Source organism: Malus domestica, chromosome 07 (genome assembly GCF_042453785.1).
Source record: "Malus domestica chromosome 07, GDT2T_hap1".
NCBI lineage: Eukaryota > Viridiplantae > Streptophyta > Magnoliopsida > Rosales > Rosaceae > Malus > Malus domestica.
In genome coordinates this window covers 15113399-15175513 of record NC_091667.1, presented here as the reverse complement: position 1 = coordinate 15175513, position 62115 = coordinate 15113399, and the positions used below count along the sequence as shown (strand labels likewise).

Genomic DNA, 62115 nt, shown 5'->3' with positions numbered 1-62115 from the left:
GAGGGGCCCATAATGTGTCACGTAAGCGTAGTAACATATTTTTTTAACAGAACTTAAACGGAAGGATGACATTGATTTGCACCAACTATTTTTAGGGATGACATTGATTGATTTTCAAGTTCAGGGATCATCTGGATTGTGTGAGTCAATTTCAAAGACTATTTGTGACAAAAACCCAAAAAAAAAAAAAATCCTTTGTGAAGGAGTTTGTACTACTTGTCAATTTCTTATTAAGTATGAATTTTCAAATTGTAATAATGAAAACCTACACAAAAATATTAAAGATTCATGAATTTTATTATACAATGCTATAAATTTAGACTAAAGGGCATTAATTTTTAAAATTGGAAATAAAGCATGCGAATTCAGAGAGTAAAAACATTTGTTCTAGACTAAGATTTTAATAGGCGCTAGGCGCTAGTCGAGTGGCAGACTTAGGCGACTAAGTGGGGCTTAGGTGGATTTAGTTCAATTGATTATATAATATGAAAATAGGTGCTATTTACAGTATTAAAAAACCTATACTTTATTGAGAATTTGGGAAAGTTAAGCTTAAGCCATCATGGTATGGGCATTATCACAGACTAAACAAAACCAAATTCAATAATTCGATAATTCATAATCTAAAATTGACATCATAATTCCGTACAAATTATTCAATGATTTAGTGAATCAATACATAAAAATGGAATTGTACATCTAGAATTCAACACTATTCAATTGTAGTATGAAGAAAATAAAAGATTAAAATCTAAAAAGCAAAAAATTGGAAACCCTCTCGCAAAGTTTGAGAATGATGTATAACGAGCCCAGATGATGGTGCGCGAGAGTCTAGGCGACAGCAACTGCAAGGGACAACGCATGTAGAATTAGAGTTGGCACGAGCGGATGCAAGAAAGAGAGAAAGAGATAGAGAGAATGTGTCTGTGTGGAGAAGTTGCCTAGCCATTGCCTAATTCGCCTAGCCCCTATTCAATTTTCCTCTACGTTTTGGCCTAAATTGCATCGGCCCTCCACCATCCAACACCTAGAGGCGCCGCCTAAGCCAATTTTTAGAATAGTGGTCTAGACTGATGACCACCTTCTAAATTTATGGATAATGACGAAAAAAAGTTTTGCTCAAATTACCAAACTATTGTTGTCTCCTCAAAAATAGATTATAGTTGTTAGAGTAAATCTTTAAACAATAAAATCTTGGCCTAAGATTTCTATTCTATCTACCAAAATAATAAATATAAAAACCATTAAATCCAAACCATACCATACGTTAACCATCACCGGGTGGCCCTGGTGGATGGAGACGAATTTTAGGCACGTCTTGAGTTCGATTCTTGATGCTGGTGAATCACACAATATGATCTAGAAGAAACTAAAATGACTCATTAAAATTTTAGGCATGTGTTGAGTTCGATTCCTGATTCTGGTTCGCACCTTCACCACCGGTTGGTCCCGTTTTTTAAAATTAAAAAACTATACCATACGCTAAGAAAAAAAAAGAAAAAAGAAATCATACCAACAAAAAAAAAAGGAAAATTTTAGAAGAAAAAGTCTTATTTTCTTGTATGTTTTGTCAAAAGCTCATCTTGTCTCGCCCAAAATAAAGAAGAAATATATAAAAGAAAAAACCTCATCGTTGTCTCCGAAACGTGGATTTCAATTTCACACCCCACCTGGAATCTCACCTCTAAATCCTTTGCTTCCCTAAATTTCGCTTCCAAAACATCTGAAAAAATTGCAAACAAAAGTAGAGAAAATATTTATTGTTTTTCAAATTACTGTTTCCCACACTGTTATGCATTTCTTTGAGCTTGTGCCTCCAAACCACCTGCTGAATCATAAATCCTAGATCACACCCAGCTCCTGCGAGATCGAACAGAGAAAAATAATCATTCTTTATGAATTTCGGTACTTTTGAATTTTGAGTGATATATTATGCATAGATCTGGAGTCGCCATGGCTTGGAACGTGTTCAAGTTCTGCACAGCTTTGCGAGGTCTGGGCTCCGTCATGATCCTCCTTGTTCTTGGGGTCGTCGGTGTCACATATTACACTGTCGTTTTGACAAATTACGGCCCGGCTTTGTACGACGGCGGCCTTGACTCTCTCATTGCTGTTGCCGTATTGATCTTATTTCATTGCTTGGTAAGCGTTCTTCGAAAAACCATTAAATTTTGGATTTTTTTCAACAATTTTTTTTTTTTTTGTGGTGTTGTTGGGTTTTCTGTTTAGAGATTCTGGATTTTAGAATCTGTGGCTTTTGGTTTCGAAAATTGGGTTTATTGTGCTCGCAGTAAATTTGTAAAATCTGCTATTTTTTCTTGCTATATGTTCCAAGAACTTTGAAATTACTTGGAGGTTGTAGTTTCTAGAAATTCTTTAGCTCTCGGGGGTTAATTGGTGTGTGTATTAATTAATGTTTAGCTCAAAGCAGTCAAGATGTGGTGTCTGATTAAGTGTATTAGAGTAAATTAAGCTAAAACTTGGAAACTTGTTTAATGTTGCAGTTGGTGATGTTATTATGGAGTTACTTTTCTGTTGTTTTGACGGATCCGGGGGGTGTGCCACCTAATTGGAGGCCTGCTGTGGATGAAGAGAGAGGGGAGGCTGACCCATTGACTGGGTCGGATTTTAATGGTTTGCAGCCTGACCCCTCTAATCAGAGAATCCGGTATTGCCGGAAGTGCAACCAGTTGAAACCAGCTCGTTGCCATCATTGCTCAGTTTGTGAGTCATCATATCTGTAGTGTTTTATTTTTATTTCTTTTGTTTTTTTTTCAGTAAGATATGTCTGCGATATTTTATTTTGCTTTGTTATGTTCTTTTGTCTTTAAATCAGAGCATGAATTCTTTATTCCAACTTTCAGGTGGGCGGTGTGTACTGAAAATGGATCACCATTGTGTATGGGTTGTTAATTGTGTTGGGGCCTTAAATTACAAGTATTTTCTTCTTTTCTTGGTAAGTTTGTTTTCTGTGTAAGCTGAAATACTTTTCAGCATGAGATTATGTTTGAATGAGTTAGACTTTATTCCAACTACTGAGGAATTCATTTTCATAATCTTCTAACATGCCTTACTTATGTTTTATTCCAACTACCAAGGATTATTCAAAATTGCATTTTAGCTTTATTCTCTGAAGTTATGAGACTTATACATGATTATGAGTAGTGATACTATGAATCTAGGATAGTCATGCTGGTAGTATAAAGGTATTTGCATTTAAGTCATGTGCCCTAGTTGGGAGCATTTGCAATAACTTTATTTTGATTAGAGGTTAAGGGTGTTGGGGCTTGTTTTCATTGTTACCAAAGAGAGAATTGGGTGACCACTCTGATGTGCAGCCAGTGTTCTTTAAAATTCAGGCGGCGCCTTGGCGCTCGGCGACAGAGCACCGCCACTACTAACCCAAAATCGTTTAGGAAATCGGCGAGGCTATTAGGTGGCCACTTTTTTGGGAGGAAGGGGGTTGGGGGACTAGGCGTTAAGCGGTCACTGACTGGTTCTGTCACTTTAAAAATGTTGCGAGGTTTGGGTGGAAGAGTGACTGGGTGGGATGAGTCGGGTCCCTGCTGCCTGACTACTGCCTAGTGACTTTTAGAACCATATTATTTCATGGAATGTTAACATGAGCACTTATGGTCTTCTGAATCCACCATAGGGTGGGTAAACTGTGTTTTCCTTGTGGTAGATAACTCATACCACATGCATCACACCATTGTTTTTGAAAGGACCACATGCATCACACCATGAAGACCATATTCTTAATAAGGAACTCCCTAGTATAACTTTTGGAATAATTGTTGGATTATAAACAGTATAACCTTGTGAATATTGTTTCATAAATTAGGAAATGGTCTTCGACTGCAGGCTAAGTTGATGGTTACAGAATTTGATCAAAGAAAATAATTTGAACAGATGAACTTAATTTTTGTTTGTATTGAGTCTATGGACAGGGAGTGGCAACTAAATCCAGTTTTCTTTATGGTTTAGGGTTATTACACACAGACAAATAGTATGATTATCCTACTTTACTAACTTATACCATATCAATATGGAAATTATATCATTTAAAATTTCTAATCAAAACGGGAGCCTTGTGCACTGGGTACGACCTATTGAGTCTATGGACAGGGAGTGGCAACTAAATCCAGTTTTCTTTATGGTTTAGGGTTATTACACACAGACAAATAGTATGATTATCCTACTTTACTAACTTATACCATATCAATATGGAAATTATATCATTTAAAATTTCTAATCAAAACCCTTAGGATTTGACGCATGGCAATGCTAAATACTTGCTATTCTGTAATTTATTAAAGAAGGAACATAATAATGTGTGTGGAGCATTATAGTATGCTAATTTCTGATATGCATGAGAATTTATTGCTTTTAACAATCTGTAGCGTAGGTCAGTGACTTTAGTGAAAAGCTTTAGAGTGGTAGAAAATCTGAATGCAGTCCCTCTTTGTTTCGATAATAAAAATTTGTAATTTATTCATGAGCTTTAAGAATTCAAGAAACTTTTACAGTCTTCTTAAATAATGCAGTTACTCTTTGTTTCGATAATAAGTTATTTGTTCTCAGTCTGGTTGGTACTGGTAGTAATTGCATATATATTCTAGGAAATTCCCTGGATAACTTGTTTTAATCATGTTTGTGGGTCAGTACTAGTTGGTCAGCTAGATGGTAAATTGTTTGGATTGTTCTGTCAGAAACTAGTTCTTGCGCATGTTTCCATGTGATTTACTTTACCTTGCTAAACTATCTACTTGTGGGGTTTCTGAATTAATAAGAATTCCCATTGAATAAATTTTATGTTTAGACTAATTTCAGGCTTTTTTTTTATAATCTGAATGCAGTTTTACACGTTTCTCGAGACAAGTGTTGTAACATTATCCTTGCTGCCACATTTTATTTTGTTCTTTAGCGAGGGAGAAATACCTGGAACACCTAGCACCCTTGCAACTACCTTTCTTGCTTTTGGTATTATCTAAATTTACCTATTTCTTAGTGATATTACCTACAAAGTGGTTGGTATCTGCTTAACTAATGAACAGTGTTTCTTTCTTTGCAGTCTTGAATCTTGCGTTTGCATTAAGTGTTTTGGGTTTTCTGGTCATGCATATATCATTGGTGGCTGCGAACACCACAACCATTGAGGTAATGTATTTTGCTTCAGTCCACAATTTAACTGGGGATTTCCTTGTGCTTATATCTTAACGATATCAATGAGGTGAGGCTCTTATAGAAAGATTAGACGTTTGATATATAGTTCAGGCTCCATGCATGGCCTCTATTATAGGAGAATGCTGCTTTCCTTGATTCCAATATCACATTTTGCTGGAGGTCCATAGATTGACATCTGTCAATTTTAAATTATGTCACCTTTGTTTTAATGTTTGGGCCATGAGCAGTGTTGGCGCTAGGTAGCTGGCCACAGCCACGATTAATCCCTAGGGGTTTAAAAAATAAGAAAGGGTGCCTAGACATGCCTGGGCGCCTGCCTAGCCATCCACCTAGGTCGCGACTCTCACTTAGATAATAGATTACTTCCATTTTGCATTTTATTTTGTAAATAAATTGTAAGAGACTTGTTGGATACTTGGATGAACAATCATTATGTGCTTGTTCCCCATGTTTTCAATATGTTCTAGTACTTTATAATTTATGTCATTCTATTTTGCAATTTATGTATCCTAATGCAATTATGTATTTTTGTAAGTATAAGTAGACATTTGCTTATATGTTATATAATAAATTAATTAAAATTAAAAAACTGCCTAGGCCCCTGCCCTCCACCTAACTAGTGCCTAGCGCCTTTTAGAAACTTGGCCATGAGCAATGTGGAAAATCTAGTCACACCATATTAGTAACTTACAGATTAGGCTTTTTCGTACAAACATATAAGTAACTCCATTGCTCAGTATCTTCTGTTTGGGGTTTTAATACAATGGCCTTCCCTAGGGGAAAGGAGTTTCGGTGTGGAATTACGTGCTGATGGAAATTTTCTTTGTGATCAGGCATATGAAAAGAAAACCTCTACTAAATGGCGCTATGACCTTGGTCGAAAAAAGAATTTTGAACAGGTTGGTAAAATTTGCGATACATCATTATACTTCCTTTGTTTTCTTAAGTGCATCTTTTAAAAATAAAACATGCTGCGTTTTTAGTTGGTTTTGAACTCACAAGTTAAAATTCCAAAGTTAACATTTGCTTCAGGAGGAATGAAAGTTTTGGATGTTCTATAATAGTATAGAATAGTAGAGATCATTGAGCCTGGAATTATTTGGCATTTTGTTGAAGCCTCAGAACACAATTCTCTGCAACAGACAGCTAAACGCGTAAATTCATTAGTGCCCGTTTGGTATCCTGCTAAAAAAATTCATAATTTTCAAAAATATTTCTTAACACCATCTCTTAAGAACAGTTTTTTGTACCAAAACTTGTTTGGTACGAGACAAATTTGTTTTCAAGTTATAACAATTTAACAAAAAATAGGCCAGCGACTTCCTGCTGGAGCTGACGTAGGCAATTTCCTCATTTCTACTAGTGCCCAAGGCAGAGGACCTAGAGAGGGACATAGAAAATTGGAAGAAAGGGCGAAATGGTAAGCAGAGCGAGAGAGAAGAGATTGGAACAGATCAGGGAGAGAGAGGAAGAGAGATAAGACAGGGGGGAGAGAGAGAGAGAGAGAGAGAGAGAGAGAGGAGATTGGAAGAGAGATAAGATAGAAGAGTGATCGGAAGAGAGGAGAGAGAAGGGAGAGAGAGGGAAGACATAGGAGAGAGAGTGAGGATGGAGAAAAGAGGATCTGAAGAGGGAGGAAAGAAGAGTGGGCTTTTAATCTTAAAAATTCTAAAAACAGACTTTTTATGTTTTCATGAAGTAAGCTACATTTTCAAGTTGGTTTTGAGTTCAGTTTTTCAAAATGTCCTACCAAACAAGAATTGTCGTCTTAAGATTCAAAAACTGTTTTTGTGTTAAAAAAATTGAATTCAAATTGAATACCAAACAGGCCCTAAGTTTTCCCTTAGTTTGCAGATTATTTATACTCTTAGAAGAGTATTATACTGATAGTTTCCTTGGTACGTGGATATATCATGAATAATGCGGTGTAGCATTGATAGTAATGGCATATGCACTACATCTTACATTTTATTCAACTAATTTACTTCCCGATTAAACAAAGGGTCATCAAGGTCTTTTTCAAAACAATTGTTATGTTAGTACATGGGTAGGTTGAGTCCAGCAATGGGCAAGTTAAACTAATTTCTGTTTTACCCTGCCCGGATTTGAACTCCTGACAGGATATTTTTCGTGAACAATACTGTTTGAAATTGTCTTTAATCTATTATCTTTGTGATCGTGGTTTTAATAGTAGTAGTAATTGTCAGTGTGTACTCATACAACTGGAAATGCTGCTATTTGCATACCAGGTGTTTGGGACAGACAAACGATACTGGTTCATCCCCGCTTACTCGGATGAAGATTTACGGCGGATACCAGCACTTCAGGGTCTTGAGTATCCATCTAAGCCAGAGTTTGATTCCCAAGAGTTCTAATATGTTCGACATGTCACAACACTTTTCCTTGTAACAATAGAGAGAAGGAACATCCACAACCAGCATGCTTTGCGGTTATAACTAATCAACTGGCTTGCGACAAACTGGGGCTCGTAACTTCTCGTTCCCATGGGCGTCTTCTTGTAAGTGTAACAGTTAGAGAGAGAGAGAGAGAGAGAGAGAGAGAGAGAGGGCTCGTTATCAAGAGGCGAACTGGGAAGAGCGGTTATGGGTTGCGGTGTTGCGGAGTAGTGGGAATGGCATATGACTGAATGATGTTTATTGTATGTGCTAAATATGTAGTGGGCAATTTGGGAACTGTAACATAAGGGAGATGAAACTTTGATGTGGTGGTTTGATGATGTTCCTCCTTAGGTTTGTTGTACCATTCATTGAAATTACAGAACCCAATCAAATGTGATATGCATGGGAAAAATCTAACTTCATACTGAGGTATGTATATATATATATATTTTTCATGTATATTGATTGGTATTCGGTTTCTTATACACCAAGGTTTCTGGCGTTACACTCTTGGTCAAGGATTCAATGACCAAGCTCTAATGGTCGAAAATCTGTGTATAATATAAGATACACCGTAGCGTAATAGAACTTCTTCCTCTTCTGTGCCTCATCTTTCACTCTCCATATTTCTGAAACCTTCTCTGCCATATATTAGGAATTAATTATGGACATGCTAATGGTTTTAGCTCGAGTTGCAAGGGAATCGTTCAAAAATTACGGGGAATATGACTTGTTCATCAAAACCCTAACCGCAAAGTCATAACAAATAAGATTCCTACACCTTCACTACACGCTACTTTGATTCAACTGATACAAAGAATATCAAGCTGTCACTTGATTTCTTGAATCTTTTGTTAAAGTAAACAGAAATAAACCCTAAAAATTTTAAGTCTTCATTCTTAATATCTTTGGGTGATGAATTAGGTTACGGGAAAACTTTGATATCTTAAATTTTACTTAGTTCTTAAGTTGTAATAATCACTTTTTATTTCTTTTGGTCAAATTGTCATGACTTAAACCTAATTTGGATTTGACTTTGGTTAACTACAAAATCAAATCCAAATTTTTTCGTAAACTGAGAAATTGGATTGGCTTATGTTTGGTCTGGTAAACCGAAAAACTGGATTGGACTTTGTTTGTTAGGCCGAACTTTTTCGGCTCTCCCAATTTAGCCCATATTTACGTGACATTGACAGAATTAGCTACAATACTAATATGTATTTAGTACAAATACTATTTCGACGGTTAGATAGTGATTTTGTTAAATACATTTATTCATATGAATTATTTTGACCGTCAGATGATGATTATATTAAATATATGTAAGTATTATGACTAGACCTGACTTTGAATGCCAAATTTTGGTGTAATTCTTATGTGACTTCGAGGGATTGAATTTGAGTGCCAAATTTTTATGTAACTTCAAAATTTAAATGGCATAATGGATAAGTTAAGTTCAACTTGACACTTGAAATAGAAAGTGTCTAGGGAAATTAAAAAGTTACATCCCAAATGAAATAATAAGTTACAACCCAAAAATAAAATATACATTAATACATTATATGTTTTATAATGCTAATAATAAATTTCGGTTTAGTTTCGATATGTTGGCTAAACTATCAGGTTCTCTTACGAAAACTAAACCGAAAAGTTTGATAATCTTCGATTTCGGTAAATTTCGATTTCGGTTTTTTAATATTTGGTACGTTTTGGGATTCGGTTAAAAAATACTAGGGAACTTTAACGAAAAGTTATTGGTACTGTTCAATTTAACGAAAAATTACATTTTTACTCTAAAAAGTCAATTGTGGTACTATTCACTTTAGTCTTTATTTTGTCCTTATCGTTAAAACTCAAAGTTTTCAAGCATTTTTCATTAGTTTTCCTAAAATACTAGTCTTTTTTTTTAAATTTTGGTTCATTTTGGTATTCGGTTAAAAAAAATACCAGCCCTAATATATATATATATGGAGATGATTTTCATAAATTTTTTAAGCTTCTCACGCATCATTTTTATTTTTGTCTATTAGATTGAATAAATCAAATAAAAACCAAGATGTGTAGAGGCTAAAAATGGGATAAGACAGAAACAAAGAAGTGGAAGAGGATAAAATGGGTGTGTGAGTTTATTTTTCTATATATATTGGGCAATGCTTAAAATATCGAAAATATCCATATGCAAATTTGTGAAAATATCGACGAACATATCGAATATCGATATCGTTATCGGTTGCTTTCGATGGAAATTATGGAAATTTAAAATGAAACTTTAAAAGTTGTCAAACATTGGTTTGGACGAAATATAAGAGTTTCTTCAATATTTAACAGATGTTTCAAAAATATCGACCGTATATGTTCATTTTAGCCTAAACTTAAGAGTTTATCCGATATAAGGTGAAGTTTAGACTTCACCCCCCATCTCCATATCTTTCTCTGATGTTTTGGATATTTCTATGGAAATATTGACCGTTTTGAAGAAATTTTAAACATTGATATTGGGTGGTGCTATTGAAGAAATTTTAAACACTGATATTGGATGGTGCTATCCACACATAATCTATGAATTGATGAAACAATTCTTGGTATATGCCGCTAAAGGAAAAGGCCAATGTTCACATATTTTCTGTTGTTTTGCTTCACATATAACACACTCAATTTTGGATCAATTCTAATGAAGTATTTACCCTTTTCTTTTGTCTTCTTACCCAAAACCACTTAATTTGTGTGTGTGCATAAAATGAAAATCATTACACTTTTTATTCCTTCTTCTAACAACCATATTACTCATTTTAGCCCTATAGCCCTCAAAAAAATTAATATTTTAATGAACAATGCCAGCCTTGACACGCCTTGACCCTGATATTCCCCGAATACCAGGATAGACACGTGCTGGCCGACACCTGAGGGTGATGAAGACCATTAATTGATACGAAAGCTAAGAATAAGAAATAAATAAGGGCTATGAATTTAAAATACAATGAATTAACAATTTAGGAACGTGTTCAGAACATACAACTAACTAGAGTACTAAAAGAATTAATGTAAAATTTAATAAATAAAAGGATGTGGGTCATACACCGAGAGGACTCGAATATGCCATTGGGAAAACGTTGACGTCGGGATCGTATGCCTCGATTCTAAATCTTGAAAGGGGGCGCAAAACAAGGGTGAGTGGACCAAGTTCATATATATATATATATATATATATAATACGAAAACAGTTATGAACATACTAACCTTCAGGTTTATATATAATGAAAACTACTAGTGTAATAAGTGATAGGTTTTCTGAATCTCTAGCATGCCATAAAGCATCTCAACAGGTATAACGTGGAAAAACATCATATAAATCATCGCGTGTAACGTCTCGTAGATCGTCTCGTAAGTGCGGTGTGCTGCCAATAAGATCATTGAATAATAATACTCCCGGCCTAATGCCTGTACCTAAGTCTCTGTGCCCGTAGCTAGAGATAACTCCCTCCCGGCCCAATGCTTGTCTCCGTGTCCCTCAACTTTCGCTAGGGATTATTTCTCATGGCCTAACTGCCAACACTAGATCCTCATCCCAGACGGTATAGTGTCCACTAGGTACGCACAAATAGTTACGCCTAAAAAAAATAACCACTTCATAGTATAAAGTCATCCATCGTTCATACTATAAAGAGAGAAAAAGGTGGTTTGGGCTTGAGCTTAAACCTACACAACACACACAACACACTCTTGTGCACACACATACATGCACACATGCACCGCAACACACACATACACGCACACACACACGTGCACCACACACACGTGCATGGACACACACACACACACACCACACACACACGCACGTACACACACACAACACACACACACACGGCCCAACACACACACACACATTCACTGAGTCCATGCAAGGCACGGCCCGTAGACCAAATAACCAAAAAGGAGAACTGGGCTGGTCTAAGTGCAGGCTAAGGCCCGTGGGGGTTTGGGTGGCCTGAATGGCCTGCGTGTTGTTTGGAGAAGAAAGCCGGAGCTGCTACAGCTCTGGCCGGCGACTTTCTAGCAAACTAAGGTCCAAACCATACACCAAAATGAAGAGGGGAGATAATAGAGTATTTCTATACCCTTTCTTCGTCGTGAAACGACCGTGAGTGCTCGGAAAAATCCCACGAAAGTCACGGCTCGCCGGAGCTGGGTGAGCTTTCCCCCAAACCGATTTCTTTTTAAAACCTTGATAAAAACGATATAAAACTCATTAAAACACATTCATGCTAGAATCTAGAACGAATAGAGGGAAATTCGAGGCTTACCCACTCGGAAAAATTAATAAAACCCCGCCGGAGTTTTCTAGGTTTTGTCGTTCCTCACAACGACTGGAGAGAGAAAGAAGAGCGAAGTTGATGATGACGATGATGATCCCGTTGATGTCGGGAAGGGTGGTGTGGAGCTCTCGGGTGTGGGTCGAGGGGTGAGAGATCGGGGAGTGAGGGAGAGAGAGAGATGGGAGTGAGTGCAGAGAGAAAGAGAGAGAAAGGAAATGGGTCATGAGGTAGGGAAGAGAGATAAAAAAATGTGAGGTTTGTTAGGGTGCTGCCACGTGCTTTTTTAATCATTTGTAAATACATAAAGACCGAATTGATACCTTTCTTGATGTTTTGCAATTCCGACTTTATCTGAAAAATCGTGGCCCGAGTAACAATCGAAAAATGTTCCTTGATGTTTAGCACTAGTACTACCAATTACACAGGAAACAGCAGAAGGAGAGAGAGTAGCGGTAATCAGTTGCATCAATGCCCGATCATGCATTTTCCAAACCTTGAATTCATCACTTTCAATTGTCGGAGACATATCGCTTGAAGAAATAGAGGAATTCGCAGAATTGGATACGACAAAGCGAGTCAGACACAAATGCGACCCATCCATGAGACCATAGCCTTCAAGAAGCAACTCGATCTGAAAATTCCAAGTGAGATAATTGGAATCTTCAAGCTTAATAGTCACAGAAAATGAAACTGTTGATATAAGAGATGTTATGGGAGATTGAAGAATCTAAAACTGAGCAGAAGTCACCATTGTAGCAAATCAGGAGAAAAACCCAGATGAAAATTTCTCTGAGAACTTAGAACAAGCACTTGGTGTGCAAAGAAGAGAAGGTACCTAGTCGAGGAAGCAGAGAACGATCAAGATCCCAAGAAGAAGAGGAACGACCGTCAATTGAAGTAGTTAAGCGGAAGCAGAAGAACCAAGATCAGAAACCGTCAAGCACGAAGCTTTTTAGGCGAAAGATACCATGTAAACAAAAAGAAGCACATTATTCTTGCATAGAAAGAAAGAATAGTTTTAGAGAGAAAAAGTATTTCTTTTGTATTGAATGCATTAAGAGAGATCTCATTCCTTTACAATTATATGTTGTATATATCTGATTACATTGCTTAGCTACTAAGCTATTATAAGACTCATAAGATCTTGACACTTGTCATAATCTCTACTCACAGAATCTAAACAAACTTAACCACCTCACACATATAATATCTATCACAATCGAATGCAGGAAAAAACAGCGTCTTCTACGTAGTTTCTTTTTCTTACTAAGGCTTGTATATTTATTGTTTGTACCGTACTTGACCAATCCCGAAACTATCGAGCACCGGTCAACATTATACCGTCAAGGACCCAGAAAAGTTTCCCTTCGACCAGAAGGCCAATCACAGAGTGACACGTGTCGACATCAGAAGCCAATCATAGCGCGACATGTGTCAACATCGGAAGCCAATCATAACACGACACATGTAAATGTCAGAACAAGGCTAGAAACTCTCTTCTATAAAAGGAGATCATTCTCCCACAATATTTCCTAATGTCATTTGTACTAAATCATTCACTAGTACTCACTAAAGGAGAGCTTGAACCTATGTACTTGTGTAAACCTTTCACAATTAATGAGATCTCCTCTACTCCGTAGACGTAGCCAATCTGGGTGAACCACGTACATCTTGTGTTTGCTTCCCTGTCTCTATCCATTTACATATTTATCCACACTAATGACCGGAGCAATCTAGCGAAGGTCACAAACTTAACACTTTCTATTGTACCAAAGTCCTCGCTGATTTTGTGCATCAACATTTGGCGCCGTCTGTGGGAACGACACTTATTCCCACTCTCTTTAGCTTTGTTAAGCTGGTTTCCACCATTCGTACACTCTCTTTTGACCAGGCATCCCTTTCCAACATGGGGAGCGAAGGAAGCCACAACACATAGAATGACTTCCCTTTTGCACCTAGTGCGAGGCAACGAAAGAAGGAAGGAAAAAGGGTTGCTCTTCAAGCTAAAGTCGATGAGCTAGAAGCTCAGAACAACAAGATAACAATGAAGAATGAGGTCATCCAGAAGCAGTATGAGAAGCTCTTTGAGACGCTCCACGAAACTAGGCGTACTCAAACACGTGAGCTCGTTGCCTCTGTGGACATCAACCGTCATCTGGGTACCCCTCAACACGGAGGGTCACCTCCCTTTGACATGGGTATCCCTGATGAGGAGCGAGCTAATCATCAAAACATTGATCAACATGAGACTTCTTTCAACCCAGATGTTTCGACCCAAAACAGGAAAAGTGGAGGAAGATACCTCCTTACAGAAGGGATGGAAGGATCGAAAACTGTTTATTGTGACTGCCGAGACTTCCTAAAGCAACGTCGAGAGAATCCCTTCCACATATGCTCGAAGATCAATGACTTAAGGGTTTCTAAAAGACTCGGTCCCCTCCCACGACCTAGGCCCGCTGCCAATCTAGGGAAGGAACAACAAGTCCCAGAAGAACATCAAGGTACAGGGGACTCTGAGGCATTCCGACAGACTCACCCTAGAAGTCAGTACGGCGAGTCCAAGAAAAAACCACACGCCCTTGCTCAAACTTTCCTACTTCCAAGAGACTATGGAGACTTACGAAAGAAAATTTCAGTGGTACATGGCTCCACTCAGGATCCCCTTGTCCTACAACTTTTTAAAGAAGTAATCAAGTTGAAGGCTGAACGTCAGGCCGAGATACCTGACTGGAACCAACCCAGGCCTGGCCCTCTCATAAGGAGGATCGTCGACACCCCCTTCAAGCGAAGATAAAACAAAAGCTTGGTTTACAACTATATATTGGAAGGGATGACCCAATTGAACATCTTAACCTCTTTGAGTCCTCCATGGCATATCGGATGCACACCGACGAAGAGCGATGTCTTCTCTTCCCCTCCACCCTCTCTGACGGAGCTCTAAACTGGTATTGCCATCTTTCACTTGAGACAGTAGCTCATTTGAGGAACCCAAAGTTCAAGTCAAAACGACGGTCGGATGGGCCAGACATTCTCAGAAATGATGAAGGAGAAATAAGGTGCAATAAATCTTTGAAATAAGGGGAAAATTCCTACAAGCAATAACTCTCCGAATGTACTTCTTGCACACAATTGGTGCCCTTATAAAAGAAAGGGCAACAGGGTTGTTGGTTCAAAAATCGAAGAGGCACCACTCTCCGGATTCCGAAGAGGCACCACTTTCCACACGCAACATCAACTCCTCGGGTACCACAAATAACTTTGCCAAAGATCTCTGACAAAGGTTAGACACATAAATTTTGAAGGTCCAGCTACCTTACTATTACCCACAAGGGTAAAGGAACAGCACCACTGCTTGATAACTAGAAAGTCCCAATGTGTGTCAACCTCCGTGCTCCGTGGCAAGGCAGACTGGCAAAAATGCCCAACCTTTACTCACATTCGATAAAACACTCCCAACAAGATTGCTTGCTCAAAAATCGAAGAGGCACCGCTTTCCAAATCTTGAGAGCCAGACTCCCATCAGGATTACGTGCTCAAAAATCGAAGAGGCGCCGCCTTCCGAATCTCGAGAGCCAGATTCCCAACATGATTGCTTTCTCAAAAATCGAAGAGACACTGCTATCCGAATCTCAAGAGCCAGACTCCCAACATGATTGCTTTCTCAAAAATCGAAGAGGCATCGCTCTTCGAATCTCGAGAGCCAGACTCCCAACAGGATTACTTCATTAAAAATTGAAGAGGCACATCGCTCCGAATCTCAAGAGCCAGACTCCCAACAGGATTACTTGCTTAAAAATCGAAGAGGCACCGCTCTCCGAATCTTAAGAGCCAGACTCCCAACAGGATTACTTGCTCAAAAAATCGAAGAGGCACCGCTATCTGAATCTCAAGAGGTAGACTCCCAACAAGATTGCTTTCTCAAAAATCGAAGAGGCACCGTTCTCCGAATCTCGAGAGCTAGATCCCCGACAGGATTGCTTGTTTGAAAATTGAAGAGGCACCGCTCTCCGAACTTCGAGAGCTAGATTTTCTTGGATAAAGCTTGTTTGCAATCTTCACACGCAACATCAGCTTTCCAGATACCACATACCACTTTTTCAAAGTGCTCTAACAAAGTTAAAACACGTGAATCTTGCAGCTCCCACTACATTGCTATGACCGAGAAGGGTAAAGGAACAACGTTACCACTCGCTGTTAGGACAATTCCTATATATGTCGACCTTCATCCTCCACAACCAGGTAGACCTGAAAATAAAAAAATGCTTAATTTTTCTTCACATCCGAGAGGACACTCTCAGCAAAGTCTCTCAAAATACTCAGCTTCTTTTCCCCCTGATAATACCTCTGCAAACAAGCCACACCAGAGCAAGAGTATCTCATATCATTAGGGTTAAAAGCAAGAGTATCCCATATCATGCTTTTTCCCTGTCTTTTCCTTTGGCCTTGTTCTTACCTGCAAGACAAGGAGAAAGAGAGCAATCAGTTAGCACTTGGAATCAAGTTTCCAGTCAGGAATTGACTGCCTGGAACCCCTTGCTTGATTACTTACCTGGCATTGCTCTTGAGTACTCATCTTCAACATCTTATGCTTCTAGAGAAGATACCACATCTACCTGAGGAACAGATAGGGCAAGTGAGAAGGATACAAGGAAGCATATGGAGACAAGCGTAAGAGAACATGTGCCGATACATCCACTACTTTGTCAACATCAAAAGTATCCCATATCATCAGGGTCGAACGTACTCTAGATTTGATGGACTTGTTTTGACCCTCAAATTCTTGAGTCGGCCTTATACTCTGGAGGAAACCAGAAAACCCTTTAGCCCAGTTCAAGAATAAGCCTGTGGAAAGTTACTTCTTCAAAAGTAAAAGTATTTCATATCATCTATTCTCGATTTGCTTCTCCTTATTCTTGTTGCTGTTTACGACACAAGGAGAAGGAGAACAATCAACCGGAAGCCGAAGTCGAACCTTCGATCCAGGTTGCTTGCTTGGAAGTCTGATTGCTTACCTTGTTTGTTACCTCATTCGGCAAATCTCCTAGGTCAGCGACTTGAGGGACTCCTACTACATGGTTTGTATCACGCTTGACCAAGCTTGAAACTACAAGTAAGCTTCAAGTGAAATTGATACATTACCTTGTGCGAGACCGGTTAAAGATACCACCCCTGGATGGAGGAAAAGTACTTCCAGAGAAGATGCCGCATCTACCTATGAGACGGATAAGGCAAGTGAAGACGATACCACACTTCGGTACTTAGAAGTTTCGTGATTACTCAGCGGCTTGGATCTTGCAAGTCCCTAACCGAGGAGCTTCCTTCACTCGAGAACTTAGGGGAGCATTGTTTGTACCATACTTGACCAATCCTCGAAACTACCGAGCACCGGTCAACGTTATACCGTCAAGGACCCATAAAAGTTTCCCTTCAACCAGGAAGCCAATCATAGAGCGACATGTGTCGACATCAAAAGCCAATCATAGCGCGACACGTGTTAACATCGGAAGCCAATCATAACACGACATGTGTCAATGTCAAAACAACGCTAGAAACTCTTTTCTATAAAAGGAGATCATTCTCCCACAATATTTCCTAATGTCATTTGTACTAAATCATTCACTAGTACTCACTAAAGGAGAGCTTGAACCTATGTACTTGTGTAAACCCTTCACAATTAATGAGAACTCCTCTACTCCGTGGACGTAGCCAATCTGGGTGAACCACGTACATCTTGTGTTTGCTTCCCTGTCTCTATCCATTTACATATTTATCCACACTAATGACCGGAGCAATCTAGCGAAGGTCACAAACTTAACACTTTCTGTTGTACCAAAGTCCTCGCTGATTTTGTGCATCAACATATATGATTCTATGCAAGTTCTCGTACCATTTTCAGAAACTCATGGATTGCTTGTTGATTTTTTTCCCCTGATTTCTCATTTAAATAAAACAGTTGACTTTTGAATGGTTATTAGGTGTTGGTTACCAACAAACTAGAATGCAACTATCATAATCCATAGATACTAACCACATCTTATAAAGGAGAAGTTCTTGTGTGCGGACGCCCGTATAGGTTTCACACTCAAACAGTTGTATTTAACATGGGCGTAAGTGGAATCAATACAAGGAGCCTCACTCTTTTGTGAGAGGTAATGCATGGTTGATGTGGTTTAAGGCCCAAACTCGAGAATTTCTCCTTAGTAAATAAAAAAGTTTGCCCTTTCTTTAGGGCCAGAGAACATGAATGCCTTTAAATTTAACAGCAATGCTTAGAATCGAAAGGTTTCAAGTGATCAGCATCGAACATTAGGTGTGCGTACGTATGCACACCATAGAATACAAATGCCAAAGATGCCAAGAACTATCAAAATATTCTTCCAATCGTCTCTGTCTTCAAATTAGGAGTATATGTTATAGAAGTATGACATGCATATTTGTTAGGAACACTGTTCTAAAACTCCGTGCCTAGCACAGTCTAGGCACTAGGCGGCTGGTCACTACCACAATTGATTTGTGGCCGTTTGAAAATTAAAAAAGGGTGTCTAGACCTCCTTAGGTGTTTGCTTAGCCCACCTAGGCGTCTGCTTAGCCTGCCTAGTCCTGTCTAGGCACTCGCCTATGTCATGACTTTCACTTGGACAAAAATCGATAACTTTCATTTTGGATTTTCTTTTTGTTCAATAAATTGTGAGAGACTTGTTCAATAAATCGGTTACCTTAATCTATGTCCTTTAATTTTGCATTTTATGTTCCCAATACAATTATGAATTTTTGTAAGTATAAATAGACACTTATTTGTACTGTATATAATAAATGGGATAGTTTAGTTGCAGTGACACACTCCGACCGGGATCGAGGCATGCTGGCCGTCACGTGAGGGTAACGTAGCCATGTGCACAGTGCGGAAGCGATAAAGATAAGAGTTATACGAATAAATAAAAACCGAAAGCTAATTAAAGTGCACTAATAAACCAGAAGTGCTAAAAGTGAAATACAAGTGTAAATACACCTAATCAGAGCGTAGAAAGTCTAGGTGCAGTCCAGTAGGACAAGTACTAATTATACAGTACCATAAGATGTCCTACACTTATTATATATATGTCAGAACCGCCGGAATCCTCGTACGCCACCAACAACAGTCTACCTAAAACCTGGAGGGGCGCAAAACAGAAAATGTGAGTGGGCAAAAACAAATGTTTGAAAAAACCATTTCATTTCTCAATAGTTCTAACCCCTCGCCGTAAAACATGTATAATTTTTCCCAAAAATAGAATATAAACATATGCATAAATGTATATATATATAATTATCTTAACTCGAATCATGCTTTTCATAATCATATTCATAAGTATGCCATGCCAAGATATAAACAGAATAAGTAATTCAGGTGAGAATAAATTCATGGAAGATAACGTATTAGCCGAAACCTCTGCATAAGTCTGTACGATTGAATTCATAGCTCATTAGTCAATCTAGCCGGAGTCACTACAATGACCTATACGGCATTACATTGCACATAAGTCGGAACCACTAAAAATGGGTCTGTACGACAAGATTGGGTGTAATATAATTATGCTCAATATTACGCTCTCATAATAATTGGGCGATAAATCGCTAATCACCTACAAGTCGGAACCATCTATGATGGTCTGTACGACAAGACTGTGCACTTAAATTGGATCCAATGTAAGCATATGGTGCGGGAGGTGACATTATAAGCAGGACTGTGCCATATCTCTGGCTAAATTACAATCACCCTAGGTGCAGGTTTATGAGCTTAACTTTTCTCAATCACAACTTTAATCACATTCACGAATTATAACTCACCTGGGCTTACCTGAGCGTCCACAGCACCACAATTATATATATATTATGCATCATATACTAATTCACATAGGAAATAAAAATTTATACGCATGGCATTCTGGGAAAATATCAAGTATATAAATATATACTGAAAACCAAAAGCCCACTCACTAGTATGTCGAAGAGTTGTAACCCCCGAGTCGCCCTTGACTGCGCTCGTCCTTGGGATAAGTCTCACCTATATGCGAAATAACTATAAAAACGTTATTTAAAGCACATAGACAAAACTAGCTAATAACTTCTCATACAATGCTCAAATGGGTTGTTTGAATATACCAACGTGATCTACACAACCTCACGAACATCCCCATATTTTTAGAAAAGTTTTCCGACCACTGACGTGCCGTCACGCGTCGGCCAAGGCACGGCAACACGCGCGGCCACGCGCAGAGAACCCTAACAGAAACCCTAACTGCCGTTAGGAATATTCTGTTAAATAGTAATGTAATCCGTTAGTTTTACCTGACAGCGTCAGAATATTCCTTCAACTTTTTTGGAATATTCTATCTTCTTCTTCGGCTAGCCTCGCCATCGCCGTTCGCCGGAAACTGGAAAAATACGAAAACTTTCATATCTCACTCATTTCTCATCCAAATTTCATGAAACCAGTACCAAATTGAAGCTCTCGACTTGTAGAACATTTCCTTACCTGTTTAAAGCCTCAAAGATCACGGGATCTCACCGGAAAAATTCGAGAAAACTGGCCAAACTTAAAATTGACGATCCCGACGTCCAAAATGCTTGGTTTTTCTTCTCCGAGCTTCGTGAGGGCCTTCTAAAGCTTCATGTGAGCTTAAAATCTACTGAAACCTTCACATTTACGTGTGCATGAATAGTGCACCAAATCGGAGGTTAGAGTTCTCGGGGTTTTTGAGGTTTTCAGGTCCTAAAAATGGCATATATGAACTCAGTGACTTGCAAGGAGTTCGAATCTTACCTTCTTGACGTCGATCCGTGCTTGAAATGTGAGTTTGGCGTTCTTCCGTACGTTTGTACGGACTTTCTGAAAAATCCGTGAGGAAGAAGAGAGAGAGAAGGCACGGGGGGAGAGAGAGAGAGTTTGTGTGTGTGTGTGATCCACGTGGGTCACCAACCAACCAAAGAAAATAACATCTAAGTCCCAAAGCATAACACACACACGCTACAATTTTAACGTCCAAGGATAAAACCGTCATTTTACATCGTCGATAATAATAATTCGGGACGAGCTGTGACATGCTATCCCTGTCCTCTAACTATTATAGACTAAAACCTTATGCATTTTATATTTTAGATTGAAGTCCCTCTCATGCCACATAAATGACATAATAGTAAAATAAATTCAATAATACCAATAAAGACTCAAACTGTTATATATTTTGCTTTCATTTACACTACCAATTTAATTATTGAAAATTTTCTTATGGGTTTCAACCAAAAAAATGCTTATGGGTGCATTCTAGATTATAAAAAAAAATCCAATTTTATTTTATTTTATAAAATATGAGTAGATTTATATAATAAAATATGGGTACATTTGAATACATTTATGTAATAAAAATTGGAGTAAATTGTAGCAAATGGTCCCTTAATTTTAACTCAATTGGAGCAATGGTCCCTCAACTCATCAAACCGTGTAGCTATGGTCCTTCAATTAAAATCCATTATCATTGGTCTCTCAAATTTAATCAAACTGGAGAAATGGTCTCTCCACTTTAACCCAATTGGAGCAATGGTCCCTCAACTTTAATCAAATTGGAGAAATGGTCTCTCAACTTTAACCCAATTGGAGCAATGGTCCCTCAACTTTAACCCAATTGGAGTAATGGTCTTTCCTACGTAACTCATTTTGACAAAATTCTGACAAAGGTGGCGAAAAAGGCCATAGCTACACACTTGATGAGTTGAGGGATCCCAATTGTAGTAATAGTCATTTCAACATAACTTATTTTGACAAAATTCTAACGAAGTTGACGAAAATGACCATAGCTACACATTTTGATGGGTTGATGGACTAATGGTAATGGATTTTTAGTTGAGGGACCATTGCTCCAATTTGATTAAAGTTGAGAGACCATTGCTACAATTTACTCTAAAATTGGGTACATTTTACATATAAAATATTGGTACATTTATATAAAAATGTGGTTATATTTCACATACAAAAAGTTGGTACATTTTATACAAAAAAAGGGGGCACGTTTTATATAAATTGGGTACATTTTTTTATAAAAAATAGGCACATTTTAGACTAATATATATATATATTACATTAAAAATGGGTACATTTTATATAAAAAAGAATGGTACTTACAAAACAAAAATATTGGTACATTTTGCATATAACAAACTGGTAGATTTTTAAAGAAAAATGGGTTCATTATAAAGGTTAAAAAACTTGTGAGTATAAATAAAAGTTTAAAAAATAAAAAAGAAATTAATATATGGGTACAAATTAAAACTAAAAAGAAAATTGGCACAATTTAAAAAAAAAAAAAAAGAGAGTTGCAAATTGAAAATGGGTACAAACTAAAAATAGAAATATATGGTATAAAGTTTAGTCATGAATATAAATATACCAAATGTAACATTTCTAACACTAAATGAATTCTAAATTGAAATGAAAAGAAATTAAATTAAATTATCTTGATATGTAAATATTTTATTATTGAACTAATTAATGATGTTTATTAAAACCTAAGGACCTTGATTAAAAATTGAAAATGAATAAGGTTTTAATCAATTGAGTAAAAAAAGAGGGATGAAAAGAATGGAGGAAGAATTGAAAACTTGAGAATATTTATGACATGCTTTTTTCTTAGGAATGGAGGAAGAATCACGTCATTTAAAAATTATTGTGAGTCCCGACATGATCGAAACTAAATATTAACTCTTGATCTTCTTAATTTTTACGACTAGATTAATTTTAGACATGAATACTTCTGCTTCATGTCGCCCCGACAAGAACAACACAAAGAAAACGACGCCGCATTGAGAGCGTTTGCTCGTCCGTAAAAGTGATAACTTAAGCGAAGTTTACGTTTCGTTTGACACGTCAAAGTACCAGTATAACGACCTTCTCTTCCTTCCCGCTCCTTTCTCGCCTCCCAAACTCCAGCTGAACCTCTCTCCCTCTCTCTATCTCTCTGGATCATTAATTCATTAATCTAATTTATTTTTTTATTGAATTTGAATCCAATAATCTGATCTGCTGCTGCGACGATGTCGTTTTCTGATTCTGATTCGTCTTCTCATGGCGGAGCTACGGAGTACAAAATTTTCCGACAAGTCAGCCGTGACCGTAAGCTCTCGCTCGAACCAACAATTTTCTTTCTCACATTCTTTTTGTATTTTATTTGTTCTTATTTTCTGTTTTTTTCTCGAGAAAATGCATGAGCTGGAAGTTTTGAATCTCAAAAACGTCAGCATTAATAAGGCTCCAAATTATGGTCTCCATGTTATTATACACTTCTTCTCTGAGAAAATGTGCGAGATCATTGAAATTTTGATAATTTTGACAAATTGAAGGAAGTTGAGGTTCTACCATCGCTGAGTTGCTCAACTCCTTACAAAATAAAACTATGCAAAGTTTGCTAAATTTCTGATGCGAGACAACACAACACAACACATCGTCGTAATGTGAGTGACATATATTTATATTTGGATTTTGGATTTTAGGGTTATTGCACGAAATGCTTGGATCTACCAGAACAGAGAATTCTAAGTCTTGGAAGGTATGTTAAATTCTGTGTTTAATTTTTATTTCCGGCTTAAGAAGCTAAACTATGACCCTTTCAAGGCATTTGTTATTTCGATTTTTCATTTGGTCATTTGAAACTTGAATTACTTGCAGCGTATTGAGTTCAAATAATTTCCTTCCCAGGTGCTTATCATGGATAAAGTGACAGTGAAAGTTATGTCCCATTCATGTAAAATGGCAGATATCACAGACCAAGAAATTTCGCGTGAGCACTACTATCAATTTTTCGTTCATATGTACCACTGCAATGCTTAGAATGTTGCATTTGTTTTTCCAACTTCTTCCAAGTTTTTGGTCCTAGTCACTCTGAATTTTCCGATATTAAATAGAGTCGAGATTGGGAGGAAATGGAATCAAATAGTACGGACTGCAGAGTGAGTTAGGTGATAGAATTCGACGGGGTGAAAATTGTGGAGAATGTACACTCTATTTTGATGTTAATTCCAATGAAGCAAATAGTATTTTGGTACATGTCATTGGTTACAATATCAGCTAAGACATCTTTAGTCAAAGACACTCATGCTGTGCTTCCCTATGCTTTTTATTGTTCCTTGGGACTTACTAGAAACCGATTCTCATTTATTGCAGTGGTGGAAGACCTTTTTCGGAGGAGAGAACCATTGCCGTCCATGGATGTTGTTTATTTCATCCAGCCAACAAAAGAGAAGTACAGTTTTATTCAGAACATACAATCCTTGATCCTTTTTTCGTCCGTTTAGCACTGCTTATTCAGAAGTAACGAAAATTTACGATTTCATTTTTGTATGGTCTATTTTTAACCGTATCTTTTGCTAGCATGCAGTATAGTCATGTTCCTGTCTGACATGTCTGGAAGGGAGCCGTTATACAGGAAGTATGATAACTATTTTTTATAATTTGAGATTTTGTATATTTTGTACCCAGTGGTACAAAAATTTGAGCTTTTATCGCTTGCGATTTCAAACAGCGCAATGTGCTGATTGTTTTCTTTTGTTTTCTTGCCTGTTTCAATTTCGTGGCTGTAGAGCATTCGTATTTTTCAGTTCACCTATCCCAAAGGAACTTGTAAATCACATAAAGAGCGATACAAGTGTTTTACCCCGCATAGGTGCACTGAGAGAGGTTGGTCTTTTCTTATGCGATTGCTCCGTATTTCTAACGGTTGTTTTTACTTTTTATATTCAAATTCTCGTCTGGTCTTATGTTTCATTGTTACTATGCAGATGAATTTTGAGTACTTTCCTATAGATAGTCAGGTACTGTTATAATATTTGGTATAGTTTTTTATATGCGTTTGTTTTGTGGCATCATATCTCATTTTTTTTAAAGTAACTCACTATTCTCTTTAGTTTCGGTTTCCATCCTGTAGGTGCTACTTAACACAAAAATATGAGTAATTGACTATCTTTGCTTTCGATCAAACTTTGAACATACTGATATTGGAGCTATTTTCAGAAACATGGGGATGATTTTTCACTGAGATTCACTTTATTGTAGGCTTTTGTCACTGATCAACAAAGGGCGTTGGAGGAGCTCTTCGGTAATACTGAGAATGCTCCCAAATTCAATGCTTCCATAAACATAATGGCAACTCGAATTGCTACGGTTTTTGCTTCTTTGAAGGTTTATAACTTGCTTGGTTCCCTTTTTTCTTTTCGGAAACAGTAATTTTTTCTGTCAATAAAATGGTTTTTTCTGCCTTTTTCCTTGTGCAAATGTCTAAACAAGTTTGCACTACCTCAGGAGCTCCCATATGTGCGTTATCATGCTGCCCAGTCAGATGACTCAACAGAAGCATCACCTCGTGACTTAATTCCTACAAAGCTTGCTGCTGCTGTTTGGGACATAATTTCAAATTATAAATCTTCTATTCCCAACTTTCCGCAGAAAGAGACATGCGAACTGCTCATCTTGGATAGATCTGTTGATCAGGTTATTATTCCTTGTCCTGTGCCGTCTGTTTTTTCTTCTACGTTCTGTATGCTGTTATATTTTGACCTGTCGAATGTGGTGGATTTGAAATAGATTGCTCCGGTCATACATGAATGGACATACGACGCTATGTGTCACGATTTATTGGATATGGACGGGAACAAATATATGCATGAGGTATGCCTTCATGTTGCCTTTTATGACCCTTAATTTTATTTATGTTCATGTATTTAATTCTAGTTGGAGTTTTTTAATCTCTCCCCTAGATATAGAGATAAAATATATTGTATATTAGGTTCCTAGCAAAACTGGTGGCGATCCTGAGAGAAAGGAGGTGCTTTTGGAAGACAACGATCCAGTCTGGCTTGAGCTTCGTCATACACACATAGCAGATGTATATTTCGTGATTTCAGACATTTTAGTTTACATGAATATATTATAAATGTGAATACTATAATCGATTAACTGAAATATCAGGCTAGCGAACGGTTGAGCGACAAGTTTACCACCTTTCAATCAAAGAATAAAGCTGCACAGCTCCAACAGAGTGCAAGGTTGGTCTTACTATATAATAGGGACTCTTAGAAATTGTTTACCATTTGATGTAGAGAGGTTTTATCTTATTGGTGCTGTTTCAGATTAAAAAGATTTTCTAGAACTACATGAACTTATAGACAGTTCCACCATAGGAGTGTTGAATTATAGTCTCGAAAAACGTCCCATTTTTTGCATGAATACGTGGTACAAAAATCTCAAGCTTAGCAGCATCCCTGGTACTGAAGCTTATTCCTAGAATTTGTAAAGCAGTATGCTTGTAGGTACTATGGTATAGGAGAATCAATAATAGATTTTAATTGATATCGAATATAAGTGTTTTTGGATCTTGAACTATCGTTGTCATACACTTCTAATGTAGAAGATTAATTTGTGCAGAGAGGGCAATGAGTTATCTACGCGGGACTTGCAGAAGATGGTTCAAGCTTTGCCACAATACACTGAACAAGTTGAAAAGATTTCTCTCCACGTTGAGGTTAGCTTTGAACATTTTCAGGCATTGTGTGTCTTTAGATGAAATATATGTACTTTCACTTGTAACAAAGCCGTTCGTGCTGATTTCTTTTGCTTCATTGTTTCAACTCAGATTGCAGGGAAAATTAACAAAATTATCAGGGAAACAGGACTTCGAGACCTCGGGCAACTGGAGCAGGATCTTGTTTTTGGAGATGCAGGAGCCAAGGATGTCATCAATTATCTGAGGACAAATCAGGTGATGTACAAGGGACATGCAGTTCTCCCACTAAGTAGTTTTTGATATTTGATACCCACTATTTTTTAACGGAGATTATCCAATTTATGCAGGATACAACGCCTGAAAATAAGTTGCGTCTTTTAATGATTTATGCATCTGTATATCCTGAGAAGTTCGAGGGAGACAAAGCTAATAAGCTAATGCAGGTAGCTATGACATCTATGTCTACTATATTATGTGTATATGGTTAGTTAAGTTAATTTATAGCTGAAAAAACAAAATAGTTACGTTAATTTCTTTCTGTCTGTTAACTTAGTTGGCAAAATTATCACGGGAGGACATGAAGGTTGTGAATAATATGCGGTTGCTTGGGGGTTCATCAGAGTCCAAGAAGACATCTAGTAGCTTCTCACTGAAGTTCAATGCTGCGAAGGTAAGCATATCTACTTGTGGAGATGGTTCCTGAATATTAGTGTAGGGTCCTGTTTCAGAAAACAAGCAGCTGAAAGAGTAAGGCCTGTATATAAATGATCATGTTTTACAATCAGACGAAGGGAGCAGCGAGGAAGGATCGTACTGATGAGGTGGAAACATGGCAACTATTTCGATTCTATCCCATGATAGAGGTACGTAAGCTTGAACATCATGAAGGTGGTCTCTCCACGTGTGTTACACAACATTTTAACACTTTTCATTTGATCATTTAGTCATTTAATTAGAATTAGCAACCCCATACTGCACTCTCTTTCCTCCTGACAGAGGAGAAAAAAAGGAGAGATTATTCTTGGTGATTGTGTGTAGTGTAGAGATGTAATTCTTTTAAGGAGATGGAAATTTTTTACATCCGAATGGGAAAATTTGAATCTGAACTAGTTTAGAAAGCTTATTAAGATTTTTTTTTTTTTTTTTTCAGGAGATCATTGAAAATCTTAGTAAAGGTGAATTACCAAAGAGCGAGTATTCATGCTTGAATGAACCTACTCCGGCTCCCCAAGGGGGCAGTGTGAGAGGCCACAGTTCATCAGCGCAGACAAGCCAATCTACCGGTGCTCCTCATTCAATGAGATCAAGGCGGACTGCTAACTGGGGACGGGCTCGGCATTCTGATGATGGATATTCAAGGTAGCGTCATGGTGCCCAATCTCTAGTCAGAGTTAATTTGCTCATTCCCCAATTGAATGTCCATGCAAGGGCAGCGGTTGAATTTAATCATCCGATTTTATGCTAGTTCATATGGCAACTTAGAACAGCACAACTCGGATAGTAACTAATCATTGCTCTGCCACTACCTTTTGTAGTGACTCAGTTTTGAGAGGTTCATCTACTGATTTCAAGAAGATGGGGCAACGTATCTTTGTATTTATGATTGGTGGGGCAACTCGATCTGAGGTAGAATTTGCGAGCAACTTCTCAGCTTAGTTTCTAGATCTGCAGTGTAGTGCTTTTAGATATTCTCTCACGGTTTTATCTTGATGCTGTCCTCAGTTACGAGTTTGTCACAAGCTAACGACGAAACTGAGAAGGGAAGTAATCCTGGGTACTACTGGTCTCATTGAACCCCCACAGTATATTACGGTATGTATACCTTTACTATCATCATTTGTTATGTGGAATCGTACGAAAAGAAGTCCTATCTAAACTGTTGTTCAAGTATCAATTTACGATCATGATTATTGTGTATGTTCCAGAAACTGAAGCTGCTATCAGAAAAAGAGCTAGCAATGGACGGCCTTGGAATCTAAACTACAATGGCAATGAATACTTAAAATGTACCTTTGATCGAAAGCAGGTTGGCCATTTTGATCAGCTAGGCATGCTTATTTTGTTTTATAACTTGCTACTGCAATATTCTCTCTTGAACATAAAATTGTGATTGAAGGAAACAATGACAATGCTGCTTTAATTTGTTTTCTGCAGACTTATGATCATTACCTGTTGATGGATGGTTTGCGTGCCTGCTACATCGACGGATCAGTTTCGTGCTTATATACATCCATCAACAGGTAATCATTGTTCATATGGGAAGAAAGCATGGGGGTATCCAAATATTAAGGAGGCATTATATAGAATGCTGCATTCAGAACGAATCAGTATGTTTGTCATATATATACATATATATAAGATGTTGAAGGATTTCATATTGTTCGTGTCTACACCTGATCGAAACATGGGTGTGTTTCAGAATTCTGATATTAATTACTATCTTTTTCCATCCTATCGCATTCCCGGTTGTCCTGGGTTTTTGTAGAGGTGAATTTTTGTTTAAGAGTCTGTTCAATCTCTAGACATCCCCCAAATATTCGAAAGCGATGCAATGCTTAGGAATACAATACCCACAAACCTCACAAGCCTTATCTGTGTAAACGATGAGGAAATTGGTGTTCTCTCTTTTGCCTTAGTTTGCCCGTAAATGCCATAATCGTGTTTTCTGTTGATGTACAAATTAGATGAGTATATGCACTTTATTAAGCAGAGAGAGGAACCATTTCCTTTTGAAGTCTATAATCAATTACCACCCATCACGGTAATAAGATAGGAAACTGAATCTCTTAATTTGACCAATACGATTGTTTACAAATAATAAATTCGTTAAACCCTACTTATCACATGGACCATGTCATATGGACCACCTTAGAATATTAAAATATTGTTACATTCTCCCACTTGGTCCATAATAACTAGGCGTGGGCAAACGGGTCTTAGACTCGCAGGTTGGGACTGGTACAAGCAATTCGGAGCAGGTTCGGGGTGGGTCCAATATAGTTTATACAAAAACAAGGCGGGGCGGGTCCTTATAATTAATTCATTGATTTCTTAAATGTCTGAGTTTCCAATCTCGAACCAAACCAGAAGAGCCTGTATCCAAACAATAAGTCCCAAGGATGTGGCGTGAGTGGATCAAGAGGAGCGGAGAGAGAGCAAAAACCCAGTAAGTCTTGGAGGGGTCCAACCATTAGCTCTAATTTTCATAAAAACCTCTGGTTATCAAGTCTTGGAAGGTGTCCAACCATTAGCTCTAATTTAAAGAGTCTATTACAAGTGTACGGGTACCAATATGAACTTTCAAGCCATAGCCAAGAGTCCTAGAGACACTTAATCCAAAGTAATCAAGAAAATGCCAATATCAAAATACCTAGAACCATCAAATGGTTAGACGTCAGGTTACCATCAGATTGGTTCTTAATTAATGAAAGCAAACCAGTTGAAATTCAAAACAACTTAGTCAATCTAGACAACATAGAACAATGCTTTGACGGTACATTTAAAATCAATTTCAACACTCCAGCTAGAAAGTCGAGCGTCCAAATTCATGAATTAAGTCAATCAACTAGGTTCAAAGAACCAGTTTAAATTCATTTTCAGGATCAACTTCAACAAAGATATTAGATCGTGATTGAGACTTAATTAATGATTTAATAAATATGAGACTCAAACCAGTTAAAACAAACTCCCAAGTTGCTCACCCTTGTGACAAAAACCAAGCCCAAACCAAAACTACCCAAACTCAAGAAGAACCAATTTCACCAACAACTGATTTTGAAGTAAACCAACAATTATCAGTTTTAAGCAAGCCATTTAAAATACATTGGAAATCATTAAAAGCTAACATCAAAGCAGAAGAAAATATACCAAGGAGAGAAAGATTCAGACAAAGTTACACCCAAGATCAAAAATTAGATATTTACGAAAGATGGGAAAACTTTATGAATAATCACAAGATTGATATATTCTTCTTTGATTTTGTTGAAGAATATTACGAATCAGAAAAGAAAATAGAAGTAATCACAAAAGAAAATTGGGTCAAACAGGACAAAACAATAATTTCTTCGAGTCACCCTCCACAAGAAACAATACTAATCTCCACCTCAAATCACAAGTTACAGCTACACCCTATAAGATCCCTAAAGAAGATGCAGGGATTAAACTAGTCATAGAACAAAATAATTTCACAAACCAAAGCCTACATGTTACAGGAAAACAATAAGATAAAATTGAAAGTAAAATAGACAAGGTACCACAACAAAAAATCATACCCAAAGAAAAACCTCTAGTAAACTTCCCATGTGCCTTATCCAGTAAACAGCTCTAAAAACAAACTCTACTAGTGAAAAAATCGACCAAATGTTGAAAGAATTTAAAAAGGAACATAACACCATTAATGTAGTAAGACACCAAGAATCACAATCAGAAACAACTCTTGAAAACTCAAAATCAGAGGACAGTAATGTGGTCAAAAAATTGGAAGTAGCTTTCCAAAATTTCAAATTAAAAAGAATAACAAACAAAGGAAAAATAAATCCAACTAGTCTTTCCAAGAATTCATATCCAAGGCCAACACCTCCGGATATTCAATTTGAGGAAAGAAATTTCCAAAGTCAATTCTCAGTGTTGGCAGATAAAGTTTATGAATGGAGTATAGATGATTTATCCGAGTAAGATATTCTAAACAAATTACAGCATATAACTATGGTTGCTAACAGTAATGTTACCAATCATAATCTCAGTCAACTAGAAGTTGTTGATTATTAGTCATTGAATTTATAGGAATGTTATATTTTTGGTGGGAAAAACATCTTACTAAACAATTTAGAAATACAATAAAACATGCAGTAAAAACATATGAAGATGGAACCCCTATATTTGATGAAAGAATCGGTGTGGGATTCTCAGACGCAGTCAACACATTACTCTTCACAATAATTGAACACTTCATAGAAGCGCCAAGTAACATAACCTCTAGAATACATGATCAACTAAGTAATCTAAGATGCCCCACCTTAAGCGATTTTAGGTGGTACAAAGATGTTTTCATGTTTAAAGTAATGCTTATAGAAGACAGTAAAGAGTCATTTTGGAAAGGAAAAATTTGTAAATGGGTTACCAAACTTAGTTGCACACAAAATCAGACAAGTTTTAGTCAACCAAGAAGGTACCATGCCATATCATACCCTTACTTGTGAAAATATTATTAATATTATCCAGAAGGAAGGATTAAAAATGTGTATTATTATGAAAATAACAAAACGAGTCAACAAAGATAAATCAATAGCCAAATATGAATTAAGAACGTTTTGTGAACAATACGGTTTACTCCTTATTGCCCCTTCTAGTAAAAAGAAAAGAATAGAAAGATACCCCAATAAATACCCAAATAAAAGGTATCACAAGTATGACAAATACAATGAAAGAAATTTTTTTTTTTAACACCAATAAATTTTATGAAAAAAAGCAAATCTAATAAAAATTGGAAGCAAAAATCATTTAATAAAAATTATTCCAAAGACCAAAACAAAGATAATTGCTACAAATGTGGTAAATTTGACCACTACGCAAGTGTAAAGTCAAGAAGACAATTAATCAATTAAAAATATTTGAAGAAGATAAAAATGAAAATCCAAGCGTTAGATTTAAAACACACAGACCAGAGTGAAAATGAACAAGAGTTTCATTCCAACTCCTCGAGTCAAACCACACAAATAGCTTTGCCTTACCAAACATAAGTATTGGATGCAGGGATAGCTGTTGTAAAACAATTTTAGTCTTAAACAAACAAGAAGAACAAGAAGGTTTGTTAATTGAGTTAAATAGTAAAATTGATGATCCAGAATTAAAATCTCACTACTTGAAAAAAATTAAAGAAAGCCGAGAAGAAGCCAACACTAGTCAGCAGCCAACTCCTTAAAGTAAAATATGCCTTAGTGCAACTTTAGAAAGGCTTAATAAGTTAAAGAAGGAAATTACAGTTATAGATTTACAATATGAAGTAAACAAAATTAAGGAAAAAAATAAAAATTCTTAAAACAAACAATCAAGAAATTAAGTCACATCTCAGTTTCATTCAAACACAAAGATTAATTGAACAAGAATTTAAACAAAACAATGAATCAACTTCTTCTTCTTCTTCTGACGAAGAACCAAGAGAAAAGAACCATGAAGAAAAGATAAAGGTTCAACCAACAGTCCAATTTTGAGTTTACTCAATAAAATTAAAATAAAAAAATGGTATTCAAAAGTCAAAAGAATAATCGAAGATTTCCAATTAGAAACAACTGCTTTAATCGATTCATGAGCTTATTTGAATTGTATTTAGGAAGGAATAATTCCAATCAAATACTTTCACAAATCAACTGAAATCTTTAGCTCAGCCAATCATTCCCCAATGCAATTAAATTATGAAATAAGAAAAGCACACATTTGTGAAGACAATGTTTGTTTTAAAATGTCATTTGTTCTGATAAAAAATATATCAAACCATATCATTTTAGGAATGCCTTTCATAGCTTAACATATCCTTTTACAGTACACTATGATGGAATTTCTACCAATATGGGTCAAGAAGTAAAATTTCAGTTCTCTTCCAGATCAGAGCTCAAAAATATAAACCAGTTAAAAGAAAGCAATATTTCAAAAACAGTCAATATAATTGAAAGAAAAACACAACACATCAGATATTTAAAAGAGGAAATAAATTACAAAAGGATTGAAGAACAGTTAAACAACAAACCCATACAACAAATAATTAATTCTTTTCAACAAAAACTTGTTGAAGAAATATGTTCAGATATTCCTAATGCCTTTTGGCATAGGAACCAACATATAGTCAAACTTCCTTACATCAAAGACTTTGATGAAAAGAAAATACCCACAAAAGATAGACCAATTCAAATGAGTCAAGAAACTATAGAATTTTGTAAAAATGAAATCATAGAATTACTCAACAAAGGAATAATCCAAAAGATTAAGTCACTTTGGTCATGCCCTGCTTTCTATGTTTAGAAAAGTGCCGAATTAGAAAGAGGTACCCCAAGATTAGTCATTAATTATAAACCATTAAATGAAGTCTTAGAATGGATAAGATATTCAATCCCCAGTAAAAGAGATTTAATAAAAAGATTAAGTCAGGCAATAATCTTTTCAAAATTTGACATGAAATCGGGCTTCTGGCGAATTCAAATTTATGAGGATGATAAATACAATACAACATTTGTCACTTCCTTTGGCCATTATGTATGGAATGTAATGTCATTCGGCTTGAAAAATGCACCCAGTGAATTCCAAAACATAATGAATGAAATATTCAATTAATACAGTCACTTTTCCCTTATTTACATTGATCATGTTCTCATTTATTCAAAGTCAATTGATGAACATTGGAAACATTTAAATATGTTCACCAAAATAATTAAGTCAAACGGATTAGTCGTTTCATCTACAAAAATAAAATTGTTTCAAATCAACATAAGATTCTTAGGATACAACATCCATCAGTCAACAATCTAACCTATAGACAGAGTAACTAGTTTGCAGATAAATTCCCAAATGAAACCACTGACAAAACCGAACTCCAGAAATTTCTAGGATCATTAAATTATGTTGCAGAATTCCACCCAAAATTAAGAGAACAATGGAAACCATTATTTGACACGCTCAAGACTAACCCCCCATCTTGGTCTTCTACTCATACTTCCATAGTCAAACAAATCAAATCTCATGTCAAGACATTACCCTGTCTTGGTATTCCTAGAATCAATTCATTCAAAATTGTTGAAACTGATGCCTCTGATATTGGTTACATAGGTATTCTTAAACAGTCAACTCATCTTGGTGCTTATGAACAAATTGTTTGGTTCCATTCAGGAGTCTGGAATCCAGCTCAAAGTAATTATAGTACTATTAAAAAAGAAATACTATCTATAGTACTATGCATATCAAAATTTCAAGATGATTTGTTAAATCAATTTTTGTTAATAAGAGTCGATTGCAAAAGTGCAAAACATGTTTTACAAAAAGATGTTTAAAACATTGCATCAAAACAAATTTTTGCACGAAGGGAGTCAATTTTAAGTATTTTTATTTTGAAATCGAATATGTAAAAGGTAGTCAAAATTGCATTCCTGATTTCCAAACAAGAGCGTTTCTATAGGAAAAAAATGTCAACACGAAATCCTGATCAAATGAGGCTTTCTGCCTTGTACCTTACTCATCCAACAGTTCATTAAACCATTTCAGTCCCTTAGGTTCTACCGTAGAGAATTTCTGACCAAACTATCAGTCAGCCTTGGTACACCTTATGATCCTTACAAAACCTTAGTGAGATGATCACAACTATGTTGGAAATATGCCCTGAAAGTCAATCTTTGGAAGAAATCTTTCAGGACAAATGAATCGATGTATGGATGATTCTTATACATCAAATGGCAAAGACACGAATTAGGACTATCTCAATTAACGATATATGTCCTAAATAGTGTATCCATGGACAATGGATCGATTGAAGAAGTAATCTAATGATGTTAGACTACAGAGACCTTCTTCACATAACCATTATGTCCAAAAGGTTCCTGGTCGTTGGATTGTCGGAAGGATACTGACAATGCGTAGATCGGTACATACTATGTCTGCTTCAATTGGAAGGATGGAAAGTCTCATCCCATTCGTGTTGTGACACTAAGACAAGTATGTAGGTGCTCATTAGGGGAATGAGTTCACTGAACACAATCGAACGAGAGTACTTGCATGGAGGTCTATTCACATGTCAAGCAAGTAACTCTAATGGTTGGAAAGATGTAAGTAATCCTTAGACCTGAGGCATTGTCGTTGTCTTGTGGTTAAGTACTTAATCTTTGATTATGTCAATGTCTCCCCATTCGAGGGTGTCCACGGCATAATTGGGGTTAAGCCACTTAGTCATGAAGGCAAGTGTATGCGCAACAAGGAATCTCTAATCCTCGATAAGAGAGGAAGAATACTCTAAGATATGATTCGGGAATCTTCGGCCGAAGTATCGAGCGTATTGATTGGAAAGCGTTCCTATACGACTCAAATGAATCATATATGAAGGAATAATCACATTAGGGGTTTGACATGATATATCCATACCCTAATGATGTGATTGAGAGTATTGTATTAGAGAAGGATTGAATTACATTGTAATTCCAACTGACTATGTTCTTTGAATAAACTTCTACATTAGCTTGGGTAGCTATGACATATGGTTAGATGTCACTCATAGCTTGTGAGTTCTTCTAGATGATTAAATGTAGTCGTTAAAGAAGAAAGGTGAATTAAAATGAAGTTTTAATTCACTAAGTGATTGAATTAAATATAAGCAATTGGATTGATGCCAATCACCTCACTGCCTTGCTAATTAGAACCTAAAAGATTGTTCACCAAAACACTATTGTGGTGAGTAACTAATGGATGATGGAAACAATTAATTGGATTAATTTAGAAAAGTCTAAAGAAATCATAAAAGCGATAAAGATCGTTTTGGCCTTAAAGAAACGTTCGGGTTTAATTGGGCCCATTGGGCCTAAACCCATTGGGCTTTTATTCAAGCATTGGATGACTTGAAATAAATGAAAGCCCAAAGCCCAAACAACACAAATAGGGCCGGCCATATTATGTGGGGAAGGAGAGATATTTAGTCAAGTGTTGACTAGGTTTTCTTTTGTCTATATAAGGAACTTTATAGTGATAAAGTTCATAAGGGTTTTTGAAGTGTTTAAACAACAAAGAGGCAAAAGAAAAAAGATCTCTAACACATCAAAGGGCCGGCCACCATTGGGGTGTTTTAGCTAACAATCTTTCACCCTTTTGGTTATTCCTTCATCCTTCTCACTACACTAGTGGGTGAGGATCTTTAGAGGTTTCCTACTTTGGAAACTTGAAGAGAACCTAGGAGCACTCATTCTTTCAAAGTGGAGGAGGCAAGGAGGGAAGCTAGGCTCAAGGATTTCAAGGAGCAAAGGGCTTGGAGGTGGTCCATCCTTGGTCTCAAGTCTAGATCAAGAGGTATAAGACTGACTAACCTTCACTTTGTTCTTGATTCTATAAATTGATTTTGATGCATTATATATAAACCTATGAACCTTGAAGGGGATTTGCATGGCTATAGCTTTGATAATATGTTATAAATGCTTCCGCTGCTTTCGTATATTAAATTTGATTTAGATATGCATGATAGTCATTTTGAAATCCCATGCTAGAATCTCATAGTTTTCCCTTCAAACTAATGATCAATTACAATCAAATATCTCTTTACATTCCAAAATTATCCAGTGAATATTTGTTCAGTTATCCTCCAGATCTTATTCCAAACCCAACACCAGCAAAATTAGCCAAATTCTGGTTTGCTCCAAAGTTCCACTACCAACCAGAAGAGTCATACAAAACCCTAGGATTTTACAAAAGCATTCTCTTTGAAACTGAGTGAATAACCACTAAACCCATCACCAATCACACAGATGAAGACAACATCCTTTATCATAATTTGACATTGGAAAAATCATGTCAGAAAAATAATGGGGAATCCCCATTTTACACTCAACCACCCATATTCAATACAATTATTATGATTACATCAACGCATTGACCAACATATTCCTCTATCAAATTTGACAAGAAATTTCAACCAATATTTCCAACTTGGTTCTCCAAGTGGTGGTAAGTCCATGGCCCAACAACTAGTCTCATCTTGAAATTGCTCATGCACAGTCAACCATTTTCAGTCAAGATTCGACAGAAGCCAATTCAACAAGAAAATACCTCTTCTTTTAATTTTGATGGCAAATATAAAGTTCCATGGATTTTATAATGGGGGTATGAAGCAGACAATGAAGAAATCCTTAGAGTTAGATCAGTTAAATGGTGGGAGAAATTCAACTAGCAGAGAATCATTGAATAGGTTCTTAGTGAATTTCCCATTGAACCACAGCCAGTTATGCCAGTCATTGAAACACAGTCATTATCAGACATCTCTCCATCATTCTCACTCAAAGGAAAGTCAAAGTCCTCGAATTCATCAAAATCAAAGCACAAAGCTGCAAAAATTGAAGACCTTAGACAAAAAATCTTTCCTCAAGCGGCCCAGTTACAGTCACAAGTAGCCCAGTTACAATTACAATTAATATATGAAGACGAAGAAGATGAAACTTCCTCGAATTCTTTAGATGCATCATCATAGCAAGCAATATGAACGTAGTTAGTCACAATGTCAGTCAGCATGTAAAAATTCAATCATCATTTTAAGACACCATGTGAAGTTCAGACATTATTTGCATGGAAAGTAAGGATCCAATCAATCAGCAAGAATCACTCAATATGTTCTACAGTAAAAGCAATAAGTATTTCGACAAGTTCATTATTCATCAACAGTAAAAGCAAGTTTGCGTCCATCCCGTGATTCACCAGTAAAGAACTCAATCATTCAAGTCTCATTTTCCAAGTCTATAAGAGGAAGACTCTGAAGACAAAGAAAACAAGTTACTTTCCATCTATTTTCTCCAATTCAAACTTTCTTTGAGTTCACACTGTATTCAAAGAAATCAAATATTGTAATTACTTTTCATTTTTAGAAGAAGGATGCCTACAAGCACCATCATCCAATTCTCCTAGTAAATTTTACCAGTCAATTGTAAGTCATCAAGTAAGTTTCACGATAAAACTTATTTTCAATTAATATGTCCATCATTATTTTAAATTCATTATCTTCATAACGAATATTTTCATAACCACTAATTTCAATTGGCATAGAATCCTCACCCTCAGTCAATTCATTGTGTAACATCCTACATCACCCAGGGGTGTGGATCCTGTAAGCTTTATATGTATATTCCCATCTCTACCTAGCACAAGGCCTTTTGGGAGCTCACTGGCTTCGAGTTCCATCGAAACTCCGAAGTTAAGCGAGTTCTCGTGAGGCAATCATAGGATGGGTGACCCACTGGGAATTTCTCTGTGAGTTCCCAGAAACAAAACCGTGAGGGCATGGTCAGGGCCCAAATCGGACAATATCGTGCTACAGTGGAGTCAAGCCTAGGATGTGGTGGGGGCTCGGGCCGGGATATGACACATTGAATATCTTAAATTCAAAGTAAATATAGATGAAGCCTTCCAGTACTCACAAATTATATTATTTAATTCATATTTATTTATCTTTTTATTTTTTTTATAGAATTATCTCTCTCTAAACATATCCCTCTTTTTCTTCGACCCACTATCTTCCTTTTCCTTTAACATCTCTTCCTCTGTTTCACCTTTATATAAAGAGAAATTTGAAAATATAGCCATTTTAAAGAGCATTTCTTGAAATACAACCTGTTTTTATTAATTCTTATAAAACTAACCAAAATTGATGTTCAGAAGACGTAATTACCCTTAGACTAAAACACTTTCTCTACCTCCTTACATTATGATTTTTTTTACTCTGAACCTTATCCTCATTGTTGAACCAACAAGGTTCAGGCACCACCGCAATACATTGTTATCTCTACTCATAAGCAATTAAACTAAGAGATTAGCACACCACGGAGTTCCATTTTTTTCTTACCATAAACCCCGCAGTTAATGCCCTCCATTGCACGATGAGTTTCACGAATACTACAGTAGCCATAATAAAGTAGTCATTGAGTGATGTGTGAGTCTAGGAGAGGCATTCGAGACCTTGAGTAGTAAAATTCAATAATTGAAATGGAGATGAGGAGTTTACCGAGGAAAAACATCGGAGGAGAAGAGAAAGTTTTAATCCTGGGGTAATGTAGTCTTTGAACATCAATTTTGGTTAGTTATTTAAGAGTTAAAAAAAGTAGGCCATATTTCAATAAGTGGTCTCTAAAATGGCTATATTTCCAAAATTCCCTTATATAACATCCTCTCAATTTCACATCATTTTCTCTGTTTCACCTTAACTATAGAATCCTTACCCCACTCTCTCCCTCACCTAGGGATGGCAACGGTTCGGTTTTCAGGACGAAAATGCTATATCCATCCCCTTAACCACGAAAGTTAACCATATCCATAACCGGCAATTAACTATCGGTGGTTATCCATAACCATACCCACCGGGTAACGGATTCACCATCAGTTGACGGTTATACCCATCTTCGTCGATAAAAAAAATATATTCGTTCAATTGACGCATGATAATTTAGTAAATATTAATTTTGTCATTAAATATTTGATGTATAAAATGATTTAATGAATGGATCTTATGGAACATAAAAATTAAAGCTAAACATTGATAATGTTGGCTAATGCTTGATATCTCCCATAAGTAATATTGGTTTGGATTCTCATAGATTTTGATTCATATCAAAACTTTTTAACTTGCCCACAAAATGCAACACACATAGTACAACTTTTGTATTCTCAAGGTAATGGATTCGGTGAATAATAAATAAATATATATATATATATATATATTATATAATTATATATAATTTGGTTCGGATTCGGGGATGGGTACGGATTAGGGACCCTTATAACCATATCCAAAACCATAATTGAATATTATTCACAGATTTTCTCCATATCCAATATATAGCCGAATTTTTATACCCAAATCCAATCCATTCGAGCGCTTATCCACGGTTATTTGTTTTAATGGTTAGAATTGCCATCAATACCCTCACCTCTCCCTCTTTTCCTTGTACAGAGGATTCGTCGGAGCTCTCCACCCAGTGCCTTCTCTGATTTTTCAGAAAATCACAAGATTTTCTGGAAAATTTGCTTTTTGATTTTTTGTTTTTTGAATTTGTGTGGAGGATTCATCTATAGATGCTTCTGGAGGTTTTTCTGTTTTTCTTTTGAATTTTTTGGGTTGGATTTTGAGATCCAAGCGGTGGGTGGGGATAGGTTTCAGATCTGGGCATGGGTGAGGGAGGAGGAGTCGCAGACAACAAAGGCAATCCCATGCATTTTAGTGGGTCGAGCTAAGATGACTTAGCGATGCCTTTAGTCAGAGCGAGTCTAACTTAATTCCATTTAAGTTAGTTTGTGTTCACTAAACACAGATTAGTAGGCTTAGCTAAGTCAATTCAGTCCAATGAAACTAAAGAAAGGCAAACAAACAAGCCCTAAATTCATTAAAAACCAAAAATTTCATCACTAATATTATTTTCAAAACTGTTTTATCCAATTTTTCATCAACTTAAGTAACATGACACATTTTAGAGGGTAATAATGTCATTTTCTTGTCTCTAAGCCATTAACGTTGCATATAGGTTGCGAATCTAATGTCTAATTTACCTTCCAAAATTAACTCTATACACTATTTTTTTTTTTAAGAATAAGTCCTTCAATTATGAAAAAAATTTCAATATACCCTGAAACAAGTATCACATGCATGCCATGTGACTTAAATTAAAAAATAAAATTTGAATATAATATCTTCAAATCTAATAGTAGGGATGTAATAGGCATATTTTTATTACTTGAAGGATTGTTTTTTCCCAAAAAAAAAAAAAAGTTTCGGGACCTAATTTTCACTCGAGTAATAATTTATGAACTAAATCGGCAGTTCACCTTATTAAATAATAGTCACAACACTCTCCCTTGAGTTTGTAAATATTCAAGTAAATATCACATCAGATTCAGCAAAGTTGATGAAGATGACTCATCGGCACTGATTTGGTAACACACTAGTCTCAAAGAGGGAATTTGCATATGAAAATAAGTCTCATAAAGACCTAGCTATCATAAAACTAATATGGGACAAAAACCCATAGTCTAATAAAAAATGTGAGTTAACGCAAAGTCAATTTAAATGTCTATGGGACGTTTACAACCGTATGACTAACTAGGGGTGGTTCGGTATGAGATCACATACCGAAACCCTTGTCCCGATTCCCAAACCGAAATTTTCGGGAATCCCAATTTCAATACCGATCCCAAACCAAATTTTTGGGAATCCCGAAATAGTTTCGGGATTTCGGGACAAATTGGGAATCCCGAAATGGTTTTGGGCTTGTGGGCTTTTGGACTAAAATTTGACATATTATGCTTTTGGGCTAAAAATTCAACCTTTTATATTGAAAATTTGACATATAGGCAGACCCAATCTGCCAATTTGTTCCTACTAATCTGTGCATAAATTTGCCAATCAAATGGAAAGGCCCAATTTCTACTAATCTATGCACAAATCTGACATAGTTTCATACTTTCATAGCATCTGCCTATTGAAAAGCAATCTGCTGATTTGTTTGTGTACAAAATCTGTGGACAAAAGCATTTGCCTATTCAATTTCTACTACACATGCATGCAATAAAAATAAATTAAGTACCAAATCCAAAAGCAAAAATATTATTTACAAGCCAAGGTTTTAAAATAAATAAAGTAACAAACCCAAAAGCAAAAAAAATTAGTTACGAGCCAAAGTTTCAATAATTAAGTTACAAACCAAAAGCAAAAAAGCAAAGCTTAAAGTTTATAAAGATTGTTGGCCTCTTCGGCCCCATAATCTTGTTGATTCAACTTAAAATCAATATAAACATTAGCCCAACATCACTACCAAACAGTGAAACAAATATTCAGAAAACTTGCAATAAAAAATTAAACAATTCAAACACATAAGCAGAATATCACAGCTAATAAAAATACTTAATCATCTAAACAGTATTGATATCGACCCTCCAATAGAACAACCAAAAGAAAGCAACAGTTACCTCAATCCTCAAATCAACAACCCGGTAAACCACGATGCAAACAAGGCTAACCAAAAAAAAAAAAAAATACAATTGATTAGATACTAGCATCAAACCAAAACATAAATGAATTTACGAACAAAATGTATAATCGAGCAAACAAGTGCAAGTTTCTCTAAGTGTAATTGTGTTGTTATGGAAGGAGCAAGTTAGTAACCGCGTCCAAGGCAGCAGGAAAAAACAAGATTTCAGTTGACATTATTTAGAAAAATGAAAAGAAAAAGGTGAGAGAGAGTGAGTGAGTGAGTGGGGGTGGGTCACTGATCTCTTCTAAGCACCGACAGTCACGGATTATGGAGGATTGTTAAGTTGTCAGTCCAAATGAGGAAATAATAAGTGATTGGACAAATGGACATACTCTGGTTTTTTAGTCTTTCAAATTTGAAGTCACTTGAAACACAAGTTACTTTCTTTTGTTTTGCCCTCAATTTAATCAAACCAAATGCAATGCAAGCAAATATGGGCCACTCTACTTCTACTTTCCCTTCCCCAACAACTTACCCACTTCTCTCTATCTCCGACTTTATATGTCTTTCTTTTGATCTGAGAAAAAAAAGATAATTTGGAGTGGCATTTGTGTGCATATGGCTTTATACGTCTTTCTCCCCCCACTTCTCTCTCTCCATCCTCAGTAAACAAAAACAAAAAAACATAAAACTTCTTCATTTCATATCATTCCTTAACTAGCAAACAAGTGCAATTGCACACTAATAGTAATCCACTACTGCATATAGTTCTAGAAATACTCGGATACACCCATAAATTTCAAATTCATAAACCCTAACACTCAAAAAACTTGGATTCAGTTCGGAATATCAAATGGGTTTGTACTTTGTACCATTTTCCAATTCAGACCTAAAAATCAAGTTTAGTAAAAACAAAGAAATACCAACAAATAAAAAATTGAAGAAGGAGAAGACAGAGATATGCTGACGTCTCACCTTAAGTTAGTATGGCTTCCGCAGACGATCCCAAAACTGAATAGAAGTGAACTTTGCAAGATTGTTGTGAAAAGAAGTAAACTCTGCAAACAAAATTAATTCCAAACCCTAAATTAAATTTCAAAAGGAAGAAATAAATTAGATTTCAAAACACTAAATTAATTACCTAATTTGGGATCGAAAGTTCTGTGACTTCTGTCTGTGTGAGAAAATCGCTCGAGGGAGAGAGATCGAGAGAGAAAGCGGTGGTGTGGCGGGAGATCAAACACGAAGGAAGGAAAACAGCTAAAGCTCTGTGCAACAATGTTAATGTGATGTGACTAGCTTTATAATCCCCAGACAAGGTTAATATCTTGCAATATAATCCCCAGACAAGGGAAGCTCGATCGAGAGAGAGATAGAGAGAGAGATCGGAATTCGACGCAGAGAGGCTCGGTGAGGGAGGCTCAGGGACAGGGGCTGCGCTTCTTCGATTCAAGTTCGATGGAATGGAACGGAAGTGAACTGTGAAATGGGAGATTAGACCTAAAAATAAATGAATGGCACAGATTAAATCCAAAATAATGAACGGTTGAAATAATTTTATTATAATTAAAAAATAATATCAATATATATTATATTTATTTTCGGTTCGGTATGGGAATACCGAAAAAATGTAAATGCAAAACCGAATCCTGTACCGAAAATTTCAGTTTGGTTTGGGATTACATATCGAAAATTTCGGAAATTTTAGTTTGGGATTGGGATTTTTTCTATTTGGTTTGGGAATTTTGGGATTTTTTTTTCCAGCCCTAAATGAGTGTCTTGTTAAAACTTCATCAAGTAGTAAAAAACCAAAGTGAAAAGCTCTTAATCGTATGAAAAAAGAGTACACTAAGGCAAAGCGAGTATAATCCGGGATACTCTACCTAAGGTTGACATAATTCCAAAGAGAACTAACAATGTTATGAATCAGAAAGCTTTACGTATACCAATTCCTCGAACAAGCTTCCAAAAAATAGACTTCAACATTAACTTGGTAAATGGGTCAGCTAGGTTGTCCTTGGAACATATTTGCTTGACTTCAATCCTCTTCTGTTCTTGTTGTTGATAAAAGAAAAAAAAAACTTCAGCTTAATATGTTTGGGGTTGTCTCATTTGATGAATCATTTCTTGATCTGTTTGATAAGTGTTGCATTATCTTCAACGATCATTGTATGGACGTCTATGATGGATGGAAGTCCACACACTAGTAGGAAAAACTATTTACACGGCAGAAGTTTGGGCAACAAGGCAAAATTCGTCGCGCATGTGCGTTTTGCCCAATGAAACAATAGCTTCGTCGTGCAAGAATGGTACTACTTTGAGTGACGCACATCTTTGTCGCACAATACTGTTTGAACGACGAAAAAAAGATACTCGTCATGCAAAGTCAGTATGAAAATCGCGAGTAATGTTTTTTGGAGAGAAAAAATTGTGCAACGAAGTTTTTCCCGTGGAAACCTTGCGTGACACAGGCTTCGTCGCACAAAGTCCATTCAGTTTTTGAGTCAAAGAATTCAGTGCATGTGAATCAAGGGAATCAATACTGTATTTAGTGTAGATGTTTGTGTGACAAAGTCTTCATTGCACAAAGTCCCTAACCTTCCTATAAATATGTGCTTCTACTCTCCTTATTCCTCACAATTTGTTTTGAGAATGCAAAGAAGCCAGAATTCCTTTCACCAAATTATTATTTCAATTTTTGTTTGTTTTTCGTGCACGATGGCAGACTTTGGTGGTTCTTCGTCAAAGAGACTTTGATGGTAATACGTACTAAATTTTGTTGGTTGTGTACATTAATTAAATATTTAAGTAGACTAATATAAGTTTTTATTTTGTTGGTAGACAAGAAAAAGAAGAGAGCTACGACATGCGTTCAATGCACTTCTTCTGCTAAGAGCCGCTATTGAATCACTAACGCAGAATTAGTAGGATATGAGAAGTCAGATATTGTCAACAAGTTTAGGGGCAACGTCGGGGTATTGGTACGTGACAGATGCGGAGTGAATTGGAAGTCTTGGAGAGACATCCCAGTGGAGATAAAAATGGTTATGATCGATGCGTTAGCAGTACGTGTAAATTATTAATTAGTTAAATAATAATTTAATTTTAGATAAAATGTAATAGTGATATGTATAAATGATTTATTTTTGCATATTTGCTTGATTGGGACATTGACAAAAGTGACGCAAACCTGATGAAGTGCATCGACGTTGTGTTCAAGCATCGTTTCTGGGAGTTGAAGTTTGATATTCAACATGACGCAGAGCGACACAGAGTGGCTGGACTAGCAGATGATTGGAATAGTTTTTTTATTAGTCTATTTATGGTTTATTAAATAATGGTACTGAATTATTAATAATTTGGAAGAGTAAATATGGACTGTATTTATTTTGTTTCGTCTCGAGAACAGATTTCCAAAATACTATAATATTGACATTAGTATTTTGAGAAACTATTTTTGAGACGGAATAAATGATAGGAGCATATTTATGCGACTTAGTTGGCTTGTTCTTGTGCATTTATGTCGTGTCTCTTTAGTTATTTTAGTGTTTAAAGTCAATTTCGTGTGTTTTCAGATTTTAAGGACAAAGTAGGCAAGAAGATGCATTTTGGAGCATTTTGGAGCAAAATGGAGCTTGGAATGCATGTCACATATTTGGAACCAAGGTTTGGACGAAATTGAAGAATTAAAGAGGCTAAGAATGTGAAGAATTAATGTACAAAGGATCAAGAATTCAGCCACAAAAGAACACCCACTCCTTGCCGTGTAACCACATAGCATTCCCTTTGGATTCCCATGCATGCTTAATCATCCTTGTCCCCTAAAATATTTCTGATTTCATGCCTCAATTCACTCAATTATCACACTCAATTGCTGCATACCTCTTGTTCCCTTCACCCATCAGATTTCACACAACTTTCACAACCATTCCATGCACCAATTGATGCTCCATCATCCACATTTGGGATCCAATGCTGTGTGCAACACATGTTGCTGCACCTTTCACTAATTTCTGAAACATTTCACCTCCCCTTTTCATTTCCATGCAATGAACACAATCATTCATGCTCCCTAGCTGAAATACCACTCCATTTTACCCTCCATACTTTGCATCATTGCTCCATTTTCATCCTTGGACCATTGCACACCACAAATTCACCCTCCTTGCTGTGCATTTTCCCCACTGCCCAATCTGATTCTCTAGGGTTTTTGGGGCCTATATATACATGTTTACACCCCTTGGCAAAGGGTTGAAACTCCCATATTCATCCTTCATGCAGAAAATTTGTCCATACTCACCCTAGGCAGCAAAACACCCCAAAAACACCATTCTAGTGCCCAGAAAACATAACAGCCACTCCACCTTATTCCACCATCTTTGTCGAGTTCTCTACCACCCTCCAACCATCAAACACTCCTCCACACTCACCCTAAACCTTTCCATACCATTCCCCATCCATTCTACACCATAAAACTGAAGGATTATTTTGTGAAAACATGTTCATTTAAGCAACATCATATAGCATGCAATTAACAATTAAAGGCGGAATCATGCTAGCATGCACTTAAAAACAAAACATTAACCAAGAAATTCAAAGCCTAGTAGATTGGTGAACCAAAACTCAACTCAAAACAAAGTGAGTTGAAATTGTACCTTTGTAGATTCCTCTTTGCATAAGCAAAGGCTAATCACCCAAAGAGAGGGCCTTCATTCCTTGCATCTTAAATCTATGGATTTGGATGGAAGAATAGGTTTCTCCAAGTTCCCAAAATTGAGAACCTCTAAGTCTCTTCACCAAGGAGAGATTGGAGAAGAAATGAGTGACCTTGGAGTAGTGGGATTGCAAGATGCACCCCCCAAGGGGCCGGCCTCCTAGAGAGAAAATGGAGAGACAAGTTCTCACCAATTTTCTCTAAAAGAAACCCTAATGAATAAAAGGCTATAAAGTCATATTTATACCTTTAAACATTTGAGTGGCAAACTTGTAAATAAGTCCAAGTTCACTACCCTAAACATCATGGCCGGCCATTGGGATATTATTGGGCTATTATGCCCTTGTGAATCTTTATTCATTAAGTTGTCATACAACCTAAGTCAATGGGCTTGACGTTCGAAGCCCATTGGGCCTAAACGTCCAAAACTATCCCGAGGTCTTTTAACGAACTTATTCGTTTGATTAATTAACATATTAATTAATCCTTGCCATAAATAAATGATTAAACCATTTAATCATTCTTACTCATCTCCGTTTAATCTCCAATCTCCACCTCTTATGGTGTGCGATCCATTAGGTTCCTTTTAGCGAGGCAGTGGGCGATTAAAACCATTTCAAATCGATTGTGAATTGAAACTTACTTTCAATTCTCCCTTTAGTGATTATACACATTTAGGGCTTCCACAAACCATGAGTGACACCTTGCAGCATATCATGGTTACCCAAGCTAATCAGAAGAGGTAGAGAAAACCTATTCAGTTTGGGATTACAAATGCAGTACGGTCTTTCTCTAATACAATACTCTTGACCACATTGTTTGGTTTGATAGTTTACTTATTCATGTCTACTATCCAATGTGATTCGTGTGCTTATATGATTTCCTTGAATGTGATTCGGAACGCATTCCCAAATCTCATTCATACTCTGATCAGAGATTCTAAATCATATCATAGAGTATTCTCCCTCAAACGGTTTGAAGGTTAGAGATCCCTTGTTGCGCATTCACTTGCCTCCATGGCTAAGTGGCTTAACCCCAACGATGCCGTGGACACCCCGATGGGGTGACTTTGACATAATCAAAGATCAAGGACTTAACCACAAGAGAACTGTGATGCCTCAGGTCAAAGGACTAATTTGCATTATCCCAAACATGAGTTCTCATGTGACATGAGTATTAGAACTCTTCGTTGATCACGTTCAGTGAACTCATTCTCTACTGAGCACCTACGTACTTGTCTTGATGTCACACACACCAATGACTCGAGACTAGTCACTCTCCCTGAGAGAAGACATAGCACGTACCGATCTTGACGGACTGTCAATGCCCAATTGGCAATCCTATGATCGGGAACATTTAGGATGTGTCAACGAAAGAATGGTCTCATGAATCTAACTTCATTAGATTGCATTCTCCCAATCACATATTCCTTGGACTTTATCGTTTAAGCATATAACATTTATATGAGACGGCTCAAACAATAATCTTTGCCCTTTATATTAAACTAGATTAGTTTAACATGTGAAATGTCCGTAAAGTATCATCACATGATTGGTTTTAGGGCACATTTCCAACAAAAACTACCCAAAACCTGTCCATAACCCAATCTGCCGCAAGCAAGGGAAAGGAGGAATCTTGGATGCACTTGCTGCCAAGTTGGAGCATTCTAGGTGTTTTCTTTCTTTGGATTTTAATGTCTAATTCATGTAATCTTTGTTTTGCTTTAAGTATGATTGGCTAATTTCGTTTTTGGCTAAGGGTGTATTCAAAACCATGATTATATATGTGAAATGAGTTAATTACTTCCAGTTATTGTTACATAAGTCGTGAATACAATTTGCTTAACCATTTGATTTAGAACTTATTCTTGTATGTTGATTGAGAGTGCACGCTTAATTTGCATGCTTGAATTTGATGCTAGGATATAAATTTGTTTCACCTAATCGTTATGAATTTATATTCGTAAGTAGTGAAGGTCGCTAGTCACGATCGTGTTAAGTAGATTCCTGGCAAGAGTATCATGCTTTTCATAGTTACGAATGCCTTGTCTATGCTTATGATTTCCAAAGAACGTAATGATTCTAACTTGTGTCTTTATCATGCTGTTCATATAAAGAAATTGTTAGGAATAATTTGTTTGCGATGCATATTCATCCAATTCAATGATCCTAGGGAAATCTGAAGGTTAATTTAAGCGGACCTAATTAACTTGGAGTGTTGAGGTTCATAACTTATTAAATTGATAACTGAAAATTGATTTAGGTTGCATATATTTCATGTGTGGAGAAGAACCCCTTAGCCATTCCATCATCCATTGATTATTCATAACTTTGTGTTACAATCTGTTTCTATTACAATCTGTTTTCCTTGCAATCTGTCCATTTAGTTCATTTTCGTCCAAATCAATTCCCCATTTATTTTGAAGTCCTAGATTAGTTAGAAAGTGTGTTGGTTTATGTTTTTAAGTGTTTTGGTACAAGTTAAAACCCAAATTCGTCCAAATTGGTGCTTTGTGTTCAAAACTGCCCAGAAAGTGTTTTTAAGGCAGTTTTGAGTCTTTTAGTTGCTGTTTTGAGTTATTGGTTTATTTTAGTATTTTAAACGTGAGTTTTGCATTCTTTGAGTCTAATCTAGTGTTTTAAACTTTGTTTTTACATTTCTAAGTCAGTTTTCAAGTGTTTAGCAATCCCTCCTAATCCCCGGTTTAGAACGATCCCTACTTACATACTTTTCTACAATTGATAAAAAGAGGGTTTAATTTTGTGTATTAACTTATTTTTCACATCAAATTTTGGCGCCGTTGCCGGGGATTAGCAACTTTGCTAATCTCTTGGATTGTTTTCTTTCAAATTATTGTATTTTGTTTAAGTTTCTGTTTAAGTTGCTGATTTGTTTTGTTTTCTTTGTTTTTAGGTACTAGTGCATGACTCGAAGTTCCCGACCTGTTCGTGAGCATATTTTGGACTTTAACGACGACTTCGAGAGAACTTTGAGAAGGAGGAAACAACAACACAAGGAGGATCCCACGGCACAAGTGGGTGGAGAAGCGCAAGGTATAGCCATGGACAACCGTACGCTCAAGGAGCTTGCCGCTTCGGGTTTGGATAATGCCGCACCATTGTGTATCCAATATCCCATGGCTGCCCAAGGGAAAACCGAAGAGTTCGAGTTAAAGTTAAGTTTGCTCCACCACATTCCAAAGTTCCATGGGCTGTCCATGGAGGATCCGAACAAACATTTGAAAGAATTTGAAGTGGTGTGCTCAAGTATGACTCCGGTTATCGTTGACGGAAGTATTTTAAAGATGAAGGCTTTTCCGTTCTCTTTAATGGACAAAGCCAAGGATTGGTTGTACGAGTTGGCTCCCGGTACAGTTACATCTTGGGAGAGTATGAAGAGGGCGTTTCTGGAGAAGTTTTTCCCAACTTCTCGCATCATTCTTCTTCGTAAAAAAATAAGTGGAATTCAACAAGATGAAGGTGAGTCTTTTCCTACATATTATGAACGATTTAAATCACTTGTTGCTTATTGTCCACAACATCAGATGAAGGAGGAATTGCTTTTACAATACTTCTACGAAGGGCTCCTACCATTAGAACGTCAAATGCTCGATGCCTCGGCGGGTGGAGCATTGGTAGACAAAACGCCCATGGCTGCAAAAATCTTGATTGCTAATCGAGCGTTGAACGCTCAACAATACGAAGGTGTAGGCCAAAGAGGACCCCCACGGCAACAAGTGCATGAGGTAAGTTCCACTTCCAATATTCAATCTCAGTTAGCTAATCTTACTTCTCTTGTTTCACAGATGGCCGAGGGAATGAAGATTCAAGGACCCATGGTGTGTGGTGTATGTTCTATCCAAGGACATGCATTCGAAAAGTGTCCTCAACTCATTGAGAATGGTGGATGGGAGAGCGCTAATGCCATTGGGTTTCAAAGCCAAAATCAGCCAAGACATGATCCATATTCCAACACGTATAATCCGGGGTGGAGAGACCATTCAAACTTCAAATGGAGAGAGCCACAACAAGCCCAACCACAAGGAGGCTTTAGGCAACAACCCCCGGGCTTCTACAACAAACCATACGCACCCCCTCAAGTCCAACCACAATCTGCCCCAAATAATTCAGGTAATGCTTTGGATAATGATACACTTGTTAAGTTACTAACCACTTTGACTAATGGGCAGGAAAATCAAAACAAAAGAGTGGACCAACTAGAGAAACAAATGGGGCAGATTGCCGAGGTTGTTGGGCAGATTAGAGACCAAGGAAGGCTTCCTAGTTCTACCATTCCAAACCCGAAGGGAGGCTTTGAAAGTGCAAAGGCCATACTCTTGAGAAGTGGAAAAGAGATTAGGGCAGGTTCTTCATCAAAAACAGGTCACAAAGAGGATGAAAAACTTCAATTTGAGGAGGAGGAAGCATGCCCACCCACGGCAAAGGTGGACACACCTATGCCGCAAGCCCCCATGGCTCCAAATCTGTCCAATTCATCCAATAAAGGTAAGAATGTGTCAAATTCGGTTTCTACTAATGTTGTGCCTTCGAATGCTCCTTTTCCTAGCAGGTTTGTGCAAACAAAGAAGGAAGAAGCTGAAAAGGACATCCTTGAGACACTTAGGAAAGTTCAAGTCAACATACCCTTGTTGGATGCCATTAAGCAAGTCTCGAGATACGCTAAGTTTTTAAAGGAGCTATGCACCACTAGGAAGAGGATTTCAACCAAGGAGGTTGTGAAGGTAGGTGAAAATGTCTCCGCCATCTTGCAACGTAAACTACCCCCCAAATGCAAAGATTCGGGTAGCTTTACAATTCTGTGCGTCATTGGTAACACTCGTTTCAAATCTGCCATGCTAGATTTAGGAGCCTCTATAAATGTTATGCCATACTCCATTTATGTATCTATGAACTTAGGTGAGTTGAAACATGATGGTGTAATCATACAATTAGCCGATAGATCTAACGCTTATCCAAAGGGAGTGTTGGAAGACGTTTTGGTGCAGGTTGATCATTTAGTCTTCCCAGCAGATTTTTATGTGCTCGAAATGGATGAATCGGATCATGCTTCTTCATTGCCCATCCTCCTTGGAAGGCCATTCATGAAGACGGCCCGAACGAAGATTGACGTGTATGGTGGAACGTTGTCCATGGAATTTGATGGGGAAGTTGTTAATTTTAATCTTTCTGATTCCATTAAGTACCCTAGTGAGGACCATTCATGTTTCTCTATTGATATAATTGACTCTTTGGCGCAGGGATATCTTGAAGATTTGAATGACGATGCGCTTGAAAAAGTCATTACACGAGGAATGGAACTCACAACCAAGGGGGCAGATTCTAGTGTAACCCACGGCATACATGGACTAGGCCATGTCATGCCTCCTAGTGATGAAATTTTTGAGTTGGTTGCTGCCCTTGAGTCACTACCTAAGCATGGTGGTAAGTCTCCTAACTTTAGTTCCATTCCAATTTTGACTAACAAGTTGCTTCCATCCATCGTTCAGGCACCCATACTTGATCTCAAACCCCTACCAAGCCATTTGAAGTACATCTTTTTGGGGGAAAATGAGACACTACCTGCCATCTCCTCCTCATCCCTCACGGCACAAGAGGAGGAGAAGCTAGTGCGTGTGTTGAAGGAATTCAAATCTGCCCTAGGATGGACATTGGCCGATATTAAAGGTATAAGCCCTACGACTTGTATGCATCACATATTTCTTGAGGAGGGGGCCAAACCAACTAGAGAGGCTCAACGCCGTCTTAACCCTCCGATGATGGAAGTTGTGAAAAGTGAGATAATCAAACTTTTAGATTGTGGGGTGATTTATCCCATCTCCGATAGCCGTTGGGTTTCACCTATCGAATGTGTGCCCAAGAAATCTGGAGTGACGGTTGTCGAGAATGCGGAGAATGAGCTTGTGCCCACCCGAATTCAAACCGGTTGGCGAGTGTGCATTGATTATAGGAAGCTAAATACAACCACAAGGAAAGATCACTTCCCATTGCCGTTCCTAGATCAAATGCTAGAAAGGTTAGCAGGTCATTCCTTTTATTGCTTTCTTGATGGATACTCCGGTTATAATCAAATTGTTATTGCCCCGGATGATCAAGAAAAGACCACTTTTACTTGTCCCTTTGGAACGTTTGCATATCGACGCATGCCATTCGGTTTGTGCAATGCTCCTGCAACGTTTCAAAGGTGTATGGTTAGCATCTTTTCTGATTATGTTGAGAGAATTATTGAGATATTCATGGATGATTTTAGTGTATTTGGTAATTCATTTGATAATTGCTTGGATAATCTCACTTTAATCTTGAAACGTTGTGTTGAAACAAACCTTGTGTTAAATTGGGAGAAATGCCATTTTATGGTTAAACAAGGTATTGTTTTGGGTCATATTATCTCTGAACGTGGAATTGAAGTTGATAAGTCTAAAATAGATCTTGTACGCTACTTACCCTCTCCCACTTCGGTGAGAGAGGTTCGTTCTTTCCTTGGTCATGCAGGATTCTACCGACGATTTATCAAGGACTTTTCCAAGATTGCACAACCCCTATGCCGTCTCCTACAAAAGGAAGTGCCTTTCGAGTTCAACGAGGCGTGTGAGCAAGCATTCAACCATCTCAAGGACCTCCTCACCACGACACCCATCATAACTCCCCCGAATTGGTCCATTCCCTTTGAATTGATGTGTGATGCATCGGATTATGCACTTGGCGCTGTTTTGGGTCAAAGAAAAAATAAACAGCCACATGTTATTTATTATGCTTCACGCACTTTGAATGATGCTCAGTTGAATTATTCTACAACCGAAAAAGAACTCTTGGCGGTTGTATTTGCTTTAGATAAATTTAGATCATATCTAATTGGTACTAAAGTTATTGTTTTCACTGACCATGCAGCCTTGAAGTACTTGTTCACCAAGAAAGAAGCTAAACCTAGACTCATTCGTTGGATGCTTCTACTTCAAGAGTTTGACATCGAAATCAAAGATAAGAAGGGGAGTGATAATGTTGTTGCCGACCACCTAAGCAGGTTGGTGCGTGAAGAAGAGGATCTTCCCATCTCCGAAACATTTCCGGATGAACAACTCTTGTCCGTTCAGGTAAGTGCTCCTTGGTACGCAGATTTGGTGAATTATTTGGTGACTAAACAAGTTCCTAGCACCCTAAACAAATTCCAACGTGATAAACTTAAAAAGGATGCTAGATTTTATGTTTGGGATGACCCATACTTGTGGAAATATTGTTCAGATCAGGTTATAAGAAGATGTGTGCATGAATCAGATTTTCACTCAATTTTAAGTTTTTGTCACACATATGCATGTGGGGGTCACTTTGGCACCCAAAGGACAGCTTTTAAGGTTCTTGAATGTGGTTTTTATTGGCCTACTTTGTTTAAAGATGCTAGAACCTTTTGTTTAACATGTGATCGATGCCAAAGGACAGGTAATATTGGCCAAAAAGATCAAATGCCGCAGGTACCCATCTTTGTTGTTGAAATCTTTGATGTTTGGGGTATCGATTTTATGGGTCCTTTTCCTTCATCTTTTGGTTTCACTTACATATTACTTGCCATTGATTATGTTTCCAAGTGGGTGGAAACGAAAGCCACTCGAACTAACGATTCTAAAGTTGTGGCAGATTTTGTGAAAACTAATATCTTTTCTAGGTTTGGGATGCCTAGGGTGCTAATCAGTGATGGCATGTCTCATTTTTGTAACCGTACCATTGAGGCATTACTCAAGAAGTACCATGTGACGCATAAGGTCTCCACACCTTACCACCCCCAAACCAATGGCCAAGCCGAGGTGTCGAATCGTGAGATCAAACTGATTTTGGAGAAGACCGTTGGGCCAAATAGAAAAGATTGGAGCTTACGGTTGGATGATGCATTATGGGCGTATCGAACGGCTTACTAAACCCCTATTGGTATGTCTCCTTTTCGGCTTGTGTATGGCAAGCCATGTCATCTTCCCGTGGAATTAGAACATAGAGCACATTGGGCCATCAAGACCTTCAATTTGAATGTGGACCAAGCCGAAATTCATCGAAAGCTTCAATTGAGCGAACTTGATGAGATAAGGCATGAAGCTTATGAGAATGCTAGAATTTACAAAGAGAAGACCACGGCATTCCATGATAAGATGCTTCGAGGCAAGACTTTCGAAATTGGGCAGAAAGTGTTGTTGTTCAACTCCCGCCTTCGTCTATTCCCTGGTAAGTTACGTTCCAAGTGGGTTGGCCTGTTTGTTGTTACTAATCTTTTTGTGCATGGTGCAGTCCAAATTAAGAGCTTGAGAACCGGGCAAGAATTCAAGGTGAATGGACATCGCTTGAAGCCATACTACGAGCACTCTGTGGAGCATGTTGTGGAGGAGATCCCACTGCATGCCGTGGGTTCCAAGGAGAAGTGAAGGTGTTCATCGTCCGGCTGGAAGACGTTAAAGCAAGCGCTTTAAGGGAGGCAACCCATTTATTCTGCTTGATTGTCAATTTTATTACTTGTTTAATTATTTTTGGTTGTGACTTTCTATTTTGAAACATTAACAAATATGCAAAGGATTTTAACATTAAACTTCATGGAAATGAATAGGAAACTGGGAAATAAAGAAACATAGCATAATACAAGAGGGAGCCTTCACAAAGGCTGCTTGGGAGAGGTCGCAGTAGTCGGCGGAGTTGCAGTAGTCGGCGGAGTCTCAGCAGTCGGTGGGGCCACGGAAGGAGGAGGTATCGGAGGTTGATCAGTTGGAGCTTCACTACGCGGTGCCGCCCCAGAAGACGAAGGCAGATGCTGTTGGAACAAACCCACAAAACTTCGGTGATCAAGTAAAATCTGACCATCAGTTTCCTGCAGCTGGTCAATTTTCCTCTTCATGTTTGTGGCATAATTGTGTGCAAGCTTGTGCAATTGTTTATTTTCATGCTTGAGTGCTCTAATCTCCTCTTTGAGACTCTGTATTTCAGCCGCCAACGATTCAACGTGACGGGTTCGAGCAAATAGGCGTTGGGCCATGTTGGACACAGAACCCGCACACTGCACGCTAAGAGCCAGAGACTCCTTAACCGCCAATTCATCAGACCGTCTAGTGAACAGTCTGTTATCTCTGGGGGTGACAAGGTTCCGGACCACCACCGCAGCGGTCATGTCATTTTTAATCACCGAATCCCCAACGGTGAGAGGACCAGTTGGGGATATGAAGGACGGACGCCATATGTTGTCTGGAGAAGGAGGGGCTGCTCCTTCACCAAGGTTCAAGTCAAAACGACGGTCGGAAGGGCCAGACATTTTTCAGAGGTGTTAAAGAAAGAGGAGATCGGACAAGTCAAGATCGTAAAAGTGCAAAACGGGAGTTTTTACAGACAGAAATTCAAGAGTGCTTTGAACGTCCTGCATACCTCTATAAAAATCAGCACGGATGGGATTTCAGAGAGTGCTTCGTAAGTAGTGAAGGTCGCTAGTCACGATCGTGTTAAGTAGATTCCTGGCAAGAGTATCATGCTTTTCATAGTTACGAATGCCTTGTCGATGCTTATGATTTCCAAAGAACATAATGATTCTAACTTGTGTCTTTATCATGTTGTTCATATAAAGAACTTGTTAGGAATAATTTGTTTGCGATGCATATTCATCCAATTCAATTATCCTAGGGAAATCTGAAGGTTAATTTAAGCGGACCTAATTAACTTGGAGTGTTGAGGTTCATAACTTATTAAATTGATAACTGAAAATTGATTTAGGTTGCATATATTTCATGTGTGGAGAAGAACCCCTTAGCCATTCCATCATCCATTGATTATTCATAACTTTGTGTTACAATCTGTTTCTATTACAATCTGTTTTCCTTGCAATCTGTCCATTTAGTTCATTTTCGTCCAAATCAATTCCCCATTTATTTTGAAGTCCTAGATTAGTTAGAAAGTGTGTTGGTTTATGTTTTTAAGTGTTTTGGTACAAGTTAAAACCCAAATTCGTCCAAATTGGTGCTTTGTGTTCAAAACTGCCCAGAAAGTGTTTTTAAGGCAGTTTTGAGTCTTTTAGTTGCTGTTTTGAGTTATTGGTTTATTTTAGTATTTCAAACGTGAGTTTTGCATTCTTTGAGTCTAATCTAGTGTTTTAAACTTTGTTTTTACATTTCTAAGTCAGTTTTCAAGTGTTTAGCAATCCCTCATAATCCCCGGTTTAGAACGATCCCTACTTACATACTTTTCTACAATTGATAAAAAGAGGGTTTAATTTTGTGTGTTAACTTATTTTTCACATCAATAAAATAAATATTTTCAATTGTTGCTCAAGGGTTTAAGCGCTAAAATGTTTGTCGCTAAAACCTTTGCGGGATGAGACTTCGTCACGCAAATACTGTAAAAAGGTTGGTTGGTGTTTTAGTCATTGTATTTCCTGCAAATTCACCGTGCGACGAAAGTTTGGTCGCGCAAAAGTTAGTGGGATGAAGTTTCGTCACGCAAAGCCATGGTCGGTGGCGTTGAAGTTGTGTCATTTATTGCCTATTTACTACGCATTTATTTTGTACTTTGCGCAACGAACCTTTCATCGCGCAAAGGTTGTAGACCTGAAGGTGCGACCAACAGTTCGTCGTGTAATGTGTTATGTGTTCTATATAAGCATAGATTGTGTTGCAATTTTATTCACATTATTTTGTAACCTGGTGGCGAATAATAAGCACAGTAGGGGAGGGAGGAACGAAACCAGCAGGAGAGCATACCCTTCGGGCCCCTTGATATGATGCAATATGTGGAGTTTGGGCATGCGATTGGTGTAGTAATACAGAACAATTGTCCTGCTGAGTGGCGTTCTTGGAAATATGTGCCCGAGGATGTGAAGAAGGCGATGATAGATCAATTATTAGTAAGTGTAACAAAGGTTGAAAATAATTAATTTTGTGAAATTGTTTGTTATATGTTGTAATTAATTATTTGCATATATGTGTAACAATGTAACTATACTCTTAATGATACGAACAAAGAGTTAATGAAGTTGATGGAAGAGGCGTTGAAGAAGGGTTACAAGTAGTGGCGTTATGACATGAAGCGGAATGGAAGACCAGCGGAGTAGTAGTTTTAAATTTATGTTTTTGAGGTCAATATTTAATTTTAAGGTTTTCTTCTAGATTTAATTAGGCTTTAATTCATGTTTTGTTGTTTACATAATTGAATGGATTAATTTAATTTATTTAAGTTTTCAATTATTTTGAGAATAAAAATTATAATTGAATATTTGTTTGTAATTATAAAGTTTAAATAAATATAGATACTAAAGATCTATGTTTACGTAAACTTCATAATTACAATCAATTACGTTTGCGTGATGAATGGTTCATTGTGCAAAGGGCGTAAAAAGCATGGTTAAGTTTACCGCCATATTTCGAATCTATATGTTTTGCGCAATGCACGGTTCGTCAAGTAAGGTGGTATTGCGCGACAAAGGCTTCGTTGCGCAAAGGTCGTTAAGTTTTTGGGTCAGAGCATTCAGTACATGCAATTCAGCGGAATGATGAAGTTTTTCCATGGAAATCTTGCACGACACAGGCTTCATCGCGTAGAGCCCATTCAGTTATTGAGTCAGAGCATTCAGTGCATATGAATAAGAGGAAGCAATACCGAATTTAATGCAGATGTTTGCATGACGAGGCATGACAAAGGCTTCGTCATGCAATGTCCCTAACCTTCCTATAAATATGCTCTTTTACTCTCCTTATTCTTCACAATTCGTTTTAGAAATGCTTTACTATTTTACAGATTATAATGAATTTGTTCTTTGATTGTTGGTACGATGGCCAACTATGGTGTCCATTCATTAAAGACAATGGATGGCGAAGGTTCTGGAAAAGGTTTGCATTGTAAATTTTGCATTTTGTATAAATTTTTTATTTAGCTTCATTATTATGAATATATATTTTGTTGATAGACAAGAAGAAAAGAGCTATCGTACGGGTCCAACGCACTTATGGTGAGAGCTGACACACCCTAACCCAAAATGTCCATTAGGACTCCGAAACGAGCTATGCTGGTCGACACCTGGAAGGTGACAAAGCCATAAAGTGTGATGATGTGGAAAAATGTAAATAAATTTAAACCTAAGAGTGCCTAAATACCAGAGTGCACCGGTGAGCGGGAATGAACCCACTTCACACGTGACGTTAGAACATAAGCAAGTACAGAAGAGTGAATTAAGAATCGTACCCTTGAAATAATCTCCAATACTAAGAATCGCCACTAGTCTTTGACGATAAGGAAGCTAAGCTAATAAAACATGGAGGGTGATGACAAGACCATGGTGAGTCGTTCTGTAAATAAAATTTTAATAGAAACCATATAAAACATTACAACCCCTCGTTACGACACCTGTATAATTTCCAGAAAATATCATAAATATACCACAAGACAACATCTGGTCAGCAATATCAAATAATCATGTGATTAATAACTCATACTAGTACGCAAGTCACTTGTATGACTTACCCATATCTCATCACATATACTAGTTCATCACATATTTCATCGCATATGCTAGCTCATCGCATATTCATCACATATGCTAGCTTATCACATATTCATCACATATGCTATAGCTTATCACATATTCATCACATATGCTAGCTTATCACTCATTCATCACATATGCTAGTTCATCGCATATGATAGCTTATCCCATATTCATCACATATACTAGCTCATCACATATTCATCACATATGCTAGCTTATCTAGCTCATCGCATATTCATCACATATGCTAGCTTATCACATATTCATCACATATACTAACTTATCACATATTTATCGCATATGCTAGCTTATCACTCGTCCATCGCATATGCTAGTTCATCGCATATTCATCACATATGATAGCTTATCACATATTCACCACATATGCTAGCTCATCACATATTCATCACATATGCTAGCTCATCACATATTCATCACATATGCTAGCTTATCACATATTTATCACATATGCTAGCTTATCACTCATTCATCACATATGCTAGCTCATCGCATATTCATCACATATGCTAGCTTATCACATATTCATCATATATGCTAGCTCATCGCATATTCATCACATATGCTAGCTTGTCACATACTGATCACATATGCTAGCTTATCACATATTTATCACATATGCTAGCTTATCACATATTCATCACACATGCTAGCTTAACACATATTCATCACATATGCTAGCTCATAAGTCGGAGTCACCTCTAGTGACCTGTACGACTTATCCGTATCTCCTCATATATCTCATTAATCATTGCTAGCATATAAGTCAAAGTCACTTATAGTGACTTGTACGACGTTATTTATATCTTCCCATATATCTCATCAATATACTAGCCGGAGTCACCTCACGTGACCTGTACGGCTGAATCAGTATCTCATCAACATGCTAGCCAATCAATATCTCATCATCCATATCTCACTACCATCACTATCATCAACATGTACTCACCTGAAGCTTACCTGGGCGTCCGCAACATCATTTGGCACTTTGAAGCATTCACAATAATTAGGTTAAGGTAATACATATATAAATATGTCATGATGCAATCTAACACTCAACTATAACATAGTATTTTCAAGTAGATATATATAACATGGCGTGAAATGCATAATCCGTAACTCCCTACTCCCGAACTACTTATTTTCGGAGATAATTATCAATGATAAGCCAAATTAGATACTAGTTTAATTAACTATCATTACATACGTTTCCTTACTTCAAATTCCTGATTCTTCATACATTGATTTATGACCAATATTTAACCAGCAAATCATAAGGTTAAATCTTATATTTTCCACCAATGTCCCTCACATTACTCAATTCCCTAAACAAGGCTATTGTCTCCGTTATTTAGTCTCATTTATTATATGGCTGCATCTAACGTCTCGTTAGACTACCTACGTACCCTAAATAGGGATCAAACCATTCGTAGGTCACAATAATTAATTGTAGCTAACATGCATAATTCACTTTAGAAGCATTTGAGGAACTATCAATTATATACCTATCATAAAAAGGAAAAGACCCACTTCCTTGGAGTCCACGTTATGATTCTCTAGCACGCGCATCGATGTGTCTCGAATGATTGGTGCCTATGGCCAAGTCCAATTTGGCCTAGAAAGGCTCCAATTTTGCTAAAACCGTACGAAACCCTAGAATTGGGGGTGATTCGATTCGACCTCCAAACTTGCTTTGACGCCTCCACTACTGCTTGGCCTTTGTTCCTGGGTTATAGGGGAGTGTTTTGGTAGTGGTAATTGAAGGAAAATGTTTCACAAATGGGTGGATTTCGAGTAAGCTTTCCGCGGCACCCATCACCATTTTTGTACTAAAATACTATCAATTTCCCTTTGGTGGAAGAAGAAGAGAAAGGACCAAGGTGATGATTAGAAGCAGTTCATAGGTCCAATTCGTCGGAAAATTCGACGAGAAACGGTGAGAAGCCGCCGGTTTGAAGACATGGGTTGCACGGGTCAAGGAAGACCTGTTTGGGTCCCCTCATTTTCTTCTTCTTTCCTTTCCTCCTGCTCTCCTTCCTATTGGTCAGTCTTCTCTCCTCCTCTCCTCTGATTGAGCAGCAGCCCTTCTCCTCTGCTCTCTCTCCCGTCCCCCCTTCTTCTTCCTCTTCTTTTTCAACTATTTTTAAAATCACTATATGATAAACAAAATATATCATTATAAAAATGTATAAAATATATAAATAGCGACTAAACAAAAGTACTTCTCGGTTTTATAATTCTGTAACGTTGAGTACTTCAAGAAAATGATAAGTATTAATTCATACACCTTGCTATACGTTGGTCAACGGATGTCAAGACCCTCGCCTCTAAAGGCATTTTCGTACGATCACACTTTTAAAATTTATAAAAATGTAAAATTTGGGATGGGTTGTCACAATCTACCCACCTAAAAAAATTTCATCCCTGAAATTTAAAATAACCTGCATGCAAATATATACATGAGGAAGACATTAAATTAAAGCGACTGTATAAAAGAGAATCCCTTTGGGAATACAAAACATCATCTGAACAAACCTCAAACGTGCTCACGCACTACCTTCTCAGGCAACATCGTTAATATCATAAAATCTTCATGTCACCGTCTCAATTATTGAAATACCCATTCACAATTCTCTGCGGCAACTCACATACTACTACCAAATTTCAAATAATCGTACTCACAACTAGCGATCTAACCGCAGTTACACATAACTCTAACAAGGCTAAGTGTCTAACAATCATGTACCGTGCATAAAATCT

General features: G+C 37.2%; 2 protein-coding genes across 2 annotated transcripts; both read left to right on the top strand.

Moving 5' to 3' along the window:
- Positions 1–1503: 1503 nt before the first annotated feature.
- LOC103455511 (probable protein S-acyltransferase 14) lies at positions 1504–8045 on the top strand. The gene is made up of 7 exons (XM_008395130.4): positions 1504–2142; positions 2505–2724; positions 2865–2956; positions 4860–4983; positions 5075–5160; positions 6021–6086; positions 7437–8045. The coding sequence occupies exons 1-7, from the start codon at positions 1933–1935 to the stop codon at positions 7560–7562; spliced, it is 924 nt and encodes a 307-aa protein (XP_008393352.2). The 5' UTR covers positions 1504–1932; the 3' UTR covers positions 7563–8045.
- Positions 8046–22856: 14811 nt separating this feature from the next.
- LOC103455414 (protein transport Sec1a) lies at positions 22857–28879 on the top strand. The gene is made up of 22 exons (XM_008395030.3): positions 22857–23045; positions 23423–23478; positions 23628–23709; positions 24093–24171; positions 24307–24357; positions 24509–24605; positions 24707–24739; positions 24981–25106; positions 25227–25415; positions 25509–25592; positions 25711–25809; positions 25893–25969; positions 26349–26445; positions 26557–26682; positions 26775–26870; positions 26981–27097; positions 27213–27290; positions 27578–27786; positions 27963–28053; positions 28150–28239; positions 28353–28453; positions 28582–28879. Exons 1-21 carry the CDS (start codon positions 22967–22969, stop codon positions 28404–28406), a joined length of 2010 nt encoding a protein of 669 aa, XP_008393252.1. The 5' UTR covers positions 22857–22966; the 3' UTR covers positions 28407–28453; positions 28582–28879.
- The last annotated feature ends 33236 nt before the right edge of the window (positions 28880–62115 follow it).

Coding starts and splice junctions, on each gene's coding strand:
- LOC103455511 (XM_008395130.4), top strand. CDS start 1,933: ATGCATAGATCTGGAGTCGCCATGGCTTGGAACGTGTTCAAGTTCTGC. Junction 2,143..2,504: donor TGATCTTATTTCATTGCTTG/GTAAGCGTTCTT, acceptor TTAATGTTGCAG/TTGGTGATGTTATTATGGAG. Junction 5,161..6,020: donor CGAACACCACAACCATTGAG/GTAATGTATTTT, acceptor CTTTGTGATCAG/GCATATGAAAAGAAAACCTC.
- LOC103455414 (XM_008395030.3), top strand. CDS start 22,967: ATGTCGTTTTCTGATTCTGATTCGTCTTCTCATGGCGGAGCTACGGAG. Junction 23,710..24,092: donor CACAGACCAAGAAATTTCGC/GTGAGCACTACT, acceptor CATTTATTGCAG/TGGTGGAAGACCTTTTTCGG. Junction 25,970..26,348: donor CAGCTCCAACAGAGTGCAAG/GTTGGTCTTACT, acceptor TAATTTGTGCAG/AGAGGGCAATGAGTTATCTA.